Below are 72,089 nucleotides of genomic sequence, written 5' to 3'. Positions count from 1 at the left end.
GATTGCAAAAAGGTAGTGTGGTTATGGGGGGGGGGGGGGGGTTCTTCCATAATCTGGATATAACACAGGAGAATAGTGCTTCTTCTGCTGAGTTCCTGGGTTTGGTCACTAGAAGTAGATTTTTGCTGCTGGAGCATAGAGGTCTAGTGGAGCAGTAAGGCTGGAGAAGGTTTTGAAAGGATGGGACTTTAAGAGGATGGTTTACTAACCTATGGACAAGGGAGAGTTGATTCAGGTGAAGAAGTTGAGGGAGTTCAAACCAGTCAAGTTCTCTAAGTGAGATATAGTGGTGGCTGCGATAAGATGCACCAGTGGCAAACTTAGCAATTTTATTGTAGCAAGCTTTGAGCTTGTTTAGGTCTGTTTGTCTAAGGTAAGTATAGGAGAGGCATAGATTAAAGTGCAGATTAGGTGGGAATTGGCAGCAGAAATTATGGCTGTTGTGGTGAGGAATTGTTTGTTTCTGTACAATTCACCTAGTTTTTTGTGAACCTTTTTTTATGGTAAGAGAAATGTGAGTGTCACATCTGGGATTGTTACCAGTCTCAACACCAAGTAGTTTGGTGTGTTCTGTTGGGGAGTTGACGGCATTGTCTTTGGCTAGAATATTAAACTGGGGGATAATTTGGTTAGATTTAGTGGGTTGGAAGATAAGGAGTTTAGTCTTGCTCAGGTTGAGTAATAACTGGGCATTAGATAGCCAGTTTTCTACAGATGAAAATGCTTCCTGTGTGATCTTGTGAAGTTCAGGTATAGTTGAGTCTGAGCAGATGAGGGTGGAGTCATCTGCATACTGTATAAGAGAATCATGCTTGGTGACTGTGAATAGATCATTGGTGGGTTGGAAGATAAGGAGTTTAGTCTTGCTCAGGTTGAGTAATAACTGGGCATTAGATAGCCAGTTTTCTACAGATGAAAATGCTTCCTGTGTGATCTTGTGAAGTTCAGGTATAGTTGAGTCTGAGCAGATGAGGGTGGAGTCATCTGCATACTGTATAAGAGAATCATGCTTGGTGACTGTGAATAGATCATTGGTGAAACGTTAGAATAGTAGGGGACCAATGATGGAGCCTTGGGGAACACTGAGTGTTATAGGAAGTTGAGGAGATAGGTCATTATGCCAGACAACTGATTGTTGGTGGCCAGTTATATAGCTGTGAAACCAATCAGTAGCTGATTAGGAAAAGGATAGGTTAGTGAGAACAGTGATTAGTAGTTTGTGTGAGACCATGTCAAAAGCCTTGGATAGCTCCAGAAATATAGCAGAGGAGAACAGGCCATTATTTTTATGATGATGGATAGCATTAGTGAAAGAGAGCAAGGCGGTAGAAGTGCTCCGGTATGGCTTGAAGCCATGCTGAGTGCTGGAGAGGAGGTTATTAGCCAATAGGTAGTCTAAGACTTGAGAATAGATGCAGTTCTCAAGTATCTTGGAAATTGGAAAAAGGATGACTATAAGGAGGTAACTGGAAAGTTCAGTGTAGGAGCCACCTTTATGGAGGGGAATGGTGGATATTTTCCACAGTGTGGGGACATAGCTTTCTGATAAGGACCGATTAATTAAGATAGAGACTGGATAAGCTAGGGGTTCTGCTGCTATTTTTAGGTATTCATAGGGGAGATTGTCAGCTGCAAGTTTTGTAGGCTTAAGTTTCAATAGTACTTTTTTTATATATAGGAGGTAGGCAATGATGAAAAAGTAAAGACTGCGGGCAGAGTATTTGGTTTTCATATAGGGAGGGTGGGTAGAGGGTTGTGTTGTTTAGTCAAACACAGAATGGTTTTAGTCAAGTGTTTATTAAATGAGACAGCAATACTGCTGGAGGAAGGGGAAGTGGTAGGTGGGGGGGGGGGTGCCTACTTTACCTGGGTGGAGAATGGAGTTTATTGTGGACCAGAACTGCTTAGGGTTGTGAATGGAGGAGTTTAGGGCAGACTGATAATATTGAGTTTTATCTTCTTTTATTTGCTTTTTGATCTTGTTGTGCAACTCTAGGAATGACTGTCTAGAGGATGGGGGGTTGTTAAGTGTCAATCACACCTCCAACATTTGCTGATTACTTGGAAAAAAATCTCTAGAGACTACTTGGGGTATAAAAATGCCTGTGTAAACACTTCAAAGCAAATATCCTAAATATTCTAGACATGCATATATCCCCCATTGTTTATTTGTGAATTTCTTGTCTAATCTCTCCTCCCAATCCTTTCTAACCTCCTCTGATTGATTCTTATAATTATCATGCAATATTTTGTATGCTGTACTAATTTTTCCTTTTTTAACAGCAGCTTCTGTTCTAGATTCAACTAAAAATTCTTCCACTGCTGGTCTTTCGCTTATCATCCCCTTATTTATTTCCCGTTGCCTATACTCTGATATCAGTCCTTGATAGGGAATTCAAATTCTATCCTGCAGTCCAAATACATTCTTTGTCTCTTACCATTCTACTACCTTTCCCTCTCTTAATTATTTGCTCCCAATGACTTAGTTATTTTACCAGTTTTCTCTAATAAATTCCAGCCCTCTCTTGCCTATTGTCTATATCCCTAATTGCAGACATCCCTATCGGCAGAATCTCCTTTCTCCATTCCCATGTTGGCTTTGTTTTTAGAATACTTTCTGCTACTTTATAAATATAATATTCTGCATGGTTATTCTTATTCTCCTTAATGGTCTGCATCCAAAATCCCAGTCTCTCATTGTTTCTTGAGCTTCACCCTGTTTCATCATTATCCCTTTCTACTTTGAATTATAGGTTTCTGTTTGTGCTCTGTATAGGAGCCTTAACTGTGTAGCTCTGAAATACTCTTCAAATTGGGTAATCCCAAACCAATATTGAAAGCCTTCAAAGAAACAAAAAAAAAAAAAAAACACACCCAATAAACTCCAAAAAGCTATTAACTTAATATTAACATACAGAACTATGTACCTCTTCAAATATTGAAGTTTTACCTTCCTAATAGAAACAATTGCACCAAACTGACAGCCACATACACATACTTGGATTAACCTAAAAGAAATGTTGTCCATGTTAAGACATATGGTACAGCCTATGCTTCTGCTAAGTGTTGTCTGGTTTAGTCATATCTTTATTGCTCTCCCAGAATGAGAAAACACTTGAATGCTTTCAGAAAACATTATCTCCTGACTATTGAAAGAATGCCATTAAAAGAAAGAATTATTCTGTTTTTATTGCACTATATCAGATTGTCTCCATGGAGAAATGAGAACCAAATACAGGGTTGCTTCTGCAAGTATTTATTTATTTATTTATTTGCTAGAGGAACACTTTATTATATTCAATGTCCCTTTTTATTTATTTGCTTTCTCTTAAAACATGTTACTAGATAAAACCAAGAGACTTAATCCAGGCATTCCCCTATGCAAGAATGAGAAAAAGCACATAATTTGTTCTTGTATCATATTCTTTTGAACAGACTAAAGCCAGATGAAGTAGATTAAAAATGACCACACTGTCTTTGAGTACATGAAAGATCTTTTCAAATCATACCCTTAATATCCTGTGGAATTTGTGAAATGTTTGCATCTACTGCATCAGTTTTGCAACATTCCCTGCTGTCATAGACCTGCAGGTTTTTGTAATTGCCTGAAAATAATGACACAATTTCACAACATGCATACACCTTCCTGTATCAATTTTTGGAATGGCTTACCTTCCTTTTACATTTTACACAGCACATAATATCTCATTGACTAATTATATATCTCTGTTTTGTTTCAGTGAAGCCTAATAAGATGAACCTTCATTTTTCAACTTTATCCTAAGGTTATTTATATTAGTTAAAGGGAAAGTACTTTGTATGAGAGAGAGAGAGTGTGTGTGTGTGTGTGTGTGTGTGTGTGTGTGTGTGTGTGTGTGTGTGTGTGTGCGTGTGTGTGTGTGTTGGGGGGGGGTTGGCACTAGTTCATTGAATGAGGGTTGTCTAAGTATCACTGAAGCAAGATGCAGTGGAATAAACCATGAATGTCTCCGGATTCCTAAAGTAATCTAGCTATGGACGTTGCACAAATATACATTTACTGTTGATGGGTGGATACTAAAAGACAACTCTATACCTTAATAATAAAGGTTTGCCATTCAGCACAATGAATAAAGAACTGGTGTAGCAGGAGGAAGTGTGCTTCTAATTAGGCAACATGTGTAATACTGCTTACCCAGTAGATAGTGAGAAAGAGAGAGACAAAGGTTGTGCTGGTCATGCTTTTCATATCCTTGTGCACACTAATTATGTCTCTGTGCTTCTTTGATATGCTTACAAATCTGTTGTGTAATATGTCCTGCTGACTGGTACTTAGATTGCTAACATGAGAGCAAATAGGTCTAATTATAATTTTAGCACATAACTACTGACCTTGAAGACAAGCAGGCAAAGACTAATAGCATGATTCTTGCTGCCATTTAGTGTTGGTGCCATTTAGAGAGAAGAAGACAATTTACTTACAGTTTTAAATTTGTGAAAATTCTTACAACAACTCTTTGTATACGTCAAGGATTGCTGCTTCATTTACTGAAGTCATGTAGCAAGTTTTCACATTTTACATTTTGAAAAAGATTATGATTTAATTCAGAATAAATCAAGACTGGAATCAGACCGTGATAATAGGGGATCAGTATTTTCTGATGATCACCTGTTTATATTGAAATATTGTCTATAAAGCAGTTATATTATTTGTTGTAAAATACACACTGATTCACTAATTTATGCATATTTCAATCACTCTTATTTTTCATTCATGGTATATAAGTTGGGTATTTTTATGGGGTAAAAAGATGAAGCATGCCCTTTATTTGTAGGTACTTTTCTCTCCTGTATGACTTGGCAAAATTTGAATGATGCAGTGGTAATGTCTAGGGTAGGCTGTGGAGTGAATTAGTGACAGTAATGATTTAGCCACTGTGGTGGTGGTGCTGCGGTAGCGTTGCTGCCTCACAGTAAGACATTGTCCTGTTCGATTCTCAGCTAGAGCATCTTCTGTGTGGAGACATGCATGGATGGGCGTACTTTCGTTGAAGTTTGTGTGTCAGGGCTGGCAACTCGGCACGTAAAAATCTACTGCCAATCATTAGCGGACCGGAGTTCCTCTGTGGTGACCCCTAACCGGGAAACACCAAAAGACACAACAACAGCAACTTTCACATACATGTCTGAGGACTCAGAGAGATTATCACCACCAGTGGTAATTGGGTAACACAGATTTGCCTCTGCTTCAGAGACAAGGTAAAACTGTATTCAGGATCACCTCATTAGCAGCTAATTACCATATTTCTGAATGGGTGTACACCACCTTTTGATGCCATACAGTTTTTCCTCTTTGTGAAATAAATAACTTGGAAGAGTGAGAAAATCACTCTACCATTTCTCACTATCATCTATGATCTATGATGTTATTCAGGTGCCATTGCTATTTCTGGGAGAGAGCACATTGCTAATTAGCATAAGCTGTTTCACTAAACTACTGTATTTGCATATGGTTGCGCTACCAAGACCACTGTCTGTGCTATGATCAGTACTAGCACAAAGCTATAGTTTGAGAGCTGTCTCTGAATCATACTGGCTTACCACACTGAAACCTTTATAGCAGAGGTTTCCACAGCACAGAAATAAGCCTTTATTAATTCCTGTGATCATAATGTCAGTTGCCTTTAACACTGTGCCTAAGTAATATACTAGGAGCATTAGTAAATGTATGCATCCTTGATGCTGTCTTATACTTTGAGGATATAGAACTATGTACTTTTACTGAAACTTGTTTTAATGATACCAAATGCATACAGCAAATAATGGAACACATTCCTTGTTTCATTATTCTAGGCCAAATAGATCTAGTAGCAGTGTCTGAGTAAAGATGGAAAATAGCCTAACGCCATGAAGACAAGAGGATAATTTAAATGCAGAACTACTACACACTACCATTACAATCAGTGATATAGATTACAGCTTTATAGGATACTTCTGTGCATCACTTTCAGTTACTGTACTGAATAATTTATATGCATATTTCAGTGCATTAAAATAATATTGAAATACACAGTGATTTTAATTCTCCTGCAGTTCACTAGGGCAAATTGTTATTCACAGAATAAACACGCACAGCTGCTATTTGAGCCATAAATAAAATAAGCATGTTATAATACTCCTAATGATTATATTATGAACTTAATGCCTAATACACCTAGATATAAATTTGATAACTGAAAACTTTAAAAGGATATACATTTTGAGTTGATAAAACTGCACTCACAGAGTTAGTAGTAGTACCAGTTGAAAAAATTGCCGTTATTTTAATTCTGTAATGTAGATCAACTTTGAAGATATAGTTCACTTAGGCTTGACTCTTACCCTAGCTGTCAATGTGGCTTTAGCCAGCCAGCAGTTAAATAAATAAGTTAATAGGCTGAGGAAGGGCTTGAAAGTCAAGAAAGGGAAGGTCCAAATAAAATACTAAAATTATATAGACTTGAGGTTATATTGCCAAGCATGAGATCCCTGTACACCTCTTCTAAAGTCAAGTGTTTCCTTGTTCACTACAACCATGACTTTCTATTCTTCAAATTAAAAATAAGGAAAACACATTTTTTTCTGTTTTTTACATGGAATACCTTCTCTTGCTTATTTTAAACAAGCTTATACTGTTTTTTTAACTGTTTGCTGCATTTTATAGTATCTGCACTTAAAAGTTTACCTGGTCGAAAATTAATCGAAAATCTGTGTTTGTTTGTTTAATTTAACTATTGAGGCTGCCCACTAAAGTGTGCTAGCCTGTGTAACTGATTTATTGCTGCCTTCTGTATTTCTGAGTGTTTTCTATCTAAAAATAAAAACAAAAAAAAATCCTTGATTTCCCGCCTCTCCTCGACTAGTTTAGACCAGTTTACAGGCTTTGCTGTATTCTGGGCTGTGGTGTAGTTCCTGTGTTGTCCATTACCTTACTTGGATAAGAAGGAAGTTTCTTTGCTCACCAGTGGGAGTGGGGAGCCTTGAGCAGCCTATCTGTCCCTGAAGGAAGTGACCTCAGCACAAGAGCTGTAGTAATTGGTTGTTTTGGACCATTTCTAGCTCTTTTCAAGTTCCCTGTTTAAAATCCACCTCAGAGCATTTTTTTCTGGCTATACTACTCAGAGACAGCTCCACGTGGTCCTGCAGAGTGGTCCTAGCTACAGAGAACTGAGAAAAGCGACTACTTTCCAGATTTAAGTATTTTTTCTGTTTTTTTACTTGGAATACCTTCTCTTGCTTATTTTAAACAAGCTTATACTGTTTTTAACTGTTTGCTGCATTTTATAGTATCTGCACTTAAAAGTTTACCTGGTCGAAAATTAATCGAAAATCTGTGTTTGTTTGTTTAATTTAACTATTGAGGCTGCCCACTAAAGTGTGCTAGCCTGTGTAACTGATTTATTGCTGCCTTCTGTATTTCTGAGTGTTTTCTATCTAAAAACAAAAAAAAAAAAAATAATCCTTGTTTTCCCACTCTCCTCGACTAGTTTAGACCAGTTTACAGGCTTTGCTGTATTCTGGGCTGTGGTGTAGTTCCTGTGTTGTCCATTACCTTACTTGGATAAGAAGGAAGTTTCTTTGCTCACCAGTGGGAGTGGGGAGCCTTGAGCAGCCTATCTGTCCCTGAAGGAAGTGACCTCAGCACAAGAGCTGTAGTAATTGGTTGTTTTGGACCATTTCTAGCTCTTTTCAAGTTCCCTGTTTAAAATCCACCTCAGAGCATTTTTTCTGGCTATACTACTCAGAGACAGCTCCACGTGGTCCTGCAGAGTGGTCCTAGCTACAGAGAACTGAGAAAAGTGACTACTTTCCAGATTTAAGTATTTTTTCTGTTTCTTACTTGGAATACCTTCTCTTGCTTATTTTAAACAAGCTTATACTGTTTTTTAACTGTTTGCTGCATTTTATAGTATCTGCACTTAAAAGTTTACCTGGTCGAAAATTAATCGAAAATCTGTGTTTGTTTGTTTAATTTAACTATTGAGGCTGCCCACTAAAGTGTGCTAGCCTGTGTAACTGATTTATTGCTGCCTTCTGTATTTCTGAGTGTTTTCTATCTAAAAACAAAAAAACAAAAAAAAATCCTTGTTTTCCCGCCTCTCCTCGACTAGTTTAGACCAGTTTACAGGCTTTGCTGTATTCTGGGCTGTGGTGTAGTTCCTGTGTTGTCCATTACCTTACTTGGATAAGAAGGAAGTTTCTTTGCTCACCAGTGGGAGTGGGGAGCCTTGAGCAGCCTATCTGTCCCTGAAGGAAGTGACCTCAGCACAAGAGCTGTAGTAATTGGTTGTTTTGGACCATTTCTAGCTCTTTTCAAGTTCCCTGTTTAAAATCCACCTCAGAGCATTTTTTTCTGGCTATACTACTCAGAGACAGCTCCACGTGGTCCTGCAGAGTGGTCCTAGCTACAGAGAACTGAGAAAAGTGACTACTTTCCAGATTTAAGTATTTTTTCTGTTTCTTACTTGGAATACCTTCTCTTGCTTATTTTAAACAAGCTTATACTGTTTTTTAACTGTTTGCTGCATTTTATAGTATCTGCACTTAAAAGTTTACCTGGTCGAAAATTAATCGAAAATCTGTGTTTGTTTGTTTAATTTAACTATTGAGGCTGCCCACTAAAGTGTGCTAGCCTGTGTAACTGATTTATTGCTGCCTTCTGTATTTCTGAGTGTTTTCTATCTAAAAAAAAAAAACAAAAAATAATCCTTGTTTCCGCCTCTCCTCGACTAGTTTAGACCAGTTTACAGGCTTTGCTGTATTCTGGGCTGTGGTGTAGTTCCTGTGTTGTCCATTACCTTACTTGGATAAGAAGGAAGTTTCTTTGCTCACCAGTGGGAGTGGGGAGCCTTGAGCAGCCTATCTGTCCCTGAAGGAAGTGACCTCAGCACAAGAGCTGTAGTAATTGGTTGTTTTGGACCATTTCTAGCTCTTTTCAAGTTCCCTGTTTAAAATCCACCTCAGAGCATTTTTTTCTGGCTATACTACTCAGAGACAGCTCCACGTGGTCCTGCAGAGTGGTCCTAGCTACAGAGAACTGAGAAAAGTGACTACTTTCCAGATTTAAGTATTTTTTCTGTTTCTTACTTGGAATACCTTCTCTTGCTTATTTTAAACAAGCTTATACTGTTTTTTAACTGTTTGCTGCATTTTATAGTATCTGCACTTAAAAGTTTACCTGGTCGAAAATTAATCGAAAATCTGTGTTTGTTTGTTTAATTTAACTATTGAGGCTGCCCACTAAAGTGTGCTAGCCTGTGTAACTGATTTATTGCTGCCTTCTGTATTTCTGAGTGTTTTCTATCAAAAAACAAAAAATAATCCTTGTTTTCCCACCTCTCCTCGACTAGTTTAGACCAGTTTACAGGCTTTGCTGTATTCTGGGCTGTGGTGTAGTTCCTGTGTTGTCCATTACCTTACTTGGATAAGAAGGAAGTTTCTTTGCTCACCAGTGGGAGTGGGGAGCCTTGAGCAGCCTATCTGTCCCTGAAGGAAGTGACCTCAGCACAAGAGCTGTAGTAATTGGTTGTTTTGGACCATTTCTAGCTCTTTTCAAGTTCCCTGTTTAAAATCCACCTCAGAGCATTTTTTTCTGGCTATACTACTCAGAGACAGCTCCACGTGGTCCTGCAGAGTGGTCCTAGCTACAGAGAACTGAGAAAAGTGACTACTTTCCAGATTTAAGTATTTTTTTCTGTTTTTTTACTTGGAATACCTTCTCTTGCTTATTTTAAACAAGCTTATACTGTTTTTTAACTGTTTGCTGCATTTTATAGTATCTGCACTTAAAAGTTTACCTGGTCGAAAATTAATCGAAAATCTGTGTTTGTTTGTTTAATTTAACTATTGAGGCTGCCCACTAAAGTGTGCTAGCCTGTGTAACTGATTTATTGCTGCCTTCTGTATTTCTGAGTGTTTTCTATCTAAAACAAAAAATCAAAAAAATAATCCTTGTTTTCCCGCCTCTCCTCGACTAGTTTAGACCAGTTTACAGGCTTTGCTGTATTCTGGGCTGTGGTGTAGTTCCTGTGTTGTCCATTACCTTACTTGGATAAGAAGGAAGTTTCTTTGCTCACCAGTGGGAGTGGGGAGCCTTGAGCAGCCTATCTGTCCCTGAAGGAAGTGACCTCAGCACAAGAGCTGTAGTAATTGGTTGTTTTGGACCATTTCTAGCTCTTTTCAAGTTCCCTGTTTAAAATCCACCTCAGAGCATTTTTTCTGGCTATACTACTCAGAGACAGCTCCACGTGGTCCTGCAGAGTGGTCCTAGCTACAGAGAACTGAGAAAAGTGACTACTTTCCAGATTTAAGTATTTTTTCTGTTTCTTACTTGGAATACCTTCTCTTGCTTATTTTAAACAAGCTTATACTGTTTTTTAACTGTTTGCTGCATTTTATAGTATCTGCACTTAAAAGTTTACCTGGTCGAAAATTAATCGAAAATCTGTGTTTGTTTGTTTAATTTAACTATTGAGGCTGCCCACTAAAGTGTGCTAGCCTGTGTAACTGATTTATTGCTGCCTTCTGTATTTCTGAGTGTTTTCTATCTAAAAAAAAAACAAAAAAATAATCCTTGTTTTCCCGCCTCTCCTCGACTAGTTTAGACCAGTTTACAGGCTTTGCTGTATTCTGGGCTGTGGTGTAGTTCCTGTGTTGTCCATTACCTTACTTGGATAAGAAGGAAGTTTCTTTGCTCACCAGTGGGAGTGGGGAGCCTTGAGCAGCCTATCTGTCCCTGAAGGAAGTGACCTCAGCACAAGAGCTGTAGTAATTGGTTGTTTTGGACCATTTCTAGCTCTTTTCAAGTTCCCTGTTTAAAATCCACCTCAGAGCATTTTTTTCTGGCTATACTACTCAGAGACAGCTCCACGTGGTCCTGCAGAGTGGTCCTAGCTACAGAGAACTGAGAAAAGTGACTACTTTCCAGATTTAAGTATTTTTTCTGTTTCTTACTTGGAATACCTTCTCTTGCTTATTTTAAACAAGCTTATACTGTTTTTAACTGTTTGCTGCATTTTATAGTATCTGCACTTAAAAGTTTACCTGGTCGAAAATTAATCGAAAATCTGTGTTTGTTTGTTTAATTTAACTATTGAGGCTGCCCACTAAAGTGTGCTAGCCTGTGTAACTGATTTATTGCTGCCTTCTGTATTTCTGAGTGTTTTCTATCTAAAAACAAAAAAACAAAAAATAATCCTTGTTTTCCCACCTCTCCTCGACTAGTTTAGACCAGTTTACAGGCTTTGCTGTATTCTGGGCTGTGGTGTAGTTCCTGTGTTGTCCATTACCTTACTTGGATAAGAAGGAAGTTTCTTTGCTCACCAGTGGGAGTGGGGAGCCTTGAGCAGCCTATCTGTCCCTGAAGGAAGTGACCTCAGCACAAGAGCTGTAGTAATTGGTTGTTTTGGACCATTTCTAGCTCTTTTCAAGTTCCCTGTTTAAAATCCACCTCAGAGCATTTTTTTCTGGCTATACTACTCAGAGACAGCTCCACGTGGTCCTGCAGAGTGGTCCTAGCTACAGAGAACTGAGAAAAGTGACTACTTTCCAGATTTAAGTATTTTTTCTGTTTCTTACTTGGAATACCTTCTCTTGCTTATTTTAAACAAGCTTATACTGTTTTTTAACTGTTTGCTGCATTTTATAGTATCTGCACTTAAAAGTTTACCTGGTCGAAAATTAATCGAAAATCTGTGTTTGTTTGTTTAATTTAACTATTGAGGCTGCCCACTAAAGTGTGCTAGCCTGTGTAACTGATTTATTGCTGCCTTCTGTATTTCTGAGTGTTTTCTATCTAAAAAAAAACAAAAAAATAATCCTTGTTTTCCCGCCTCTCCTCGACTAGTTTAGACCAGTTTACAGGCTTTGCTGTATTCTGGGCTGTGGTGTAGTTCCTGTGTTGTCCATTACCTTACTTGGATAAGAAGGAAGTTTCTTTGCTCACCAGTGGGAGTGGGGAGCCTTGAGCAGCCTATCTGTCCCTGAAGGAAGTGACCTCAGCACAAGAGCTGTAGTAATTGGTTGTTTTGGACCATTTCTAGCTCTTTTCAAGTTCCCTGTTTAAAATCCACCTCAGAGCATTTTTTCTGGCTATACTACTCAGAGACAGCTCCACGTGGTCCTGCAGAGTGGTCCTAGCTACAGAGAACTGAGAAAAGTGACTACTTTCCAGATTTAAGTATTTTTTCTTTTTCTTACTTGGAATACCTTCTATTGCTTATTTTAAACAAGCTTATACTGTTTTTTTAACTGTTTGCTGCATTTTATAGTATCTGCACTTAAAAGTTTACCTGGTCGAAAATTAATCGAAAATCTGTGTTTGTTTGTTTAATTTAACTATTGAGGCTGCCCACTAAAGTGTGCTAGCCTGTGTAAATGATTTATTGCTGCTTTCTGTATTTCTGAGTGTTTTCTATCTAAAAAAAAATAAAAAATTCCTTGTTTTTCCGCCTCTCCTCGACTAGTTTAGACCAGTTTACAGGCTTTGCTGTATTCTGGGCTGTGGTGTAGTTCCTGTGTTGTCCATTACCTTACTTGGATAAGAAGGAAGTTTCTTTGCTCACCAGTGGGAGTGGGGAGCCTTGAGCAGCCTATCTGTCCCTGAAGGAAGTGACCTCAGCACAAGAGCTGTAGTAATTGGTTGTTTTGGACCATTTCTAGCTCTTTTCAAGTTCCCTGTTTAAAATCCACCTCAGAGCATTTTTTCTGGCTATACTACTCAGAGACAGCTCCACGTGGTCCTGCAGAGTGGTCCTAGCTACAGAGAACTGAGAAAAGCGACTACTTTCCAGATTTAAGTATTTTTTCTCTTTCTTACTTGGAATACCTTCTCTTGCTTATTTTAAACAAGCTTATACTGTTTTTTAACTGTTTGCTGCATTTTATAGTATCTGCACTTAAAAGTTTACCTGGTCGAAAATTAATCGAAAATCTGTGTTTGTTTGTTTAATTTAACTATTGAGGCTGCCCACTAAAGTGTGCTAGCCTGTGTAACTGATTTATTGCTGCCTTCTGTATTTCTGAGTGTTTTCTATCTAAAAACAAAAAAAACAAAAAAATAATCCTTGTTTTCCCGCCTCTCCTCGACTAGTTTAGACCAGTTTACAGGCTTTGCTGTATTCTGGGCTGTGGTGTAGTTCCTGTGTTGTCCATTACCTTACTTGGATAAGAAGGAAGTTTCTTTGCTCACCAGTGGGAGTGGGGAGCCTTGAGCAGCCTATCTGTCCCTGAAGGAAGTGACCTCAGCACAAGAGCTGTAGTAATTGGTTGTTTTGGACCATTTCTAGCTCTTTTCAAGTTCCCTGTTTAAAATCCACCTCAGAGCATTTTTTCTGGCTATACTACTCAGAGACAGCTCCACGTGGTCCTGCAGAGTGGTCCTAGCTACAGAGAACTGAGAAAAGTGACTACTTTCCAGATTTAAGTATTTTTTTCTGTTTCTTACTTGGAATACCTTCTCTTGCTTATTTTAAACAAGCTTATACTGTTTTTTAACTGTTTGCTGCATTTTATAGTATCTGCACTTAAAAGTTTACCTGGTCGAAAATTAATCGAAAATCTGTGTTTGTTTGTTTAATTTAACTATTGAGGCTGCCCACTAAAGTGTGCTAGCCTGTGTAACTGATTTATTGCTGCCTTCTGTATTTCTGAGTGTTTTCTATCTAAAAACAAAAAAAAAAATAATCCTTGTTTTCCCGCCTCTCCTCGACTAGTTTAGACCAGTTTACAGGCTTTGCTGTATTCTGGGCTGTGGTGTAGTTCCTGTGTTGTCCATTACCTTACTTGGATAAGAAGGAAGTTTCTTTGCTCACCAGTGGGAGTGGGGAGCCTTGAGCAGCCTATCTGTCCCTGAAGGAAGTGACCTCAGCACAAGAGCTGTAGTAATTGGTTGTTTTGGACCATTTCTAGCTCTTTTCAAGTTCCCTGTTTAAAATCCACCTCAGAGCATTTTTTTCTGGCTATACTACTCAGAGACAGCTCCACGTGGTCCTGCAGAGTGGTCCTAGCTACAGAGAACTGAGAAAAGTGACTACTTTCCAGATTTAAGTATTTTTTCTCTTTCTTACTTGGAATACCTTCTCTTGCTTATTTTAAACAAGCTTATACTGTTTTTTAACTGTTTGCTGCATTTTATAGTATCTGCACTTAAAAGTTTACCTGGTCGAAAATTAATCGAAAATCTGTGTTTGTTTGTTTAATTTAACTATTGAGGCTGCCCACTAAAGTGTGCTAGCCTGTGTAACTGATTTATTGCTGCCTTCTGTATTTCTGAGTGTTTTCTATCTAAAAACAAAAAAACAAAAAAATAATCCTTGTTTTCCCGCCTCTCCTCGACTAGTTTAGACCAGTTTACAGGCTTTGCTGTATTCTGGGCTGTGGTGTAGTTCCTGTGTTGTCCATTACCTTACTTGGATAAGAAGGAAGTTTCTTTGCTCACCAGTGGGAGTGGGGAGCCTTGAGCAGCCTATCTGTCCCTGAAGGAAGTGACCTCAGCACAAGAGCTGTAGTAATTGGTTGTTTTGGACCATTTCTAGCTCTTTTCAAGTTCCCTGTTTAAAATCCACCTCAGAGCATTTTTTTCTGGCTATACTACTCAGAGACAGCTCCACGTGGTCCTGCAGAGTGGTCCTAGCTACAGAGAACTGAGAAAAGTGACTACTTTCCAGATTTAAGTATTTTTTCTGTTTTTTTTTACTTGGAATACCTTCTCTTGCTTATTTTAAACAAGCTTATACTGTTTTTTAACTGTTTGCTGCATTTTATAGTATCTGCACTTAAAAGTTTACCTGGTCGAAAATTAATCGAAAATCTGTGTTTGTTTGTTTAATTTAACTATTGAGGCTGCCCACTAAAGTGTGCTAGCCTGTGTAACTGATTTATTGCTGCCTTCTGTATTTCTGAGTGTTTTCTATCTAAAAACAAAAAAAAACAAAAACATAATCCTTGTTTCCCGCCTCTCCTCAACTAGTTTAGACCAGTTTACAGGCTTTGCTGTATTCTGGGCTGTGGTGTAGTTCCTGTGTTGTCCATTACCTTACTTGGATAAGAAGGAAGTTTCTTTGCTCACCAGTGGGAGTGGGGAGCCTTGAGCAGCCTATCTGTCCCTGAAGGAAGTGACCTCAGCACAAGAGCTGTAGTAATTGGTTGTTTTGGACCATTTCTAGCTCTTTTCAAGTTCCCTGTTTAAAATCCACCTCAGAGCATTTTTTTCTGGCTATACTACTCAGAGACAGCTCCACGTGGTCCTGCAGAGTGGTCCTAGCTACAGAGAACTGAGAAAAGTGACTACTTTCCAGATTTAAGTTTTTTTTTTTCTCTTTTTTACTTGGAATACCTTCTCTTGCTTATTTTAAACAAGCTTATACTGTTTTTTAACTGTTTGCTGCATTTTATAGTATCTGCACTTAAAAGTTTACCTGGTCGAAAATTAATCGAAAATCTGTGTTTGTTTGTTTAATTTAACTATTGAGGCTGCCCACTAAAGTGTGCTAGCCTGTGTAACTGATTTATTGCTGCCTTCTGTATTTCTGAGTGTTTTCTATCTAAAAACAAAAAAAAAAAATAATCCTTGTTTTCCCACCTCTCCTCGACTAGTTTAGACCAGTTTACAGGCTTTGCTGTATTCTGGGCTGTGGTGTAGTTCCTGTGTTGTCCATTACCTTACTTGGATAAGAAGGAAGTTTCTTTGCTCACCAGTGGGAGTGGGGAGCCTTGAGCAGCCTATCTGTCCCTGAAGGAAGTGACCTCAGCACAAGAGCTGTAGTAATTGGTTGTTTTGGACCATTTCTAGCTCTTTTCAAGTTCCCTGTTTAAAATCCGCCTCAGAGCATTTTTTTCTGGCTATACTACTCAGAGACAGCTCCACGTGGTCCTGCAGAGTGGTCCTAGCTACAGAGAACTGAGAAAAGTGACTACTTTCCAGATTTAAGTATTTTTTCTGTTTTTTACTTGGAATACCTTCTCTTGCTTATTTTAAACAAGCTTATACTGTTTTTTAACTGTTTGCTGCATTTTATAGTATCTGCACTTAAAAGTTTACCTGGTCGAAAATTAATCGAAAATCTGTGTTTGTTTGTTTAATTTAACTATTGAGGCTGCCCACTAAAGTGTGCTAGCCTGTGTAACTGATTTATTGCTGCCTTCTGTATTTCTGAGTGTTTTCTATCTAAAAACAAAAAACAAAAAATAATCCTTGTTTTCCCGCCTCTCCTCGACTAGTTTAGACCAGTTTACAGGCTTTGCTGTATTCTGGGCTGTGGTGTAGTTCCTGTGTTGTCCATTACCTTACTTGGATAAGAAGGAAGTTTCTTTGCTCACCAGTGGGAGTGGGGAGCCTTGAGCAGCCTATCTGTCCCTGAAGGAAGTGACCTCAGCACAAGAGCTGTAGTAATTGGTTGTTTTGGACCATTTCTAGCTCTTTTCAAGTTCCCTGTTTAAAATCCACCTCAGAGCATTTTTTTCTGGCTATACTACTCAGAGACAGCTCCACGTGGTCCTGCAGAGTGGTCCTAGCTACAGAGAACTGAGAAAAGCGACTACTTTCCAGATTTAAGTATTGTTTCTGGTTTTTACTTGGAGTACCTTCTCTTGCTTATTTTAAACAAGTGTTTTTAACTGTTTGCTGCATTTTATAGTATCTGCACTTAAAAGTTTACCTGGTCGAAAATTAATCGAAAATCTGTGTTTGTTTGTTTAATTTAACTATTGAGGCTGCCCACTAAAGTGTGCTAGCCTGTGTAACTGATTTATTGCTGCCTTCTGTATTTCTGAGTGTTTTCTATCTAAAACCAAAAAAACAAAAAAATAATCCTTGTTTTCCCGCCTCTCCTCGACTAGTTTAGACCAGTTTACAGGCTTTGCTGTATTCTGGGCTGTGGTGTAGTTCCTGTGTTGTCCATTACCTTACTTGGATAAGAAGGAAGTTTCTTTGCTCACCAGTGGGAGTGGGGAGCCTTGAGCAGCCTATCTGTCCCTGAAGGAAGTGACCTCAGCACAAGAGCTGTAGTAATTGGTTGTTTTGGACCATTTCTAGCTCTTTTCAAGTTCCCTGTTCAAAACCCGCATTAGCACGGCTTTGCACGATTGTGCGCATAGCACAGCGCCGGTTAAACAGGGTTAAACTTTTCCTGGCTCCGCCAAGTCTGCTCTTCAAATTTTCCCTTAGAAAGCTCTACTTTTAGAATAACCAGTCTACTCGTTATATTATAAGCATAGCACTTGTTCTCTATGCTACTCTTCTAAGCAAGCACTCTCAAACCCAAGTAGCACTACATCCACCTACCACCCCAACCACTTCCCTTAAAGGCACAGCACTCTCTTAAAATATTCTAGCATGTCGAGTGGTAGATTGCTAGCATCTTCACCTGCTCAGCTGCTTAATCTGGGAATCTTGAGACAATGCTATTATTGCCTCTTGTACACAGACAACCCTCTCCTCCTCCCAACAAACACAAATACATGTGAGAGATGCAACTATATAGCCAAACTGGAGGCTGAACTCTCTCAACTCAGGACTGGCAAGACCAGACAGGAGGAGAAGGTAACCACACACACAACAACCCCAGTCACACATAGACCTACCCCAACTGCAAATCAAGCACATAATAACACAAAAACATACTCAGAGGCTCTATTAAAAAACTTACCAAACAACAGAGGCTCCCAAAGCAGACATCCAAAAATCCACCACCTCAAAACATAACACATGCAACACATACTTCAATAAATCGGTGTGTCAATAAATCACAGCCCTTAAGGCCAAACACTATGCCTGATACACTAGTGATAGGTGACTCTATAGTCAGACACTCTGACGTCCCATTTACCAGGCTGAGCAAGGAGAGGGTAATGGTAAGCTGCCTATCGGGGGCTAGGATCCGCCATATAACACATGCACTCAGGTCACTCAAAAGCACGTACAAATATGACTTCGTCATTGTCCATGCCGGCGTGAATGACCTGAGACATACCTCCTTGGACTACATGAAAAGAGACATTGAGGAGCTCTCTGATTATGTAGCCCAGGCTGGTATGACTCTGACCCTGAGCAGCATCCTGCCCTCACCAAGAATGATGCCACAATACAAAGACAAGATGATCAGCTTTAATAATTGGCTCAGTTACTGGTGTCATTCTAGGGGGATCCAATGTCTGTCTGCTTGGGATGACATGCTGGACAAGCCACGCTGCTTCACAAGGGACGGCTTGCACCTGTCACCACTGGGCTTCTGGATATTAGCTAAGGCTCTTGCCACCCCCATAGTGCCTTTTTTGGGCAAGGCTCAAAAGACGAACCCACCTCCTTAGAAAACAAAAATGGAAAAAAATTAAGGGTAATGCTGCTCAACGCCAGAAGTCTAAATCTCAAGATGCAGGCTCTTGAAACACTCCTCAGTATGGAGAACATCGATGCCTGCGCTGTAACCGAGACCTGGTTCAAGGTTCCTGAGAGCACCCCAGCGCTACCAGGCTTTACCTCGTATCATGCTTTTCGGCCCCAAAACCCGGGCCGAACCACAAAGGGAGGGGGAGTGTCCATATTCATCAAGGATACCCACACCTCTATGTTAGTGGCAACTCATGAAGCATCGGAGGCCATCCAGGTGCAGCTAACCATAGGCAAAACTGCTATACAACTGGTTGCATGTTACAGACCACCCTCCCAATCTCAAGAACCCCACTCAGCCTTCCTGAAGACATTGGAAGATATGAATGTCTCACCAAATACCATCATATTGGGAGACTTCAACTACCCTAACATAGACTGGGTGCACTATTCTAGCCATAACACCCTAGCCCAAAGGTTCCTGGAATTCATAAACTCAAATTCAATGGAACAGCTAGTCACCTCTCCCACAAGGGGGTATAATATACTAGACCTGATCATCACAAACATGGGGACAAAATGCTCCACACCGGTAGTATTGCCCTCACTGGTGAGATCTGACCACAAACTAATCACCCTGGATATACATTTACCACCTCCACCCCCAGCACAAAAGACTACAGTGAGAAACTTCTCAAAAGCTGACTTTACACTTCTCAAGACTGAGATGGTATCATTTAAGCCCTCAGGGCCAATGGAAACCACATCCCACAATGCTGAATCCTACACAAATGCTTTCTATGGACATCTTCAAGAATGCATGGATCGTGCAATCCCAAATAAAACCAAGACCCTCTCCACCAAAGGAAAGCGTCCTGTCTGGTGGACCCCAGCCATAAACAAATTGTATAACAAAAGAAGGAAGCTACTGCAAGACAGAGCAAAATCCCATAAAGGGAAGGCATCTCTGATCAGCACTAGTAGAAAGCTATGTTCTCTCATAAAAATATCCAAGGCCAACTTTGAAAGAAAAATCGCCAATGACACTAAAGATAACCACAAGGCATTCTTCAGTTATGTTAGAAACCTGGGCGGAAACACTCAGATATGCTCAGAGTTAGTACACAATGACAAAAAATTTACCGAACCCAGAGATATTGCCAATATTCTGGCAGACAGGTTCAGTGCAAATGTCTCCCCTCCCTCACCTCCAAAAGAAGAAATACTCATCCCAGCTGAATGTAACCTCCCTGTCATCTCTGATGTCCAGGTGAGAACCGCCCTCAACAAAGCAAAAAACACAGCATCTATGGGACCTGATGGTATCCCCGGCTGCGTGATACGTGAACTCCAAGAGGAGCTAAACCCGCATATAAAAATGTTATTTAACCTTAGCCTTACTACAGGATATGTACCTGAACACTGGCATACAGCAACAGTGGTACCACTCCACAAGGGAGGCTCCACTACAGACCCTGGGAACTACCGCCCCATAAGCTTGACCAGCCTGGTTTGCAAAGCTATGGAAAGAATTATTATGGAACTCATAAACAACGACATTGGGGACCTACAGACACTTGATCCCACCCAGTTCGGCTTTGTAAAAGGCAGATCCTGCCTTTTGAACCTGGTTGACTTTTTCGAAACAGTCACTAGAGCCATTGATGAGGGCAAGGCAGTCCATACAGCCTACCTGGACTTGGCTAAAGCCTTCGACACAATACCCCACTTGGGGATCATAGAAAAGCTAAACAGCTTAAAAGTAAATCCATATGTCACAAGATGGGTTACAAACTGGCTAAAGAACAGAACTCATAAAGTCAAGATTGCGGGAGCCATGTCATACTCAAAGCCAGTCACAAGTGGTGTCCCACAGGGCTCTGTTCTGGGACCCCTGTTGTTCGGCATTTACTTCTCAGATGTGAAATCAAACATGGGAGGGTTGTGGCTGACAAAGTTCGCAGATGACTGCAAACTAGGCGCCATATTCGATACACCAGCTGACACATACATCCTACAGAAAGGCCTCACCGAAATGGAAAACTGGTGCCGGAATCACGGCCTTAAACTGAATGCCAAGAAATGTATAGTCATCCCCTTTGGGAAAAACAAAATACCCACAAATTATCACATAGACAGTAACCCACTGAGTACCGAAAAAGTAATCAGAGACCTGGGGACCCAAGTTGATAGTGACCTCTCATTTGACACCCACGTTGCCAAAGTGGTTAGAAAGACTTTCTACCTTGCTCACCTTATCATGAAGGGGTTCACATCCAGATCAAAGGAGGTATTCGTGCCCCTGTACTCCTCCCTTATCAGTCCCATGATTGAGTACAATGCCCCATTTAGTATGTACCTCACCCGGCACTTACAACAGCTGGAGAGACCCCAGAAGTACCTCACCAAGAGGATCAAGGGTTTCCAACATATGTCATATGCTGCCAGGCTATAGAAACTCCAGCTCTATTCAGTAGCATACCGCCTGCTCAGAGGTGATCTGTGCCTGACATACAAGGCCATGTCCAACCAGGAATTGATGGACATGCTCCACTTCAAAAAATCAAAATCCATAAGAACCACGAGAGCCAAAGATTTAAACCTCAGTACAAACATGAATAGAACACGCTGGAGGGACAGATTCATAACTCAGAGGCTTCCCATACTCTGGAACAAAATCCCAGTCCATGTTAGGCAGAGCCCCTCACTGACTCTCTTCAAGAGAAATCTTGACGTGTGGATGGGAGATCGTAGGTTTACCCCGGGGGTCACCCCTGTATCGCTACTTAACAGAGGCACAGTAAACTAATTTTAATAAGTAAGGGGGTCTTCAATGTGTCACTACTAGACAAAGGCACAGTATTCTAAATTTATTCTATACACCTTAGTACCACTACATGGGGTGGCGAAAGCCACATCTCTAGGGCTAGGCTTGCAAATGCCTCAGGGCAGATAGCCTAGTACTAAACTATGAAACTATGAAACTATAATATTTTTTTTAATTTGTCATATGGAGATTACAGCATAGCCAGTCAATCCCTAGAAGAAAAAAAAAACAGAAAACCAGAATAACTAAGGAGATTGTAACAGACTTCATTAATATCATTAACTATGGCATGAAAAATCACACCCCAGTATGGCATAAATACTTAAGAAAGTTTTCTTGATTTATCCAGCAGCATTCTCCTTCAAACTGCCTTCAGCATTTTCCTATATCTTTTCTCTGGTTACAGCCCTCTGCCACCACCTAGAGGAAAAAGATGAGGGGAAGTTTCTTTGGTGACCTGGCCAAATTTCCCCTAGTCAGTATTAATACCACCTTGAATGTCCCCTGAAAATAGACATCTATCCTAGTAGGACAATCTCAGTCAACAAAGGACAAAAAAATAAAAAATATAAATAAATAAAATTCATTAATCCCTCATATGTACAATATAGAAACAAGGTAGACCTAGTACATATCATAGTGGTGTGGATATCAACTCTTGATGGTGACTCCAAGTCTTAAGAAATTTCAGGTCTGATGGGCTCCAGCAATTTAATAAACTGCTTGAGAATACAAAAATAGCATCAAAGCTTCCATGTCCCAAAAATCTGACTGTATTTAAAGCAATGAGCTACTACTATACCAGTCACTCTAATGGATACAAAGAAGAAAAAATGGAATCTACACCAATTTATCAAACAGATATGAGGAAGAAAAATAAAGCATTAACTAAAACATCAGATAGACATACATTACTTGAAGGTATTAGAATACCAGGTTCAAGTTCAATAGAATCAACATCAGATACAATTCTTTGGCATCACCAGCTAATTCAAACTTCACCTACATTTGAATCCATCTTCAAGTAGAATAACAGCTGATTAAAAAATACAAGTTGGAAGAATGAATCAGCTTATTGTTACTGTACTGCATATTACATAAACTAGAAAGGGTTATATACAAAACAGGGTAGATATAATTATTGAACTGAAACCAGTGTGTTTTGAACAAAACCAAAGTAGGAAAACACACTACTTGCTTATGTCTGCCACCATGTTGCACTCCTTAGCACAGATGCACTTCATGCACTCATGTGGTTCAGGTACGTTTACAAGCTTATCACATTTAAAGGAATGCTTACTTGTTCAGTTATTATCAAAACAAAACTTGCTTGTTTCATGGTAGCTCTCTTAAGACTTCTGGCTGAACAAATATCTTAGTGTCAATTAACTAAATATAATATTAATCCACAGAAAATTACAAACCGTATCCGTGTCTTGCAGTCATGTAAAATCTATTTCACCTGTGTTCACCTTATGGCTAACAGAGTCAAGGCACTCAATCAGCGGCTTCTTTCTTTACTTAATCAGAATATATTATCCAGACTAACACACAATACTGCTTTCTAATTCAATACAGTGACTTGCAGCCTTTTCAGCTGAAAATGTCAGTGTATTTAATACAATTAATTTCAACCTTCATTTTTGTCAACTATAACTTTGTTAGTACCACACCTTGCTTGGAAATGCCTATAAACAAATAATGTTTCATAACCTTTTTAATCATTCACTGCTAACAATTCTGCACTAAGATTTAAACGTGAATACAGACAGCTGTTAGACAAAAATATTAGTTGTAGCCAGTCTATTTATGCACACAATATGTTGTACTGAGCTTTTTCTTTCCAGTATTGAAATGCAGGCGCTGAAAAAAGTTACTATGGGTGCTCAAAACATAAATTGTTGCCAGATGCTACTTTTGTATGTGTTAAAATCTAAATCAAGTGCACAAAGCTATGACATCATCTGTATTTGTTTAACAACCCTGAGAAATTTCAGAACTAAAAGCTGTTACAACAGATGGAGAACTACATTTTACATATCCATTTTTTTGCTTCATTTTGTCCTATGGCTGCATGACCATCTATTACTGTTCACTGCTCCACCTTGATCTTTGGGTCTTCTGCATCTGATTTAACCCCCATACATACTAGTGGCTACCAGTCCACCCATTTTGTCAGATAAGTTATTATTTTTCTGAAGTGGATTTGTGAAAACGGAAAAGACATCAGATTCTCTGACCAAGTGTCAGTAATGGTGCTTACAGGGGGTTTGCAGCAATACCCAGTCTCCCCTACTGTGTACTGTGTAACACTACTCCCGCATCGGCATACACATGAATGTTGTAAAAATGTCACCTGACCTCCATGTTGATGCACCACTCATTTGCCCTGCCAACCCCATTTGCTCTGTCATACCTTTATCACTACCTCTCATTGTGTAGCATGGTCCACATTTTGAGGCATATTCTACAACCACCTCTGAATGAGGAAAACAGACATAAGCCTTGTCATTCCTCTCTTCCACTATCAAATGGCTTGTGCCAAGTCTGGGGTACTAGTAGAACCTGAACAACCTGGGTCATAATCAGGACTTCATCCCTTTCATATTGCTGATATTTACTAAGTATTGCAAAAAGGAGACACGGCATTAAAACATATCACACACAGGACTGGTAAGCAACAGGCTCATTAGTTGCTTATATAGACTAAATTCTTTAGTTATGATCCCTTTTACTAGAAACATTTAAGTAATGATGTCAGTCTGTACTGATGGGAGATGACAAAGTGTAGTCAAACCTTTTCCATGCATTTCCCATGTGCCTGTTTTTGGAGAATTCCATGACGTATTAGAATGTTAACTGCACGGGTAAGAAAAGTCTAGTATAGTCCAATATAGCATGCAAAATAAACTTCTATCACTGAAATTGTGTATTTTCTTCAGAGGCATGAAGCACTACCATCAGTTAATTCTTAATAATTTCTATATCTTATATAGCAAAATAATTGGGTCTATATTAGATTCTCGAAAGCCGACAATGTCAAATATGACATTGTAAACATGAGAATAGTGAACGCTGAGAATCTCGAACACGTAAATGGAAATCTCCGTAAGGGGAGATTTCCATTTACTGCAATGTAGTACGGTCTCGGATTTGGTATATTTAAGTAGCGTGGGTGGGATGGGGGTGCAGGGGGGCTTGCCCCCCTGCTTAAACCCATTAGGGTACTTTTTTCTTTTTTTGGTGGGGTCTTTTTATAAGGTCGACGTTTGAAGACATCGACCATATGGAGTCTACCATATGGTGTTCGATGTTTTCAACCATCGATCTTATAATATAGACCCAAATAATTAACTGGCAAGTGACTGCCTCTTCCTTTCAATTATTTCCACAGGAGCATGAATGTGCTCCTTTCTAATATCTTAATGTTATAGCAAATTATTTCATTACTCAAGCCATATCTACTCTTAGCTCAAAGGACTGACAAAGCTTTGTAACATGTGGCAGATCTCCTCTGGGTAGCAAGTCCATAAATTACAATCAGTCCACAGTCTGATGTAAACTGTACTCGACGAGACACTTTGTGCAGCTTACCTGATTCAGATAACTGAGCATTTGCAAAAATGGAATTAATATTCACATCTTGTTATGTGCATTTTCAGGCTTTCTGTCCTTGGTATACCACCAATGGTCCAACCATTCATCAACAGTGATACAACAGTACTGGCAGCACATAAAGCTAAATATGATGCTGGAAGCTTTCAGGATCCTTACTTTGAATATCCACCAAGACAGGACAAGATTCAGTATATACATCTGATATACAAAAAGTATATAATACAACTCAAATAGGGAGCCTAGTTGTAAATAATGCTGCAAAGATAGTTCTGATATTTTGGAATGAAGTGTGGTTTTGGTTCATTCTGCTTAATGGGTAAGTACTAGGCTAGTTGTTCTTTCAGGCCATTTGTGTCCATCTTTTAAAATTTAAGCTTTTGGGTGTCAGTAGTATGACTCACAAGGCCATCCCTCCAGTGGGCATTAACTCTAGTTGCAGTCATAGGACCGAATCCTAGAATCATATCCCATCCCTCACAAATCTGGGAACCCAGTGGTGGATTATTGTAAGACCCTCTCATGTGAGCACTGGGTGTTAAATTGGTTGGCAATAGTGGAATTCAAACTCTATAGATGGCAGATTAGACATTTCTTTGATGGCATTGATGGGATTCAAACCCTGTCTGTCAACTGAGACCTCCAGGTATTACAACATCTACAACACATTTTGACATTAGAATAGAAATACAGAAAATAAATTTAATTTTTGATGTACTTGTGGCTGAAAAGAAAATGAAAAGTAGGCATCAGCTGGAAATGAAAGCTACAGTGAAGTCCTTGGTAAATCTATGCAAGTATGCTGATGCACAAGTTGGCTGATAGGAGTTCTTTGTGCTATTCCTCATGAAAATTGGCAAAAGAGTAAAAATCCCACAGCAGATTCATATGGGATTCAACCAAAAAGACCTCAGCAAAGCATAGACGTATCAGTACAGAAATATTTGTAAACCTTTGTTCACCATAGCATCATGGCAGATATGCAGAATGAAAAAAATATATGCATAATGGCAGATATGCAGAATGAAAAAAATATATAATTTCCAGCAATCTAACTCCTGAATGGACAATGAAACATTGGTCTTTAATAATGCATTCAGGCCAGCAAGCTAAACTGCACTAACTACAAACGTGTTTTACTCAAGTCCAGGCTCATCATTACAGTGTAAGTGGAGACTGTAACAATGTTGTGAAACATATATGACAAGTATAAACACATAAAATATGAAAAGCAGCAAGCAGACTCAAGGACTCAATGAACTTTATTTACCTCCTAGCACCTCAAGACATAGTCTTTTGGTAAGACTATGTTTCAAGGAGCTAGGAGGTGAAAGAAATGTGAAACACTCAGCTAAAAAATATGCCTACGTATGTATCTGTTTAGGTTATGGTACTGAAAAGGACAGAAACAAGACAATCTTTCCAGTACTTAAATTTCATAATATATACTGTGAACACAGCATCAAATTTGCAAGTCTTAATAAAGCATAAAGCATTCTGTACTAGATTGCTCTTATATTAAACTGACAATAAAATATTGTTGACCAGATTGAGGAGGGCTTCAGGCTTATCAAATCTCAGAAAGGTATTTTTCATACTTCCAAATGACAGGAATTGGGAAACCAAATATTTTACTATGCATTTGTTGCATATGGGGTACTTGGCACATCCCATGCAGTAAAGTGTGTTTTTTCTTTCTGAATAAATGTTGCACTGAGGTCCATCTGCCTGATTTTTTTTTTTTTTTTTTTTTTTTGTGGTTTAGTTGGATACATAATGACCTATGGCACTTTTTGAAGACCATAGAGGAATTTCTTCATTTTAGCCAAATTTCCCCTAATCAGTATGAATACCAGGTAGGAGTTCCCTTGAAAATGGGCCATGCCTAGTGGGGCTAACCTAATTAACAAAACAAAATAGCTAAGTAAACAAATAGAGTTTGAAAGGATTATATTGGAATTTGTGCTAAATGCAGAAATGACAGGTTTGTATTTTAGGGATAGTATAGTGCTCAGGGATACAGTTAAGCTAATGCCAAGCTGATTTCCTAGAACTGCAGTTAGGTATTGCCTACTTATCCAAATTGAAAATGACCATGCACAATGTAAAATATGACTTGATCAGAAGTCCAACTCATACATCACCTCTGTCTTTGGATCAGTGCTCCTAAAGTATTTGGAAGGAGCTCTAGATCTGTTTAGATCACATACAAAGATATACAATGAGGATCAGTTCGCTTTTTGAAGGTGAAGATGGGGGGGGGGGGGCATTTGAAAGGACCTAGAGACCTCAGTGTAACTGAAACATGTATTGTGATGAATGCAATTGTACAGTTTAAGCCTATTTGACTAGAAGGTAATAAAAATGATGCACTGCAGAGCCTTAATAAAAAAATTATAGATATTATAAAGACAGCTGCATTAATAATTTATAAATTCTCCCTGGCATTACAGTAACCTGTTGGTTCCTAATCAAGTTCATTGTGGAATTAACTACCAATATAGCATGGTAGCCTCTATTTAAAAAGATGCCTGATGGCGTAAGCAGATAAAAAGGACAGAGGAGGAATCCCATTCTCTAAGTGTTTTTTTATAGTCTTTTGAAATTTCATCATTAATCATTCTGTTTTAATTTTGTGAGTTTGGAAAAATGCCCACACATACTATGATGTTGAAATCTGTTCTCAGACTGTGCATGTTCAGTTTTTGCTGTCAATGAAATATCGCTAGAGTCATGATGTCATCTGTAGTTTCCAATATTTAGAACTATCCCCCCAGACACCAATAACTCCATATCCAAAGGCTGGTTGATTAAGTGTAGACAAATGCCATATGTGGCTATTTCGGCTTTTTTGGCAACAGAATATCTGAAAGCAGCAATGCACATGTGGAAATGAAAATAAAAACACATTTTGAGACATCATAAAGATGAGGTGATGTGTGATATTGGCTTAAAATTCTTATTTGCAATAAAAGTATGTGGAAACGTAAAAGTAATAACCTCTAACTCACAGTAGGAATGGGCAATTGTTGGATATGTAAAGAAGTAAGTTGTTACATAAGCAGACTTCTCGCCTACATGGGGGGCACCAAGACAGCATCAGAATATAAAAATACTAATGTAAACACAAAGCAACATTAGCAAACAGCTACAGCTGAGATAAGGCTACGAACTTTGCAGGGTGTGGAAACAGGGATGTTGGGAGGCTGTAGTTTCAATAGGATGGCAAAAATATACTAATATTTTCTGTTATCAGTATCTACTTTTCTGTTTTACATAAAAATAAACTTATGAAACTTGTGATCTGTAGGAACCGGGCATATAACAGCAAAGAAAATCAGGAAAAGTGTAACGAAAAGTGAAAGGCATATCAGAAAGTATTTCTATCAGTACACTTGAAGTGCATATTAGAAAACATTTTTAGCAGACTTCTAAACAACAAATAGAATTGATAGTTCAGTTGTATTTCTGATTTCAAATAATTAGAATTTTCACATCTATATTTGATACTTGAAGACCTCTGAATACCAAAAAATGTTTGATGGCATCCATGTAATTGGTTGATGCACAGTGCCATTTGAGTTTAATGATACAAAAGTTAGAGAAAATGACAAGTTTCTTCCTTTTATATATATTTTTTTGTAATGGAAATATCAATTACAGTTTGTGTTCTTCACCAGGCTCATAGCCTAGTTTAAATAATTGTCAAAGTATATTATGCATGTGGGTAGTTACTATGATTATTATGCTTAAAATATAGCATCACTGTTTGCCCACACAGTCATAAACTGGCCAGAATCTGTGAAGATGTCTGATATACTTAAGTATATAATGCAAAACAGCTTACAGCAGTTTCAGTGACTTGTATTGTGGTATGTCACTGTTGTTCTAGTGGTGCATACAATATACTGTGGGCTTTTGACGTCCTAAAAAAATCACCATAAATAGAGTAAACCTGCAAGAAGTTTGTTTCAGTGTATTTATTTGTTTTTCTTTTCTTTAATAGTACTTAAAACTTCAGTTTTATGACTTGGATATGAAAGAGTGGTTGTCACTTAAACTGTAATATAAAAATGACAATTATCTATCAGCTGGAGGAAAATACACATATAAAATATGTTTACTTTATTAAACATGGAAAAAAATAAGGCAGTATTAAGTCAGTTCTCTTGACAAAGTGATACGAAGTCCTGAGTTTTGCAGTTAGTGACATAGGTTTGAAAAGCAATCTGGGCACCAGGGCTAGCTGGCAAAGTGAGGTGGGAAATAAGTAATAAAATAGTTAGTACACCCATTTGGGGGGGGGGTATGATCTTAGCCATGCAGAAGACTTGGACAGCTGTGACATGGCTGGGATTGTATGTTTGAAGGATGGTAAGCAATAGTCACTTATAGCTATGGTAAGGGAATTAGGTGCTTAACACAAAGAAAGCCCAGTTCCTAGCAGTGGATGATGGCATCACTCCTGGCACCCAACTCTCTGCTGCAGGGAATGAATGGGCCAGTAAGATCTTGTCCTTCAAAGGAAACAACGGATCAATAGGGTGACCAAAGGGAAGGCTTAATAGTCATTACAGAGTTGGGGTACATCAAAAAACAAAATTCCCAGTACTAGTTGTAAGCATTACTATGTGGTTTTAGTTCTGATGGTCTTAAAAGTGGGAATCACAAATTACATTAGTGGTGTAACAAAGCTGTTCAGTTCATGAGAGAAACTTTCAATATCTGTGGCTGCATAAAATAAAATGAATCCCTGGTAGCATAGTTGAAGCCTTAGCCTGTGTAGGGCAGTTTTAAATGAATAGCCAGTGTTTAAACAGTTGGCTTGGCACAGTGTATCCCTTGTGTTGAACAGCATTGTTAGTAGACTTCCATATGTCAAATCATTTATTTGTTCCTCATAGATCTAAGAAGTACACTAACAAAACACCTTATATGAATCATTTGTGAGCATCTGAGGTAGAAGGGAGGCAAGACGCAATGAAACTGCCTGTTACACATATGTAGTACTACTATTACTACTGTTATATGGTTGCAGACAGGATGTGGCAGCAGTAATACAATTGCGCCATCTCCTGGCACTGCCTTCCAGACATCTTTTTAGTCTATATCACTACAATAAGTTTGTCCTTTGCTACAGGGCCAAATGTACTGTACATACTCCATATTCTGTGGGAGAACAGCTGGCCCATGCACTGGTCTGTTCTGATACTGCATGTTGCTTTTATCATGTCTATCTTTCTAAGTACTTTTGTTGATCTGTTCCCCTTCTTTACTCTTCTAATAGTGACACATCTTGTCCGAAAATTGCTTTAAAATTTTCTGTATTCAATACTTCCATGATGATATTTGATGTTTCCCTTTGTTTCCCTTATCACACTATCTTTTAACTTAGCTGCTACTCTTCCCTTAGATAATCTTCTAAGCTGAGGGCACATTCCTGTGGACATTCTACAGAAAGTTCCAGAATGTCTTCCTCTGACATGTCCTCTTCAGCTACATCCGGCCTCATCCGTTGCTCTTTCATATGGAAACTCACTGGCCTATCACTCCATAACATTGACTACATCAGAATTGCCACTGTTTCCTACTCCCTCCCTTGTTGTGCAACTCCATCTCAACTTTTGTACTGTTTTTTACTGAAGATTCCAGAGTATTTTCATGTATAAAGGGATCAGATGCTTCCCATTCCACAGGTTTCTCTTTAATTTGGGAACTCATTGTTCATCATGCTGTGACATTACCAGTGGTGGATTTTGTGCACTAAATTCTTTACTTCTCATGTAATCCTTAACTCCAGTTTCTATTTCTTTAACTTCTCTATTACTAGTCCGCTTTTCTACTTTCTTCCTTTGTTTTCTTATTTTTTGTATTGGGAAATTTTCCATATCCAAATGCATTTACCTGTATTTCTCTCCAGATATCTTTGGTGCTGTTTTTTTGTATTGATTAGTTTTGCATTCTCCTTTGCATAAATATTGTACCATATTAAATCTCTTTTCCTTTCCCATGTCCATGTTTCATTTTTATACCTTTCAAAAATCTCTAGGTTTTGCTCTTTATTTTTTTGCACTTTGTCAGTCACTTCTTTTTCCGAATTACTCAAAGTTTCTTGGTCTAGATAATGTTTTAAATGACTCTCCCCCAGATTTACTAATCTTCCATGCAGGACTAATCTAGTCCTGCACGGAAGCAGCAGTTTAAGAGGAGGACGGTAGCGTGCCCTGCATATTAATGAAGGTGCGCTGCCTGAGCGTGGATAACTGCAGAGGGCATGTCTGAGAGCAGAACTCTGAGAATAAACACACCCCTGAAAAGAACAGAAGAAAGTGTAAATAAATGAGCGGGACCGCTCATAGGTGTCCGCATATCCCCACCAACAGTCCCCATGTGTTCAACAGCAACAGTACATTGAAATAAAACGAAGAAACCTTTGTATTTTTTTTTTTAAAAACCCGAGCACAGCTAACCATAAGTGCGCAGGTTTGCCCATCGCTTAGCTATGGTTAAAGCAGCTGAAAATGCTGAAGAGGATAACAAGGGATATATATGCAATTGAAGCAGCGCAGTAATAGTGTAGTGGTAAGAGCATCCACCTAACGAACAGGCATTCCCAGTTTGAGTCCCACTGCAGCACATATCATTTTCCATGTGAAATCTGTATATGAACATATTTTAACATCTTTTTGCTGTATAACCAACATAATAACATTTAAATGTGAACTGGAGTACTGCATGAAATGCACATGTGAGGTGTCAGTGTCATAATGAATAAGGCACTAGTAAGCAGGTTTAAGCACAAATAAGCAGTAGTAAGCATGTCTAAGTGTGTTTGCATGGGGGTAAGCATTGCCTACACAGATTAAAGCAAAGTAGAAACTAACTGAGTATAAGAAACTATAACCGGAGGTTAGCAGTGCTTACCGTTGCGTAAACCCACGCAAACCCGCTTACAACTGCTTTAAAGTGCCTTAATCACTCTGGATCCAATGGCCCATGTTCTTCCCAGCAACAAAATAAACTGCCTCTGTAAGGCTCAAACTCAGGACCCTGTACACTATAGTCACAGTAGTTAACCACTACGCCATCATAGCAGTAGATATGAGTGAGGTATCAGCAAACTAATCCTTACCACAGGAAAATCAAACCAAACATGTGAACTGAATCTATGTACAGTGTGAAGTGGTACAACCTGCTACATAACATAAATATGTGAACTGGAGTACTGCAGTAAGACCAGATGTGAGATGTTATTGCAATAAAGTGTTGAAGTTCCCAGGACCCCATACAGCATATGTACACATGAATCAAGGATACAAGACACATATATAACATGTAATGAAGAAGACATCAATGCCAAAAAGCAAATATCATGCAAATCGAATATTAAGCACCACTAAGCTTTGCACAGCACTGCTACCCAGACTACTGGCAGGATACTACCAGTGGGAGAAACAGTGTCAACCTGCAAAGTCTAATCTTAAACAAATGCATGTTCTGCTAAAAAGAGTCCTCGGGGTAACATACCATGCCTTACAGGTAAGCAAAGAAGGATATGCATGTTCATGGATTGAATGTGTGGGTACCCTGAAGATCTATGGGGTGAGACAACTTACATGATGGGTCCCGAGAAGTGGAGTGTGGGCAATATGTAGTGGTGTGGTGAGATTTGGAAGGAGCCTGTAGGAAAGATGATTGATGTGGAGGAGGGAGGGGGTGGAGGGAATGATGGGTAAGACATTATGGGCTGAGGTGTGCTGGGGTTGGATGGACCCGTTCTAATGGGACCACCCCATGGATGTAAGCGAGAAAGGGGGGGACAGGAAGGTAAATGAGACATACCATTTCCCATGGCAAAGCACGTTATGAGTAATATGTATGTTGCATAACCCATGCAATAACATATATATATATATATATATATATATATATAAACAAACTGGAATACTGCTCCCATGAAAGAACATATATATATATATATATATATATATATATATATATATATATATATATATATATATATATAAATAAACTGGAACACTGCTACATGAAATAATATATATATATATATATATATATATATATATATATATATATATATATAATATAATACCTGGAGTACTGCAGGAAATGCACATGTGAAGCATCAGTATTATTATGCATAAAGCAGTATTTAGGTTAAGCAGCAAGAAGCAGTAGTAAGCATATGTCAGCACTATTAAATGAGTTTAAGGCTGTGTGTGCGTGTTTGCATGGAGGTAAGCACTGCTAATTTCCTGTTACAGTGTTCTACACCCAGTAAGCTTCTAAATTGCTTAACCTGTGTAGGCAGCGCTTACCCCCATGCAAACCTGCTTACAACTGCTCAAAAGTATCTTAATCACACTGTATCCAATGGCCCTTGTTCTGCCTAGCAAAAAAATAAACTGCCTCTGCAAGGCTCAAACTCAGGATCCTGCACACTATAGTCACAGTAGTTAACCACTAAGCCATCATAGCAATAGATATGAATGAGGTATCAGCAAACTAATCCTCACCACAGGAAAATCAAACCAAACATGTGAACTGAGTCTATGTACAGTGTGATGTTGGATAACCTGCCACAGAACATAAATATGTGAACTGGAGTACTGCAATAAGCATAGATTTGAGGTGTTATTGTAATAAAGTGTAGAAGTTCCCAGGTCCCCATACAGTGTATGTAAGCATGAATCACGGATACCAGACACATATATAACCTGTAATGAAGAATAAATCATTGCCAAATGGCAAATATAGTGCTAATTAACTATTAAGCAATGCTGACCGTAGCACAGCTCAAGTTAGTAAGTGTAAGCAATGTGTAGGGGAACCAATTCAATCTGCCTAGTGGTATACCTCTTTAAGCAGTGCCAGCCTCATGTAAGCAGGTCTGCCCATAGCTTAGCCTTTTCAAAACTGGCCAATCATGGGGAAGTGTGGGAAAATGGCTGTATTAAAACCCCACAGGTGGGAATACTTCCCATAACTGGTTGTAGCTTCCTACTGCAGGCAGAATGGCTGGTGTGGGTGAAGGCACTCAGTTTAGAGTGCAGTGCTGGGGCATCCAGGAGTCAAAAACCATGGTATGGCTCCTGGTGAAACACCATGATCAGAGACTACCGCAGGGCCAGTACCAGGGCTTGTAGTAGAAAACAGAGACCTGGGACAGTCTCGCCGGTGACCTCACTAGTGCCACAGGAATCCCCCAGACTGGAGAGCAGGTCAGGCACCACCATGCTGACTTGAAGCAGCAGAGGGGGGATGTACTGGAACAGTGGATCCAGGAGTCTCAGCAGATGCCCAATGCCCCAGTACTGAGTAAGTACTCATTCTACTAAGTAGTAAATAATTGCCTAGCCTGTGTATACTATGGATAGGTATGGCTAAATATCACTGCATTTCTCTGACAGCTGCAGATGAGCAAGCTGTGTACCACCAAGCCCATGATGCTAGGCTGCAAAGGCTGCATCGCGAGGCAGGTTAGTATTCAGTCTGCATGTACTGTCAAAACAAATAAATATAAGAGCCTTAGAAAGTGTTGTACCAGTAGAAATAAATGTGTAATAGTCTGTGAATAAAGGTATAACCCCTGGAGTGCTACTGTTTACTCTTCTCTCATATGTTTGCGATCTGTTCCATACTATAAATAGTACTGTTGTATCTTAAGCAGTGTCACCCACACCATGGGATGCAGATAAAATGGGCATGAAGTCTTGCATAACAATGTTGGAAGTGCCAAGAGGTCAGTCATATTGTACAAGTTAGGGAGACTTTGATAGAAAACAGTCGAAAGCTTTACATCAGTTCCCTGATAGCACAGTGTACTGTGATGTTAGCTATAATATTTTGTCACACACAGCAGGGGTTTAAATCCTGGGAGTGCTACTAAGTCGTATGCATAATCATACCCCACTTCTGTACAGATTTTGATACAATGTTCAGATAGAAAGCTGCATGCATAATTACACCTAACAACAGTACAAAATTTGCTAGAATGTTCAAATTGTAAGTTGTATGCATATTCATACCCCACAACCTCAATTTTATGAAAATAAAATTGCCAAAGATTCCAAAGACAACCACAAGGCATTCTATAACTATGTCAAGAATCTAAATGGCAATGCTCAGATGTGCTCTGAGCTACATCAGAATGGCATTAGGTATACTGATCCCAAGGATATTGCCAATATCCTGGCAGATCGATTCAGTGCCAACTTCACTCCCCCCTCTCACCCCCTAAATGGCACATCTCAATACCAGAAGATTGCCAAATTCCAGTAATAACAGGCACACAGGTAAAAAACTCACTCTCCAAAGCTAAGAATACAGCATCCGTGGGACCAGATAACATCCTGGGCTGTGTACTACATGAACTACAAAATGAACTGGCACCTCTCCTAAGTGTTGTGTTTAATCATACCCTCACCTCAGGCTTTGTGCCCATTGAATGGTGCACAGCTACAGTTATCCCACTCCACAAGGGGGAATCCACCTTGGATCCCAGGAACTACCGCCCCATCAGTCTGATGAGCCTGATCTGCAAGGCCATGGAACGTATTATCATGGAACTTATAAACAAAGACATTGGCAACCTTAAAACACTGGACCCCACCCAGTTTGGGTTCATGAAGGGCCGATCTTGTCTCCTGAACCTCATTGACTTCTTCGAATCAGTCTTCAGAGCTGTGAACGAGGGCAAGGTGGTCCACACAGCCTATCTGGACCTTGCCAAGGCCTTTGCCACCATCCCCCACTCTGGAATCATAGATAAACTTACTAAGCTGGACATTAATCCCTATGTCACTCGATGGGTTGCCAACTGGCTTACTGACAGAACCCACACTGTAAAAGTAGCTGACTCCAAATCCAGCTCCAGACAAGTGACAAGTGGAGTACCTCAGGGTTCAGTCCTGGGACCTCTCTTGTTTGGCATCCACTTCTCTGAAGTACAGGCCAACACTAATGGACTCTGGCTAACAAAGTTCGTAGATGACTGCAAACTGGGAGCCATTATTGAATCCCCAAATGATGTAGATACTCTCCAAAAGGGCCTTACAGAAACAGATGCTTGGTTCCAGAGCCATGGGCTCAAGCTCAATGCCAAAAAATATATAGTTATCCCCTTTGGGAAAAAACATGTACCCGTGAATTACCACATAGGTGGCAGCACACTAAACACTGAAAGTGTGATAAGAGACTTAGGGACACAGGTGGACAGTGGTCTCACCTTCAATAACAACATCGCCACAACAGTCAGGAAATCCTTCTATGTGGCACACCTCATCACTAAGGGCTTTTCATCAAGAAAAAAGGAGGTCATTGTCCCACTGTACTCATCCCTCATTAGACCCATTATAGAATACAATGCCTCATTTGGTATGTACCTCTCAAGACATCTGCAACAACTGGAAAGGCCGCAGAAATACCTTACTAAAAGAATCACAGGTCTAAAGCAGATGCCCTATGATGACCGCCTTAAAAAACGCCATCTGTACTCTGTCACGTATCATCTACTCTGAGATAATCTCTGCTTAACATACAAGGCCATGTCAAACCCAGAGCTGTTGGGCATGCCACACTTAAAGAAATCCCAATCCCTCAGAGCCACATGCTCCAGGGATCTAAACCTTGTCATCACAATAAACAAAAATATGGAGGGATAGGTTCCTGACCCAGAGACTCCCCAGACTCTGGAACAGACTGCCCATACATGTCAAGCAGAGTGCCTCTTTGGCCCTCTTCAAAAGGAACCTTGATGACTGGATGGGAGAAAGGAAATTCACCCCGGGGATCATGTCAGTTGCCCTGCTAGACAGGGGTCCAGGAAAGTAAATAGTGTGGGAAGAAATAGCCAGGGAATTGTTATGGCTAGGCTTGTATAGGCCCTAGGGCTAATAACCTAGTACCAACCTATGAACCTATGAACAACTGTTCCAATCTGTCCAGCATGTCCAGATAAATGGCCCATATCACCAGCTTGGTAGCCTGATCCCCTGAAAATCCAGTGTGATGATCCAAGAAATGTAGGCAGCTGCCAATGACATATAACTGATAGTCAAACATGTACATAGTCAGAGAATGTATATGGAAACAAACCAGTAATTCTAGCACCTCACCCAAAGTGTATGACAGCAATTCTCAACATATGTTGCATTAACATCTGCAGCCTGTCACGCCTGCATGTAAGACACAGGTCACGTATATAATAATTTATAAACATACCAGTGTACAATATAAGGCCATTGTGTAGTGTAATAATTCATATAAGGGAAAGACCAGGGACTATGAATGTTGTGAAAACTTCAAGGATATATTAGTTGTTAATTCAACCCTCTCTTTCACCCCTACCATATGTGCATAATAACCCAATGACACTCCTCAACTGGTATGTGTACACTCCAAATTTTTGTTGGAACATATGTCCTAATGGTTTATAAATATTCACATTTGTTTCTCTGCATGTGCCATGTGAAAATACACCCATACTGGTGGCCTGTTGCTATCAATGAAACCTGCATGCTTCTATAATGGCCACTGCTTTTCCATATATGCATGTGTTCTGCTTGCTCTGCAACTGTGTTAAATCTGGTGTGTTGGGTTAATGGGAATACCTATGCATGCTGTTATAACTAATCCTGAATGCTGTTGACTGTTACTAACCCATATCTGTCATAAACCTGTGACAACACAGCTCATATGGGAATGCCAGTACCAGTGGACCCACCTGTCCCACCTCAGCTGGCCATGGCACAGGGCACCAGCACATCTGGGGCCCAGCCTGGGACCTCCTCCTCCTCCGTGAGCCCTGTGCCACCTTCAGGTGTAACCACTGCAGGGAATGGGGCTCACCCCCCCTTGGAGCGGGCGTGGAGGGGAACCTGTCACCCATCAACACGTCCGGGCCGTGATGCATAAGGAGCTCAATCTAGAGTATCGAGAGTGTCTCTGCCAGCTTGAGGGCCAAGTGGTGCTATTAGAGGGTGAGCCTGCGTACTGTACTGCACCATCACCTGCTATTGTGTGTGTTATGGGGGTGTGGGAGCTGTCTGTAGGTGCTGTCTGGTGGAGTGTATGGGTTGCCATGTATGTCGACTGCATGTGTGTGTGTATGTCTGTGTGTGTGGCCATGTCTGCACACACGTGTGTGTGTGTGTGTGTGTGTGTGTGTGTGTGTGTGTGTGTGTGTGTGTGTGTGTGTGTGTGTGTACTGTTTAATGGTGATGTACAGATCTAACAATTTGTTCCCTGTTTTCCCCTCACAGGTGGCGAGGTGGAATCTAATGTCACTGATACAGTCAGTGACTATGAGGATAGGTGTGTTGAGGCACAGGAAGGGTCATCAGGGGCTGCCGCTGGGCCACCAATTGACAACCCACATGTATCCACCCCATCCACGCACACAGTCTACATACCTCATCACTGTTGGCCTTAGTTGAGGGACAGTTTATGGTTGGCAGTGACCAGGACAGTGTGGTATCTATGGCACATGTGTCAGGACACAGCAGCCAAGCAGCCATAGCCAGATGTCTGGCAGGGAATCACATAGGCAGATGTTCAGGGGTGCTCATCGGAGCACTGCTGGTCATCATGCCCCTGGCAGACATGCCACATCTATTTCAACCACACGCATGTTCCAGACTGTCATGGAGGCACAGGCATGAATGGAATGGTACACCAGGCAGGGTCTAAGGGTGCAGAGGGGTCATCACACCTCTGTAACTAAGAGCATCCGTGACCTAGCAGGTGCCATCCGTAATTACACTGAGTTCATGGATAGACGGTGGGGTGAGACATTGGATCTCATCCACAATTTCATGTCTATATATCAGGACAGGGTGAGATGGTTGCGACGGCCACATGGACGTATGCCAGCAACACCAGCAGGTGGAGGTCACTGTGGTTGTCCCACCAGTCACAGCCGCTCTCGTAGTGGCAGTACCAGCCCCAGCACTGTGGGGGGGGGCTGTCCACAGACCGTCATAGCAGACCAAGTGCACGTGGCCCTGGCCAGTCCCAGGAGGGACCTAGATCCAGTGGATGTCTGTCAACCTCGGGGGACAGTACTCGATCTGGCTTTGTACCTGATACTGCCTGTAGCACCCCTGCCAGGCACAGGTCCCGTGTCCGTGGCCGGAGACGATGAACTGCAAACTCTGTCAGGTACAGTCTGCAGATATTTCACATGGAGGAACTGTGTGCATGCAGACACACACACACACATAAACAACAAACCTAGGGCAACCATATACCTGTACACACAATGTCACCCGTGGCCCATAACAGTACTCAGCCCCTTCACACACACACACACACACACACACACACACACACACACACACACACACACACAAACACACACACACGTTATCAATTGTATGGCTCAGCTTAGGCCTCTGGCAAACCAACAACACACCCTGTGCATATGATACCTATGCCACTCCCTGACATCTGTAACATCAATGCAGGGACAGGCTAACATGGTGCTGATGCACAGGGTGACTGTACAACAGTATAGCAATGGAATGATGTGTAGCATGTTGTCAGCAGTAAAGTGAAATGCTAATATCTTGGAAGGTGTAGCTGTGCAGCCATGATGCATCATAGCTGTAATTAACAATGTTGTATCGTTGTCACCATTATCTATTCTGTTTGTGTTGTGTTTGTCCATGTGCCACATGGCTAATGGGTGTAGTGGTGTCAGCAGGCCTTCTACAGTGGACACCAGTAAGTGTAGTGGGTGGTACACATGCCATGGCTGGGTACAACACACAGAGCCTTTGGTTTGGATGCAGTACAGGTACAAGACTGTACACATGGAGGTATGGAGGTATGTCCCCATCCAGATAACACATCTGTTGCACATGTAATCCCACCAAGACAGGATAGACACAACCACACATTGCTATATATGCAGTCTGCAATGTGGATGACATTGAACATGCTAACAGCAGGGTGTATGTCCCTCCCCCCACTCTACTACGATCCTAAGTAACATATGTGTGCCAATGCTGGTGGCATAGCCCTACCCTTAGGAGGGTGTGAGGTGCTCAACTACTGTTAATGGTGTAAACAACAACTAACAACCTGATTACATACACTGTACAGTATTACAGATAGCTATGTGGGGGGATAGACACAACAGTAACTGCAATAATGGCGGATGTGTCCACAACAGCCACACTCAGTGAGTTATAGCAACCCCAGTAGTACTGCACACCACTACAGTATGGAGGAGGGTATTAACACATCTATGACCTGTGAAGGACTGTATGTCCATGGGATGGCACCTGTGGAATGTTGGCATTTGCCAAGCAGTCCTGGTGGAAACATATTCTGTGAACGAAGGTAGATCCCTTAACAACTACAAACATTCCTACATGTGGGATGGTGTACAAAAGCCTGCTATGATCTACATAGGCATTGTGCACCTCCTAGCCCTCATCTACACCTGTCATGATTGGGTAAAGGAGGTATACCAGGTTCAGGTTGTATTCTCTGCCTTTGACAAGTCCAAAATTGGCGGGGTCCCATGTGTTAAGATTACCAGTGACATTGGCCATGGATTCATTGTTGATATGTTCCATGTCCCTGCAAACCAGGGTCATCAGGCTACTGGGTGGTAGTTTCCAGCTAACATGGTGGATTTGTGGTCGTCCTTGCCAACATTGGTGAATCCATTGTCAGGTGTAGGCCTATTGGATCATATGAGGGATCCCAGTGACTTACTGCACCTGCCCAGGGGGTTTCCCCAAGCATGACACGTCACTTGACTATACTACACATGATATGTTAGTAATGCCAGCCGGACATCCTACAGGTGAGATGGAGTACTGTTAATATATACAACCCTTGTCGTGTAGGGTCCTGGTTATGGGATTTGCTAAGGTTGGTATTGTATTGCAGGCCAGACGTGTTTGGCTGGGGGGGTTACATATCTGTGCCAGATGTCGTTTGGGTCTCTCAAACCCATCAATGGTGCATGTGGACATATATATTCTGGTTACGTTCCCAGTTTCATCTACAGGTATATGTCCATATAAACCTATATTGATATATAAGGAGACAATCATTTCTTTGAATGGCCCTTTCTGCAAACCAAAAGGACAAATCCATCATTTCTTACTGCACCACAGTTCAAAACACAGCAGTTCTAAAGGCATCTTCGCTGACTCTCGAACTGCAAGTTGAAATACATATCATAATGCAGGGGGGCATGCCCCCCCTGCACCCCCAGTCTGAGGGGCTGGGTCCCCCACAACCCCCCTACTGTGATATACTAACTCCGAGGTCGCACTACAGTGGTGATAGGCAAATATTCCCCATCCCCACTATAGTGCCATCTGCATAGTGACATTCGCTCATTGCACATTCGATGCATTTATTGCAAGATTGTGCAATGTTGAGAACATACTTTTGGCCTTCCAGCTTTTGGACACATGGATTTCTCCCTTTGAAAGGTGAGCCATATATATGCTGACATATATGCATTCCTAGTGCTGTATATATGTGGACATATGGATGTATACATATATATCTATGGATGTATGTGCACATCTATGTATATATGTATTTATTAGCTTATATATATATATATATATATATATATATATATATATATATATATATATATATTTCTATAGCTATATCTACATATATAGATATGTTATATCCAGTTAAAGAAGAATATATATATAATATATATATATATATATATATATATATATACATATTTATATATATATATATATATATATATATGTATATATATATATATATATATATATATATATATATATATATATATATATATATATATATATATATACATACACACACACACACACACACACACACACACACAAATACATTTACATGGCGGAATACATTCCCTGTACTGTTGTATACCTGGGCTGGATGATATGTACATGAAAACATCATGATTATGCATATCTGCCATGGCTTAGTGGTAAATCACTTTGTGTTTGGTGTACAGGGTCCTGGTTTCGAGTCTTGCAGGAGCTGTTTATTTTGTTGCTGGGCAGAGCACAGCCCGTTGGATACAGAGTGATTAAGGCACTTTAAAGCAGTTGTAAGTGGGTTTGCACGGATTTGTGCGATGGTAAGCACTGCTAACCTCCTGTTACATTTTCATACACTCAGCTTCTAAATTGCTTAACCTGTGTAGGCAGTGCTTAGCTCTGCACAAACCCGCGCAAACCTGCTTACAACTGCTTTACTTTAAAGTGCCTTAATCACTCTGTATCCAACGGGCCGTGTTCTGCCCAGCAACAAAATAAACAGCTCTTGCAAGGACCCTGCACACCCTAGACAAAGTGATGTGCCACTAAGCCATGACAGATACACAGATATTCAGTGTTTCAGAAACATATCAGCCAGTCCTGTCATGCAACAGTACAGAGAATGTATACCAACATCTAGATGTCTGTGTGTGTAACTATATTGCAACCTTAACATATAGAACATATCCATATATGTATACATATACATATATATAAATATATATGTTGTTTTACTAACTCTATAAACATATATATCACTATCTATGCACATATAGTTATATATCTGTTAGCAGATAAATATATCTATATAGGTATATATGGCCATACATCTGTAGATAGCAATTGCAGATTAACAAATACACTTATGTCTACATGCACCATTAATGGGATTGAGAGGCCCCACACACTATACGTCTTGTACGAATAGGCATCCCCCCACAGCCAAACACATGCACCCTGCAATACACTACCAAGTACAGTCTGCCTATCATAGGACATGTAATATGTGGAAGCCATCAACATCCCCAGGATACAGATACACAGACACAGATATGCAGATACAGATATATATATATATATATATATATATGTATATATATATATATATATATATATATATATATATATATATATATATATATATATATATATATATATATATATATATATACACACATACATGTGACTGCACATACACATGCAGGAGGTGCACGCAATATGGAACAGCCAGTATGCCTACAGTTAACACCTGAACAACTGGACACTGTATGGGCGACACATACTAATGTCAATCGTTGCCTGCAACATATACCCATAGAAAGGTCATAGGAAAGACACCACACACAGGTTTACAGAAATGGGAATCCTTTAATTGTGTACTATAATAGTTCTGTATGCCATGTCATATAGCTGTTCAGATACTGACAGCCATATAAATGGAGTACTGCAACTGTGAAACAGTTATACTAATACAGATGTCTGGAAAGGTTCACAACTGTTGCTGTCCAGGCCAAGTCCTTCAGAATGTACAATAGTGCAGACACACTGGACCACAGGGTATCACACAATCAATAGTGTGTACTGCAGGTGTGTAGTTCAGCAGCCTCTATCTACAGATGTTTTACGATCAAATGGGTTCTACCCGGTACATAACAAGGCATAACGCACAGAACAGTCTGTATGGCAGGAGGCAGTAGGCTTGCTGTACCCCAAGTCATGTAAGTAATGTCAATATAGGTGGAGTATACGATACTGTACATCCAGATACCTTGTGGCAGCTCACCCCTGATACCCCCACATTTTGTAACAGCCTAGGTCATTTATGGTTCTCCCCACCTAGACCCAATAATACAGGCCCATATACCACTGTTACATACACTGGCATCTGCAGTGCATAAGGGCACACATGTGTTGTGTAGGTGACGGCCACACATATACGGCCCCAACCCCGTTGTATGTGTGGGGGATACAACAGCAGTGGACTAATGGCAGCATGGGCAGTGTGATATACTCACAGCCCACTACAGAACAACCCCCAACAGCATGAAATATGTGCAAAGCTTGATATGTAGATGGAGGACAGAGGCTGGAACACAGGTACATATGTGGAACACTGTTGCCATGCACTAAGCAAGGTGCTGGTGTTACGGGATAGTCTGCAACATACCCTTAGTCAGGGAATTGAGGTTAGAAATAGACATGGATGTAGCCATGTACTGACAGCATGCAACACATGCACTGCCAGTGTAATATCTGACACAGGACCTGTGTGGTGGACGAACAACACATGATAGGCATACCTCTGTCCAGCAAGAGGTTAGGCCCATAGTAGTGAGCTATGCAGACAGACTGCATTCCAAGGTACACTAGTATGTGCACACACACCCTGTAAAACCAGTACTATGCAAAGCATAACACAACTCTACCCACAGTCTGTCTGTAGTTCCTGATCCTCCTACAAATATGTGGCCACTCTGAGTGTGCAGGTTTTACTGTAAGAGGTATTGCTACCTGCTGTCTGTATCACTGATGCCCACACACAGGAAGGATGTCCATCACACAGGAAATGTAAAGGGACCACACCCACATGCAGTAGGGATTTATAGTGGGTGGTTGCCATGACAGTGGTAATTGAATGTCACAGTAAGACGGTGACCGGTTCGACTCTCAGCTAGAGCATCTTCTGCGTGGAGACATGTGTGAATGGGCATACCTTAGCTGAAGGTTGTACGTTAGGGCTGGCAACTCAGCACGTAAAAATCAACTGCCAATCATTAGCAGACCGGAGTTCCGCTGTGGCGACCCCTAATCGGGAAAAGCCAAAAGACACAACAACAACACATGTGTAATTATATATATATATATATATATATATATATGGCTATCTGGATAAGTATATGTACATATATTTCTACCATATGTCCTGGACATGGAGTGTAGCCATAACCCAGCCCCTACAGTCCCAAAGTCATAGTGCAAGGGGATGACAGGTATGCATAGCAGGTATATTACTAGACTGTTGCTACTGTCATTGGAATTGTCTTCACAGACATGGTGTGTGTGGATGCTGACATCTGCTTATAACATGTGTGCCATTGGCTACTGACAGACATCCTAAGGAAATCATTGTAAAGTACCTCCGCTAGCATGTAATGCCCCTGTGGAGTGCAGCAGAGATATTGGCCACTATATGTGGAACTTCGGACACCCAGAGGTATACACATAATCCCTTAGTGCACCACATGTGTACCAGGCCTGACAATATGGATGTAGACAGCCATGTAGATGGGTATAACACATAACGACTGGTATACATTTGGCACCATAGGTGTTGGACTCACACACACCTGTCTGGCCTGACACATAATGACTGCTGATACAGGGGTGCCATGAACACATACTACCCAGTAGATATTGACATACATATGTACAGCATCCCACTGCTCTGTCTGACATACATGACGTTTAAGGGAGGCCCAGCAGCAGTACATCTGGCAAGTATCTGCACATAACATCCCACTGGTTAAGTACACTAAGCTGCTAGGCATGTAACAATGTACTGTGTAGGCTGCAGGCAGACTGGTTCAACACTGGCCTACATGTCGTATAGGGGAATGCACATGCACCTGCATATATAGCAGGCTCAACAGCCATGTCACAGCACAGGGTAAGATACACCTGTGTGACAGTGCATAACCACAACCAATGTGAACACAGCCATATTTGGTAAGCTAGCATAATATTACAGTATATGAACTATCTGTTCTACACCATCATCATATGTGCCACTCACAGAATGACCCTAAATATACTGGGCTGCTACACAGTTTGGTCTGATGGCTGTCTGTGGTATGGGACATGTGTGTGTATGGCCCTACAAACATGTACGGCAAAACTGTACCATACAGTGGGACAGCCTGTAACATCTGATACAAGGGGAGCTAGAACAATGGCATCTACCACCATCTATACACAGGCTGAAGCACATATTAACAATACACACACTGCTGACATTCACCATTACTACACAGACCTCAGTACTGTACAAATATCCACAGAATGTCCAGCTTATGTCATGACATATAACCCCTACTGTACATGACATGCGTAGCAATCTGATATATCACTGGCTTGTTATCAGATATGATGACAGTATTTATGGTGTACAGCACATATGCAAAACTTCATGCACGCCATATGTACAAAGGTTGACAGAGGTGTGGTTGACAGCACATACACAGGGCCAGTATAGACATGCTGCTGTGATAACCTCATATATTTTCCATTGTAACAGAGTTTGTTGCAATATATGTCCTATGAGGGAAATGAAGTCAGTAACTGTCACGGCCTTTACCATCTACAGACTGCAATCCTCATGCTACCTTCTGCATTCCACAGATTGATGCACTGTGGCTAACACATGAAACCATAGGCACAACACTGCCCAGTCTGCAGATGACCCTGCATGTATGACAGGCATATCCAGACAAACACTGTTAAACCAACATTACTCCAAATGCAGTATAGCAGCACGTACAGTCTGTAGTCAGGTCAGGCACTAACACCCCTGTTTGTTGCCCTCTTTCTACAGTGTATGTTGTTAGAGGTAAATCCCCAATCCATCTGAGATGCTGTTTGCCAAGCATCTGATCTAGTTTCTGCTCACAGTGACTGCAAAGACCCAACACCACCATGATGTTCCCAGGTATTGGAGTGTTTTTCCATGCAATTGGCTATGGGATTGTTATCACAGCTGTTCCACATGCAATCAGGTAGGGGAGGGCTGCAATTTGTGCAGAGGCCATCAGCTGATCATGAGCATCACGTAAAATACACATGCTGCTGCCTAAGCAAGGCAGGTGTGGGTCTCCACATCCACCAGAGAAGGAGTGGGGGAGGCAGACAGAGGCAGATACATGTCAGGGAGGGGTGGGAGAGTAAAACTGAAGCATGTTTGTGTCACACACCTACCAGCACAGGATATCAAACCCCCGACAACTATGTAGTGCTATCACAGTTCAATGCAGTTATTGGATGCATTACATGGGTCACCTGATGTGGCGCACTCAGAACATATATGTGAGGGTGAGTGACATCTGCAACAGGGATACGGTAGATATATGGTAGGTGTCGTACACATGCGTGTCTGCATGAACAGGTGCCAGCGTCAACACAGGCACACTCACACAGGGACACACACACATTAACACACTTGGCAGGGCCAGGAGTGCAACTCATCACTAGTGGGATTGCCACAACACATCAATGTGCAGGTATCACATGCACCACACGGGTCATACGAAGGCTGTATGGGCAAAGAGTATGAGGAGATGTCAGACATCAGACAGCATGCTTCAGTATGCCCTGGGGGGTTGTAGTGAGTGTGGATGTGGACATACGCACCATACAACACACACACATGAACACACAGGGTGTCAGTTCTGACATGCATGGGTGCATGTCTACACGAGTGTGTGGTGGTCAACTGTGCCAGCAGGCTGTACAAGGGTAGGCGATGGGTATACCTTGGCATCAGGCCACATGACAGTGGTCTGCATTGTGGCTCAGGCCTGTAGTTACTACATTTGCCCACACAGGTGGGTATTGCATCCCCCATCCAGTCACCTGGGTGACTATTGTGTGTGGACAATGCTGTACACCACATGCCATGTATGTGTCCCTTAGTCCATGACATGGATGGTGTCTGGGATGTGCACATCTCCCACATGCATGCACAGTGACATGTGGAACTGTACCTGGGGTATTTGGCCCATGTTGTGAACACAGAATATCATAAGATGTGCCAGTCTTGCCCACCTGTGGCAGGAACTGGTAATGGGCAGCAGGTTTACCCTTCACCTACATTGATAGCATGCCAACAGCATTCTCTGATGTCAGTGTCATCTGTCAATGTTGTCAGGCATGGTATGTCCATTGTGAGTCACATGTGAAGACACCACAGGTGGTGCAGGTGTCCATTGGGGAACATGGTGGAGGTGCACTGTCTGCATGTACGTGCATATTAGACAGATGGGCAGGGTGACATGCCCTCTGTAGCCCACTGCTATCATTGCATAGTTACTATCAGTGGCCAATATGCAGTGTACTACCCACATATTGGCCGTTACCTAGGCATGTGTGTGCGTATGACACATGGGTTGATTATGTGCTCTGGGTAATAGTGGGGTTGCTAATTTGGATTGGCTGGCCTTGATGTCAAATGTATGGGTATGGCTTTGCACCCCAGCCTCCCAGCTAATTTACATCTGTTATCCATGTATGGTTGACATTGTGATATATAGTAGGGCCACCATAAAAGTAATAAGCAAACCCCCCCTCCACATTGCCCACAGGTGTCACACACTCACCTCTATACAGGTTAGACACACACACGCACACACCTGTCATGTCTGGGAGTAGAACCCCCCCTACCTAACTAATTTATTACACTACAGCACTACGCAGTTATAGTACACACCATGGACATCACTGGAGTACTTTCTCCCCAAAGGTATATTTCACAGTGACTGACATCAGCAGGATTACCAAAGTATGGCATTTCAACTGTACTGCGAGTGACTAGCCTAAAATTCATTGCTCTCTACACAGACTGTGAGACACACACAAAACTTCCACAACTGTCATGTGTGGGGATATAGAACCACTGACCAAGGCCTATATCACACTACAGCATAGAGCTGTTATAGGACACACCACAGGGATTACTAGAGACATCCTTCCCCAAAGGTGTATTTCACACTCAATGACATCAACAGGTTTACCAAAGTAGGGCATTTCACCTGTACTGTGAGTGACAAGCCTAAAATGCATTGCTCCCTACACACAGAGTGAAACACACACAAAACATCCACAACTGTCATATGTGGGTATAGAACCTCTGACCAAGGCCTATATCACACTACAGCATGGAGCAGTTATACGTCGCACCACAGGAATTACTGAAGAAGTTTCTCCCCAAAGTTGTATTTCACAATGAATGACATCAGCAGGATTGGCAAAGTAGGGCATTTGAAATGTACTGCGAGTGAGTAGCCTATGATGCATTGCTCCATACACAGACACTGAAACACACACAAAACATCCAGAACTGCCATGGGTGGTGATGGAACCCTACCACAGTTCTAAATCACACTACAGTAGTACGCAGTTACAGGACGCGCTACAGAGATTATTGGGCTATGATTTTCCCAGAGGTGTATTTCTAGGTGAGTGACATCAGCAGCCTTGCCAACATTGAGTATATGAATTCTAAGGAGTGTGCGTGTGACCTAAAAAGCATTGTTCGTTACTCAGTCAGAGACACATAGACACACAGATTCACATAGTTGCCAAGTCTGCGGTTAGAACACCTACCTAATTACTTTATCACACTACAGCAGTACACAGTTACAGGCCATGTTACGGAGATTACTGAGCTATGATTTCCCCAGAGGTGTATTTCTAGGTGGGTGACATCAGCAGCCTTGCCAAAGTTGAGTATATGAATTGTACGGGGTGTGAGTGGCCTAAAAAGCATTGCTCTCTACTCAGTCAGACACACACACACATACACACACACACACACACACACACACACACACACACACACACACACACACACACACACACACACACACACACATTTGACAGGTCTGGGGTTAGAACATCTCTCTAACTACTTTATCACACTACAGCAGTACACACTTAAAGGATGCACTACGGAGATTACTGGGCTATGATTTCCCCAGAGGTGTATTTCTAGGTGAGTGACATCAGCAGCCTTGCCAAAGTTGAGTATATGAATTGTATGGGGTGTGAGTGGCCTAAAAAGCATTGCTCTCTACTCAGTCAGACACACACAGATTCACACACAAACACACAGTTGCCAGGTCTGGAGTTAGAACACCTAACTACTTTATCACACTACAGCAGTATGCAGTTACAGGGCATGCTATGGAGATTACTGGGCTATGATTTCCCCAGAGGTGTATTTCTAGGTGAATGACATCAGCAGCCTTGCCAAAGTTGTGTATATGAATTGTACGGAGTGTGAGTAGCCTAAAAAGCATTTCTCTCTACACAGTCAAAGACAGAGAGACATGCACACAAACACACACTCACACAGTTGCCAAGTCTGGGGTTAGAACTACTACCTAACTAGTTTATCACTACAGCAGTACACAGCTATGGGACGCGCAATGGGGATTACTGAGCTACAGCTCTCCCCAAGGTGTATTTCACATTGGATGACCTCAGCAGGCTTGTCATGATACTGCTATGGGGAGGGCAGTGTTTGCATTGGCTGTAACCCATTCATGTAGGGGTTGACATGCTGCATGCGGGCACACATGGGGTCATATGCCACAGGTACGTGTATACAGCTACTAGGTGACTACTTCCTTGTACAGTCATGTTGCACAGCTGGCACATGCAACACGCTGTCATGCTGATAGATACTGGTGGCTAGTATCTGCATTGAGTGACACCTGCACCTCATGTGATTGGAGCCCTTTGGCTGTGTGCTGGGTGGGACAGGCCCAGATGGCTTCTTGTCACAGTCACCCTCTTCCACATATCTATGTCCATCTACCTTTGGCTTATTACAGTGTGTTGTCCTTACATATATGTCTGTATTCCTATCCACTGTGTGTGCAAAGCAGGAGTGGTGCATACTGACATGAGTCTGCACTAAGAACTGCAACTACCAGATATGTATGATTCACTGGTGTTTGCTGACATGGCCTTCATGTGTTTAAGTGTGTGAGCATGCCCAGTATGACCTTTCAGTATGTTGTTGACTGACATTGCCTTCATTCCTCTAAATGTGTGAGGATGCCCAGTATGGCCATCTATATTGCATGTGTGGATCAAGTCCAGGTCATTTGTACTGCGGTGCTGACCTTTGTGTTGTTCAATGACAGGTAGCATGCTGTGTCTGCAGGGTATACATCAGTCATTTGGCATTGACTGTTGCTACATTTCTGCATAGTGGGGGACCTGACTGTTTATACATTTCTACACAGGGGTGGGGGGGCACACCTGACTGTTGCTATAAGTGTACGTAGGATGGTGGTGCACACATTACACTTTTACACATTTGCTAGGACTGTACTGGTACATTGAGTACACCATTTCAGTCTGCAGTCTTACCTATCGTGCTGGCTAGAGGCATACCAGTGTACTACAGATCTTAGCTTTAACTACCTACATATTAGTTTCTGACTTCCTAGCCTTCACAGCTTACATCCAACTGCCTGGCCTACTGTAGTTTGTCTGTGTAGGCCTGGGGGAGGGGTTACCCATAGGGCTCATTCAGAGGCTGTAATACAGCATTTGTTTGTGTTTGTCTACACCTATACTGCAGGCTGTGACTGTTATTGGGTATGTGCCCCCCAACTGGCATGTGTGAGTCACTTACCTTGTGGGTGTCCCAGTATTGAGGGTGGTGCAGCAGGGCTACCTATGTCGGATGCACATAGTACACTCCCTATGCATGGTTGAGCACAGGTAGTGTCATGTCTGGCATCCCTTTTACTGTATGTGTGAGTTGGAGAGACGTGTCATTCCCTAGGTCCCTACTGTGTCAGTGCATGTCCCATGCATTGCCTCTTTGCTAAGGCCAAGGCATATTGGGCATGCCTCCTTCTGCCTACTGGGGCAGGCTCAGGTTGTTCCTCCCCCAAGTCACTCTGCACCTGTGCAGGCCTTGGCACTCATGGGGGGCTGTGTGGCCCTGCCCCATGCTCTTCCTGCTGCAGCTGTTTACGCAGGATCATATTGTGTAGCATGTGTTAGTGCATGTGCTATGCATTGCCTCTTAGCCAAGGCCAGGGCATACTGGGCATGCCTCCTTCTGCCTACTGGGGCAGGCTCAGGTTGTTCCTCCTCCGAGTCACTCTTCGCCTGTGCAGGCCTTTGCACTCATGGGGGTCTGTGTGGCCCTGCCCCATGCTCTTCCTGCTGCAGCTGTTTACACAGGATCATATTGTATAGCATGGCACATACAAGGACAATTTGGGTACATGTAGTTGGTGAGTACTGCAAGGCTCCACCGGATGTGTCCAGGCACTGGGACCATGACTTGAGCATCCCAAACACATGCTGTATTATGATTCGTGTTTGTGCGTGTGTCTCATTATGGAGGTCTTGCTCGGGTGTGCATGCATTTTTGATGGGTGTCATCAGCCATGGCTCCAGTGCGTATCCAGCATCCCCCATTGGGTGACCGTGGGGGATGTCCACATTGGCAAATGTCTGGTATAGCTGCATCAGATGCCAGATGTGGGAATCGTGGTAGCTTCCAGGGCAGCCAGCGCACACATTCATTATTATGCTCTAGACATTGCACACAACCTGGCAGTTGGTGGAGGGGAAGTCCTTTCAGTTGATGTAGACCCTACCCCGCTCACCTGGTGGTGCTTTAATATGTATGTGCGTGCAGTCTATTGCACTCACTACCTCAGGGTGTTCTGCTATTTGGTGGAAGAAACACATATTGCTGGCCAACGCCCCACAGGTGATGGGGAAATATACGTGCTCACCAACATGTGCTGACATGGCATCCAGGAACTGGTGGAGTACCCTGGATGCTGATGTCTATAAAATCCCCATCATATCCCTAGTTGTCCTTTGGAAGGTACCTGTAGCAAGTATTCTTAGGCCTACACATACCTTGGTATCCACTGGGATGGGTTCCCCTCTGTTAGTTCTGTGTGTGAGGAGTGGCTGGCATAGCTCAACAATTTGCTGTAGGAGGTCCCTTTCCACCCTATAGTGCTCCACTATGTCCAGCTCATGTAGCCCTTGGTAGGTTACCCTGGGTCTGTACACTCTTCTCCGTCTCCTCACTGTGGGTAGCTCAGCAGCATTCACATCCTCACCACCCTCAGCCTCTTGCACATGCTGGTTTATGATAGCAAAAGCAGCCCCTAACATTTTTTCTCTTGCTTTAGTTTTGTAAAATTTCCTTATCTGTATACACCAGTGGTGCAGAGGTTTTGGGAAAAACAAAGGGGAAAGGTGTTTGCATAGTTTATAGTGGTGTGCTGGGCTGGGCTGCTGCCTGTGTAATTGGCTGTTTCTGATACATTTCACCTGTCAGCTAAACTAGTTCTCCTTGGTTACCTTCTTACTGCTGTTTTCCCTTCGCATTGCCTCCCTGTTTAAGCCTGTGTGCGCACCGCGCAAACGGAGTGCTCAAATGTGCACAGACCTGCTATTTCCTGGTTTAACTTCCTTTTTCTTCCTGTAAAACCCGGTGTGTGGCACGCACACCCGCTTACACTTTGCAAAGAGTGCTAGGCAGTTTGGACACACCTCTAGCTTAGCTGTGCTAAGCTAGGAGCAGTCCCGAGCCAAAGGGCTCCAATCCACTTACAGTATGTCTGACACCCCCCCATGATGTCACCTATATCCTTGTCTTGCACCCAGCTATTTATACTCTTACACTCTTGAGACCTGCCTCACACCCTGGGGAAATCTGGGATTCACTATCCTTCCCCTCATTTGCATAGGATTGCCTGCTAATGCATAGTTACATGTCCCACACTGAGCCTCCCCCCTTAGCAACCATTACTCACTGGCTAGGTTGTCTTATGCCTGCCATTGACTTGCATGGTTAGAATGCTCATTATAAGTTTATTTTTTATATTCCCTTTGATCCCATTTGTGCGCTGCTGCCCTATGCTTAAACAGCCAAGATCGGCGAAAAAAAAATAAAAGTTGATTTTTTTAGTTGTGAAATAGCTTGCAATGCCAATGGCCTTATACTTGGCCATTGGCATGCTTCCTCAATGATATGCAGCCTTTATTTGGAGCTGTCATAACTCCGTTTTGTAGTTTGCAGAAATGTACTAGGTTACTAACCAAGTACATTTTGTAGACTGCACTCATCCTGCACTGACAGCTGACTGGATCGCAAATTACCCTCATTTGCATGGTGTTCACCTGCAAAGGAGGGTCATTTGCATACAGGAGCTCGGTCCATGCAGGATTAGCCTAAGAGCTCACATGCACGTCCCGGGAGCTCATTTCTGGATTGCACGTTGGCCATGTTGCTGAAAATAGCTCTTAGACTAATCCTGCATGCTATAAAGGGCTTCGTAAATCCAGGGGTCTCTTGTATTAATGAACACAAATTAGCATTTGAAGCTTTTGACAGTTTTTCTTGTGCACATCTTTTTTCTTTCCTGTAATTTGTCTCTTAATCTTTTTGAGTATCTCCTAGCAGGAAATTCTGGGTTTCTTGCATAATAGTAACAGTGCATATTTTTTTTCCTATCCTCAGTAGTCTGCTCTATCATCTTTATGAATCTTTTTTGGCCTGTCAGTTTTTGCGCTTTTTGTGGTCTACTACTTCCTTCTACAATGGGGGGGGCATCCTCCCCCTGAATCTGGCCTAACTTCATTGTAAGAGTGTTTCCATTACCTCCTTTATTTATGTGCCTAGTGCAGTAAAAGGTTGTAAAAGGTCTATTAAAAACGTATTATATCTGGATTACAAGTGGCCATGTTGTGTCTTAGACCAAAAAAGTCCTTACACATATCATAAAGTAATCAAACACTCCATGTAAGACTTGTATTACCCTTTTGGATTTTCTAAGTAGCATGAGAAGTTAGTAGTATCAGACCCCAGTGTGTCAACAACGTTCTACTGTTTATGTAGACTTCACAAAGATCTGCAGTATCCTTGGAAGACAAGTGTTTGTGAAGTTGCATATGCTAGCAACTAGCCAAAAACTGAATGTTTCAAAACACAAGTGCCTTAGATGAGTTTTATAAAAATGCAGTGTGTGTTAGTGACCTAACCTTTCAATCTGAGAGCATAAGTGATAGAAAATATTCACTCTTCCCGAGTGGGATGTGGCAGTCTAGGAATTCATTACATACTTTCAGCTTAATTATCAGCCTGATCACTGTCTGCCTTCCCTTTGGCTACCTCTTCATCTTATTAGCTGAACTGTGCCCCATGGAATTCATCAAGAAAAGATCGGAACAGAGAGCTCTTACCCTTACTGTGTAATTAAGTAGGTGCTTGCCTACCTGTCCTACCAATTTGCTAACAACTTATTTTAGTTTAATAATCATGTCAACATTTGTAACTCTGTGGTCTGCTCACATGCTGAGCCCCCCACTCCCCCATAGCATTCCGTCCTTTCTTTCCCTTGCCACTTATTTTTCTTTTCCATGCCCTTTTTCCATTTTTATTTCTTCTAAATGTCCCCATTCAGTCACTAGGTGGCAGTATTTGACAAAGTTTAGATAATTCCCAAATCTTGTAGCTCCCAGAGCTGACTTTCCAGGAGTGTACACTGGCTAACCAAATCCAGCTTGTAGCCCTAGTTTCCTTTTGTCAAACCCAACCTAAAGGGCACCACAATCCAGTTAAAAAGCTGCTCTTGCCCTCTGACTTTTAAGCAGTGTCTAGCCACAGTCACATAATGGTCTTTTTTGCTAAAACAGTATACTGTGTTCTTCCCCTGCCCTTACCTCAGAGCTATTTTTTCCACCCTTCAGTCAGCTTTGCTTCTCCCTGACCTACCTTCTAAATGCCATACCTTACAGATTGTTTTTCTTGATCATCTTGTGCTTCTCCCAGCAGGGCAAACCCACTCCATTCACCCTTGCTACACTCAGGCACACTGCACTCCCCTATCCTACCCTCATTCCCACCCACCCCCACTTTCATTCGATTTATACTCGCTACACCCCTCCCCCTCCATACTCTGACCAGTCTCCCTTTTACACTGAATTGACCCTCCCGCTATCAGCATTTCCCCTCCTACTCCACTTCCCCTCCCCTCAATCACATACTTAGCTCCTGTACTCTCACTTCACCACCCTATCCTATCCCTTATCTGCTGTCTACCTCTCCTGTCCTCTCCACATAAAACACCTACACATTTTACTCATAAACACTCACCTTATAATTTCTGCAATATGACTCCTCACTACCTCACTATACCCCTTCTACTCCTTTTATCTCTGTCTACTTCATATCATATACCACTGCATCATCCAACACAATCTCCTACTCTCTTTTACAGCCTCCACTCACATATCAACCCACAAATATTTCTAATCTCTCCTTACCTATTTCCAGTCTCCCCAGCCAATCTCTTGATGTTCAAAATATAGCCGAACGTATCTCTTTCTAAGTATATAAAACCAAGTACTCCTTGTACTCTGAACCCACTCTCCCTATTGCTTAGTTTCTTTGATGTTCTACTCCTGGATGGTGACATCTACCCCAATCCAGGGCCCACCACCCATTCCTCTCAGAAACAAACGCTTTCTACGTCACCCCCTCAGATGCTACCTCAGTTCCACACTCCTCCACATAAAACACAATTCATGTTCTATATGAACATCCAAAGCAAAACGTTAACAAAATTACAGCACTTCACTCATGAATCTACCTTAACTCCCCACATATCTTAAACCTCTCTGAAACCTGGTTAAAGCCTGACATCTCTAACTCAGAAATCCTACCCTCAGGCTACAACATCCTTCATGCAGACAGGGCACATAAGAGAGGAGGTGGTGTTGCCATCCTCTATTCAGACAACTTACTCTCACATCACTCTCAACTTCCATACCCAGCTTTTCTCCTGTTGAAATACTTATTGCAAATTGTCATATTAACCTTCACAAAAATTTTGCTATAGCATCTATCTATATCCCCCAGGTGATAATATTTCTAGTCTTGAAAACTTTCTCTCTTGGCTCACACAACATGTTCCCTATGAAACCATTATACTTGGTAACATGAACGTAGATTGGGCTCCACTTTCCTCCTCATCTCCTACTTATAGTCTCAATTTCTACAGCTTCCACCAACTCATATATTTCCCTACCAAGACCAACAAAACTTCTTCTTCTGGATCTATAATAGACTGGATCCTCACATCTGATCCCAGTCTCTATCATAACCCAGGCATTATGCCTAACTCTCTGAATGGCCACTGCCCTACCTACATCCTAGACAATCCCAACACTCACCTAGAGAACACCTTTACAGAGAACACTGCAATCTGACTCAATTCAATCCATATAAGTTCAACTCTACATTGTCCAACATAAATTGGACCTTCCTCTATAACCTCCCCCTTAATGACACCGTACTTACCTTCAGTAAGATATTTCTTGATGTACTCAACTCCATGGCTCCATCTAGAAAAATCAGGCTAAAATCTAACCATGCCCCCTGGCTAACCAAGCAAACATGCTCTATTATGCATCAGAGAGATGCTGCATGGAAACACTGGGTCAAAAATAAAACTCTTCCCTTACTCCAACATTACAAAGAACTTAGAAATGTGTAAAAAGCTGGTCATCAAAGACAGAAAAGCATTATTTGCCTCCAACCAGTATAGCCCACATAAAAACCCTAAAACATTTTGGTCCATGATTAATAAAATCCTCTACCCTGGTAACCCTCCTACCCCCAACCCCTTCCCTCTAAATACAGCCAAAGAAACTGCTGCCCTATTAAACAATCACTTCAATTTAAAGACTTTGGTCCCACTGCCTCTACTCTACCTGTAACTCTCACTCCATCCACCACCAATTCATTCTCCTTACAACCTGCTCCCATTGCCTTCATTAAATCCCATCTAAATAAACTCAACCCCTGTTCTCCCTTGGTTGACAAATTACCTCCCCACTTCCTTAAAATCGCTGCAGATTCTATTGCCTACCATATCTCTAGTCAATCATTCTATTACCGAAGCTGTAGTCCCTGAAATATGGAAATCTTTTTATACTATCCCTCTCCATAAAGGAAGAAACTCTACTGACCCACCCAACTGTCATACTATTACTATACCACCACTGCTTGTGCTTATATTGTTGTTATATTACCTGTTTTCTCTGTTTTTCTGAGCTTAATTTGTTGACTGCACTTCTTAGCTAAAGTTTTGCTTATAAGTTAACAAACAGGCTAATACACTCAAGTGTACTAGCCTTTGATAGCATTTAGTCGAAAAACCAAGCATTTACTGTATTTTCTGTCTGTGTGTGTAAAAAAACTAAAAAACAAAAAATACTTCTGCTTTCCTAACTTTCCTAGCTAGTTGTTCCAGTGATCAGATTTGCTGATCCCTGGGCTTTGTATTTGGTTCCTGTGTTCCTCCATTTTCTTGTGTGGCCAGAGGGAAGTTTCTTTACTCACCAGTGAGAGTGGGGAGTACTGAGCTGCCTGTTTGTCCTCAGAGGAGTGGTTAGAGACAGCAACTGGTAATTCATTGGCCATTTTGGGTCATTTCCTGTTTTTTCCAGCCCCTGCTATAAAGCACGCTTTGGTGGGCTTTTCTGGCATTAGAGAACTTGGCATAGCTCCTCGTGGTCCCCTGCAGAGTTCCTAAGGCAGCAGAGAGCATAAAAAGCGACTTTCTTGATTCTAAGTATTTTTTAAGCATTTTTATTGCTTTTTTCAACCTTTTGTGCATTTCGACCACTGTTTGTGCTTATATTATTGTTATATTACCTGTTTTCTCTGTTTTTCTGAGCTTAATTTGTTGACTGCACTTCTTAGCTAAAGTTTTGCTTATAAGTTAACAAACAGGCTAATACACTCAAGTGTACTAGCCTTTGATAGCATTTAGTCGAAAAACCAAGCATTTACTGTATTTTCTGTCTGTGTGTGTAAAAAAAAAACTAAAAATACTTCTGCTTTCCTAACTTTCCTAGCTAGTTGTTCCAGTGATCAGATTTGCTGATCCCTGGGCTTTGTATTTGGTTCCTGTGTTCCTCCATTTTCTTGTGTGGCCAGAGGAAGTTTCTTTACTCACCAGTGAGAGTGGGGAGTACTGAGCTGCCTGTTTGTCCTCAGAGGAGTGGTTAGAGACAGCAACTGGTAATTCATTGGCCATTTTGGGTCATTTCCTGTTTTTTCCAGCCCCCTGCTATAAAGCACGCTTTAGCACGCTTTAGCGCGGAGTTGCCACAGGAGCACACAAGAGCAGCGGGTAATCAAGGTTAAACTATTCGGGCTACCTAAAGTCCACTCTTCAAATTTTCCCTTAAAACAGCCTTCCCTGAACTGTACTGCTGATCTAACCAGCGTATTCTATATCTAAAAAGCTCAGCTCTACTTGATTCCTAAGTAGAATATTCTCTATCTGTAAAGCCTAGCACTTGCTCCTAAAGTACTTTTTTACTTGATATAGCACTTTTATTATACATAGTACCCCACCAGCCAAAAACCCCATTCGATCACCCACATCCCCCGGAGTCTTTTAAAGTCCTTGTCTATTCCTTCTAGCATGTCAAGGGATCAGTTGCTAGTGTCCTCTCCTGCTCAGCTGGTGAATCTGGGAATATTGAGGCAATGTTACAATTGTCTCATGTACACGGACAACCCTCTCCTTCTCCCACAAAACACAAATACATGCGAGAGATGCAACTATATAGCCAAACTGGAGGCTGAGCTCTCTCAACATAGGACTGGTAAGATCAGACAGGAGGAGAAGGTAACCACACACACCACAAACCCAGTCTCACATAGTACTATCACAACTTCAAATCATACACATAAATACACAGACATATTCGGAGGCTCTGATCAAAAATCTACCAAAACAGCAGAGGCCACCAAAGCAGACACCCAAACAACTGCCACCTCAGAACACAACACATGCAACACATAGACCACATAGTCAGTGTGCCAAACAGTCACAGCCCTTAAGGCCAAACACAATGCCAGACACACTCGTCATTGGTGACTCCATAGTCAGACACACTGACGTCCCGCTCACCAGATTGAACAAGGAAAAGGTCACAATAAGCTGCCTGTCGGGTGCTAGAATCCACCACATAACGCAAGCACTCAGGTCTCTCAACAGCAGGTACAAGTATGACTCTGTCATTGTCCACACTGGTGTGAACGACCTGAGACGTACCTCCTTGGACTACATGAAAAGAGACATAGAGGAGCTCTCTGATTATGTAGCCCAGGCAGGTATGACCCTGACCTTGAGCAGTATCCTACCTTCACCAAGAATGATGCCACAATACAGAGACAAGATGATCAGCTTTAATAATTGGCTTAAACTCTGGTGTCATTCAAAGGGGATCCAATATCTGTCTGCCTGGGATGACATGCTGGACAAGCCACGCTGCTTCACAAGGGATGGCTTGCACCTGTCACCCCTGGGCTTCCGGATATTAGCAAAGGCTCTTGCCACCCCCATAGTGCCTTTTTTAGGCAAGGTTCAAATTCTAAACCTACCACCCTAGAAACTAAGGGTAATGCTGCTCAATGCCAGAAGTCTCAACCTCAAGATGCACGCACTCGAGGCCCTTCTCAGTATGGAGAACATCGATGTCTGTGCTGTGACTGAAACCTGGTTCAAGGCTCCCGAGAGCACCCCAGCACTATCAGGCTTTACCTCTTATCATGCGTTCCGGCCCCAAAATCCGGACAACACCAAGAAAGGAGGGGGGGTGTCTATATTCATCAAGAACACCCACACCTCAAGGTTGGTGGCAATGCACGATGCATCGGAGACCATCTAGGTGCAACTAACCATAGGCAAGACTGCTCTGCAATTTGTAGCATGTTACAGGCCACCCTCTCAATCTCAGGAACCTCACATAGCTTTCCTGAAAACACTGGAGGGGATAAATGTATCTCCAAACACCATCATACTAGGTGATTTCAACTACCCGAATATAGATTGGGATCACTACTCTAGCCCCAACAATCTAGCCCAAAGGTTCCTAGAGTTCATAAACTCAAATGCCATGGAACAACTAGTCACCATTCCCACAAGAGGAGATAACATACTAGATCTCATCATCACGAACATGGGGTCACAATGTTCAACACCGGAAGTATACCCTTCACTGGTGAGATCAGACCATAAACTAATCTCACTGGAAGTCCACATCCCACCCCCACCTGAGATAAAAAAGACCACAGTGAAGAACTTCTCAAAAGCCAACTTCACACTTCTATAGGCTAGTGTGGTCTCTTTTATGGCCACCGAGACTGCGGAAACCATTACTCAAGCCACTGAATCACTTACAAATGCCTTCTACCAGCACCTACAGGACTGCATGGACCAGGCAATCCCAAACAAAACAAAGACCCTTTGTACCAAAGGCAAGCGTCCAGGTTGGTGGACCCCAGCCATAAACAAGCTCTACAACAAAAGGAGGAAGCTACTACAAGATAGAGCAAAATCCTTAAAAGGAAAAACACCCTTGATCATTATAAGTAAAAAATTAAGATCTCTCATAAGATCATCCAAGGCAAATTTTGAGAGAAAAGTCACCAAGGACTCAAAGGACAATCATAAGGCCTTCTTTAGCTATGTTAGAAACCTGGGAGGAAACTCCCAGATATGCTCAGAATTAGTTCAAAATGATGTAAAAATTACTGAACCTACAGACATTGCCAACATACTGGCTGACAGGTTCAGTGCAAACTTCCAAAGGTGAGATATCTATACCAGAGAATTATAGCCCCCCAAACATCTCAAACGCTCAGGTGAGAACTGCTCTCTCCAAGGCAAAAAACACAGCATCCATGGGACCAGATGGTGTCTCCGGATGTGTGCTCCACGAACTCAATGAGGAATTAAACCCGCAGTTAGGGCAGCTGTTTAATCTTAGCCTCACCTCAGGATACGTGCCTAAGGAGTGGCGTATGGCAACTGTGGTCCCACTTCACAAAGGAGGTGCCTCCACCGACCCGGGAAATTACCATCCCATCAGCTTGACAAGCTTGATCTGCAAAGCTATGGAGAGGATCATAATGGAACTCATAAATAAAGACATAGGAGACTTGCAGACTTTGGATCCGACCCAGTTTGGCTTTGTCAAGGGCAGATCATGCCTTTTAAACCTGGTGGACTTTTTCGAAACAGTCACCAAGGCCATTGATGAGGGAAAGGCAGTCCACACAGCCTACCTCGACCTGGCAAAGGCTTTTGACACAATACCCCACTCAGGTATCATTGAAAAACTCATCAGCTTAAATGTAAACCCATACATCACAAGATGGGTTGCAAATTGGCTAAGTGACAGAACCCACAGGGTCAGAGTTGCTGGTGCCATGTCAGACTCAAAGTCTGTCACAAGTGGTGTCCCACAAGGCTCAGTCCTGGGCCCTCTCCTGTTCGGCATCTACTTTTCAGAAGTACAAGCAAACACAGGAGGATTATGGCTGACAAAATTTGCAGATGACTGCAAACTGGGCGCCATAGTTGAGAACACATCTGACACAGATATCCTTCAGAAGGGTCTTATAGAAACGGAAAACTGGTGCCAGAACCATGGCCTAAAGTTAAACGCCAAAAAATGCATAGTCATACCCTTCGGGAAAAACAAGGTTACCCCTAGCTACCATATAGGTGGCAACCCACTAAGCACAGAAGAGGTTATCAGGGATCTGGGTACCCAGGTTGACAGTAACCTTTCATTTGATACTCACGTTGCCAAAGTAGTTAGGAAGACCTTCTACATTGCCCACCTAATCATGAAGGGATTCGCATCTAGATCAAGGGATGTCATCGTCCCCCTGTACTCATCACTCATCAGGCCAATGATTGAGTACAATGCCCCATTCGGAATGTATCTGACACGACACCTGCAGCAACTGGAAAGGCCCCAAAAGTTCCTCACCAAAAGGATAAAGGGTCTCAAAAATATGTCCTATGCTGCCTGACTGAAGGAACTTCAGCTCTACGCAGTCGCTTACCGTCTGCTCAGAGGTGACCTGTGCCTGACATACAAGGCCATGTCCAACCCAGAATTGATGAACATGCTTCACCTCAAAAAATCTAGATCCCTCAGAACTACAAGGGCAGGAGACTTAAACCTTGACACTGTTATTAATAGGACATGCTGGAGAGACAGATTCATCACCCAGAGACTCCCTATGTTGTGGAACAAAATCCCGGTACATGTGAGGCAGAGCACCTCGCTGGCTTTGTTCAAGAGAAATCTTGACCAATGGATGGGAGATTGCAGATATACCCCAGGGACTATCGCAGTGTCACTGCTTGATAGAGGCACAGCAAAATAATGGGCATAGTATCCTCCAAACTAAAGGGGTGGCGAAAGCCACAAAACTCTGGCTAGGCTTATAAATGCCCTTGGGCAGATAGCCTAGTATGAACCTATGAACCTATGAACCTATACTTTGCCCCTTTCCAAAATTCTTGAAAAATGTGTCCATACTCACCTACTTAAACACCTGCTCGATAGCAATCAACTAACTCCCACCAAGCACAGCTTTAAACCCCACCACAGCATATCTACTGCTCTACTCCCATTCACCCAAACAGTAGCAGAAGTCCATTATAACAACCTTCTAGTATCATGCTTATTCCTTGATCTCTCAAAGGCTTTCAACACTGTCTCTCACCCTAAACTAATAACTAAACTCTCTGAACTTCATCTCTCTACCCCTTCCATTAACTGGTTCTGTAGTTACTTATCTAATAGACAACAATCTGTATGTTGGCAAACTGTCTCCTCCCCATTTCTGCCTGTCAATACTGGTGTTCCCCAGGGCTCCATTCTGGGTCCCCTCTTGTTTAACATTTTTACTAACAGATTATGCTCTGCTACTGACCTGTCTACCCTTTTACAATATGTTGATGACTCCACACGTATTACCACTGCCCATAGCATCCCTGAACTCCTTGCTGTTACCCAAAACACTTTCACTTCCATCGAAACCTGGCTTACTGATAACCAACTAATACTAGATCGAAAAAAAACTAAACTTCTACTTTTCCTCCCTAAAACAATGGCACATCTCAAATCCTCTTTCTGCATTACTTCCCTTGACAAAACCAGCATCATACCTGAACCCCATACTAAATTACTTGGTGTTACTATCAATGATGAACTAAAATTCAACATTCATATCAATCAATGCATAAAAAAATCACCAAAAACTTGGTCTCCTATACTGTAGTCATAAACTGCTTTTACCCTCCACCAAACCCTCCCTTGCCCTATCTCTTCTCTTACCTTCTCTTCTATATGCTGCACCTGTCCTTACTAACCTTCAGTCATCTCTTCTTATCAAATTAGAGTAAACATACAACAAAATAGCTAGATTCGCCTCCACCCTCCCTTACAAATCCCACCACTGCCTCGCCCTTCAGCCATTACAATGGCCTGAATTCCCAAAAGGAACCTTGATGATGGATGGGAGATAGGAAATTCACCCTGGGGATCATGTCAGTTGCCCTGCTAGTCAGGGATCCAGGGAAGTAAATATTGTGGGAAGAAATAGCTAGGGAATTGTTATGGCTAGGCTTGTATAGGCCCTAGGGCCGATAACCTAGTACCAGCCTATGAACCTATGAAAACTGCTACTTCTTCCACAACTACATATTACACACTCAGTTCTCTATAACCCCACGTCCTGCCCCTCAATCTCTAATATCCTCTCCTTATAACCCACAACGTCAGCTATGTACGTCTGACAAACATCTTCTGGGCATCTTCAAACCATTAAAAAATATTGGAAAGTCCCTATATAAATACTCTGTAGCACACTCTTGGAAATCCCTTCCTCTTAACATAAGAAGTATCCCCCATAAACACCAATTCAAACTTGAGCTTAAAAACTACCTGCAAAAGACCTGGTCCTGTCCCTGTCTTGTTCCAAACTGATGTCTTAATTACTTGCTACCTAACTCCATTTTTCTCACTCCCATCAGCTATGCCTTTTCTTTTTCTAATTATATTATTTACTGTAGACTTCTACTTTTTTTTCTTGTAAATATTTTTTGCATTCGAATTCCCTTACTTTACTGTATATATATTCTGCTACTAGAATAGAACTGTATAACACTGTTGACGTTAATATTAATGTATACGTTCTTGCTAGTATAGCCATTGTAATCTTTACTTTTGTTGTATCTCTGTAATTGTAACTGGAGTTTTTCTCCTCAGGTCTCCACTGAAAATGGGCCATGGACTCAGTTGGACCAACCCAGTTAACAAACATCAATCAATCAATCAATCAATAAATAAATAAATACTGGTATGGGTTATGTGAGGCTAGTGGGCCTTTAAAAACATACTTTTATGGAATTTTGCTAATGTGTTCTGGTGAGGTGTGGCAGGTCTACTCTTGCCCCATGGCTGCTGCACCTCATCCAAACATGTAGTCAAGTTTGAGCACTATTGGCCAGCCAAGCAAGCTGTAAGAAGCCTGAGTTCCTGGCTGCAGGATAGTGGTATTCTAGTTCCTGGCACTCGGGCACTTGTAGTAGACCCATTTTTTTTTTAAACATAACAGACATTTGAAACTCGAGCACATAATACTTGAGCCATTTTAATGAACTGAGCCTCATTATGTCTCTGCCCAAGACTGCTGTTCATGATACATTTGTTCAATAGCAATGTCACAGTTCATGATGTCAGTTCCTGTTAATGATACATTCAATCAATAGCAGTGTCACAGTTCATGATGTCAGTTCCTGTTAATGATACATTCAATCAATAGCAGTGTCACAGTTCATGATGTCAGTTGCTGTTAATTATACATTGAATCAATATCAGTGTCACAGTTCATGATGTTGGTTCCTGTTAATGACACATTCAGAATGTATTGCTGACACCTTATAATGTTTTAGGGAACTCTCTGCTTAATGAAAGCCAGGCTCATATGTGCAATAACTGGAACACATTTGAATCCAAATGTTAGGAAGTGGATCTTCGGGAAGTAAAACAGTCCTTCTTCCAGGGATTAAATGAATTTATAAGACAGCAAAATAAAAACATCCTGAAGACAACAGCACCTTTATTTAAAGTTATTCTTCCTTTCATTCTATATCAACACAAGGTTTGCTTCTTCATGAAAACACACTCAAATATCCAAATTTGGTACTTACGCATTATCGCAACCATGCCTTTGTGGCAGAAAGGTACGCTTTTTCACTAGCTTCTTCCATGCTCTACTTTGTATGCAGCTTAACCACAAGCTAACTCGGGATGCACATAGTTATGAGCATGACAGGAACATTTAATTTCATTTTTCTTTTACAAACAATACATCCTCACATATCTCCCTCTATAATACTTTCTGTATCAAGCTTTCTCTGTAGCCTGTAATTATTGCTACCATGGGTTTGGACTGTTAGTATTGCTACCACACTTTATAAGAAACCCATTGTTTGTATTTGGAGTGTAATACTACGTGTTAATATGCTTTAAAATTGGTTTAAATTTAAGAAAATAATTCAAATTTATTGTTAATGCATTGCAGTGTAACACCTACATTCCAATGCATTTTACAAAGTAAAAGGCAGTTTCCCATGTTTGTATGCAATTTCACAGAGCGTTTTAAAAATGTCTTTAACTATTACATGTACAATCTTGGGAGGAAGGACAAGAAAGCAGGTCAGAAGCAAAAATACGAGTCAGAGTATGGATCAAATCTTTTAATATATATTAAACTAGTAGAGTTATTAACTAACTGACTGATCTGATTAAATAAAGGCTAACCCACTATATGCTGTGTAGATTTTGAATTTGATATGGGATCATTCAGTGTGGAAAAAACTAAAGATTCAGTATTATAATGTACTTGGTTGCGGGTCGTCAGAAAAATCAGTTTGCGACCAAAATGATTATTTTTATGTTAAGATGGGCTTTCTTGGCATAATTGTTCCAAGGTTAAGTTGCATACACAGTGGAGCATGGAAGAAGAAGCTAGTGAGAAAGCGTACTTGCAATTGCATTGAAAGTGTGGTTGCGATAATATGCAAGTACCCCAATTTCTAAGCATTCTAATTTGTATTTTGAATTGTTAAAAAAAGAAATCTCAGCCGAAATCACATTCACCAGATTAAACTATGAATGTTTTACAAAGTATGCAGAATGTATCTGAACAAAATTGGTCTGACAACCCCCTGCTGTGTTTTCCCACACTGTTTCTTAGTTGATTGAATGATATTAACATGCCTGTTTTTTTTCCTCAGTTCTCAGAAATGGAAGCATGGAATGTTGGCCAAGTAGTGTTTGATGTATAGTTTCACAATTATGTTAAGTTCTTTAGCAATATTTTTTTTTCAAACTTCTTTGTGCAGTAAGTACCAGATGCTTTTATGGCAAACATTTTAACACTGCAAATGAAAATAAGATGCATTTCTTAATGAGAAAGTTAATAGATGGCCAAGGGTGTTATTCAAAGAATTTCACTGTGAAAGTGTTTAGCAGTTGCACAGGAAAACCCAAATAGCACAACTCATTTAAGGCTAATTACACACTCTTATCCTAAGAACAGCACTGTTACCCCTGTTCTCAGCTCAAATACAGTAATTCTTCTTCTTTCGGCTTTTCCCGGTTAGGGGTCACCACAGCGGATCACCTGTCCGCTCATGATTGATAGTGGAGTTTTACGGTGTTGAGTTGCCAGCCCGGCGCCCAACCTTCCACAGAAGGCACAAATACTCACACCTAGGGCCAATTTGGAGTGTCAGAAACTGCAACAAATAACACAGATTTTAAAGTTATCAGTTTAGCAGAGCAACAAGAATAACCAGCCCACGAACAGACATGGTGGCATGCTGTAGACACTTGTGGTATCTTAGCTATAATACTGGTAATATGATAGAGATAAACAGGATATGCTGCTGAATACAGTAAACCCATACGTCTCAACCTGTTAGCACAAGAAAACAGGGACAAAGCCACAAACAATCAATGGCCCAAAAATTGGGACAAATGTTAAATATTGCTCTTATAAACCTAGAAAGCTGCTAGAATAAAGGGATCTGTGTAAACATGCATTTTTTCTGAGGATATGAAGTTAGAAACTCAAATGCCTGTCACTATTTAATGACCTCAGTCCTCAATGATTTGCCAGAAATCCACAATTTTTTCGGTAGAATAAAACAAATATATGAGGCAAAAATCTAGACATTCTGCAAAAATCTGGACATTTGAGAGGTATGAATAAACCAGTCAAAATAACTGTTTGTTGTGGGAAGTGGCACAGAGCACATGTAATTGCCACTGAGGTGGCCAAATGAAAATAGCCATAACTATTAGCTTACAGTGGGGTATAAGGGGGTATATAGAATACTTGGAAAGAGAGAATAACAAGCAGAGGGAAACCCACAATGATGTAAGGTATGGGGTGGGAAGGTATAATACATTATTTGTGAGGATTGAGACCATTTTCTTTATGAAGCTAGAAGGGATGAGAGATAAGTCATACAGGAGTAAAAGCAGATTGAAAAGAGGAGGAAGTAGGCTAGTTTACAGGGCAGACAGACAAACATGAAACAGTACAGACAAGCAGGGATGGTTTTCTACACAGAAGGTTGGGGTGGCAAGGGATGGGCACATACATTCAGATAGTGGACAAATGGTGCGATTTTGCCAATGCTCAATGTATGTAACATGGCATAGGAGTAGGGGAAATACATCAAGCTGGGGATAGGGTGGGGTGCTCGGCAAAGCTGGGATGGAACAGCAACCTGGATGGCAATCTGCCAAGAACCATCACCAACTGGTGGCTCTAGGTAGTTGAATGCATCTATTATGTCTCACTCCTGTGGCCCAATTTTTGTGCTCATTGTCCACTGCAAGAGACCTTCAATCTAGTCAAAATGCTGGACCACACTACAGTACATTTCCTCTACAACCACTTGCTGCAGCACTGTTTGGATTACAGGTTGTTTGATACGGCCACCCACCTGAGAGGGGCCTTCACCTCTTATCTACAGGACTGCCACATTCCTTGGTTCTGATCCCCAGTAACAGAGGCAGGGGTCAGAAAACTGGACTGTGTGTGCTCTCTCTCTTCATCAAATGGACCTGCATGTTGGAGACCGAACTGGAGAGTCACTGTAAAGGTCACACACCAGTGAAATACAGTGAACTTTAAGCCCACATCTTGCCTTGCCACCTGTCTTTCCTGCCTTCTGCAACACTCCAACCTGTTGCTGAAAAATAAGGGAAAACACAGTAAAATTACAAAAGTTTTATCTAAGCAAGTATCAAGTGAAATTGTTAATAAAATTAACACTTGCAGTGCATGCCTGGGCTTTCCTTCAAACCTGAGCTTTTCATTCATGCAGGATTCAAGTTGGTAAAGATTGAGGTTGCCATAATGGTGTCTGAACTATTCTGCAGACCATTGAATACCTGTAGCTCCAGTCAGTTTCTGTCCCAGGTAATGCCAGGTATTCCCCTTTCTGAAGGGACTATAATATTGACCCAGCTATCACTGTCTAAAGTCAATGTGAAACAGATGAAGAACCTTGAAGGAGATAAAAAAACTTTATTTCCCTTATACATCACCCAGGAAATCTATATCTCCTAGTGTTACCAGCCGTCTCTGCCTCACAAGATGTCAAATACCACAAATGCTACAGCAAAATGGCTGACATCAGAGTACATTGAGAGTCACGTCTTGAAACAGTTCACAGTTAATGCCATAGTGCTTGCATAACTCTACTTCTTGTGCACTATTTTAGGAATTCTGTGAGCATACCACGGTCTCCATGAACCAAAAGGTTGTGTGGAGCAAAATGAAAGTAATATGATTCACAGACATTCATACTAAGACGTCTTTTTCTCCTTAGTCTTACAGCAAAAGTGTATAAAATAGCAGTGTTTTGTGCCCTAGAGCCATATTTGTTTTGATTACTTTGCAGATCATGCTAAAGTTAGCAATGGACCTTTGAGAGATTCTGAAACAGTAGCTAGTAGGATTATAATAAGGTGTATATTTTCCATTCTGATGATGCTGCCCTACAACAGTGTCATAATGTAACAAAAGGCATGTTTGCAACATATTACGTCTGATTTTCTTCAGTGCCTAACTTTAGTATGGTGTGTTTTTTTTTTTTTTTTTTTTTTTTTTCTGATTACTGCATTTATTTTTAAATCTGCACTTAAAGTTACATTTAGTCGAATTTAATCGAAAGTTTGCTTGTTTGTTTGTTTAATTTAACTGTGGAGGCTGCCCACTAAAGTGTGCTAACCTGTGTAACTAATTTATCACTGTCTCTGCATTTTCTGTGTATTTCTACAAAAAAAACAAAAAAAAACAAAAAAAAAATAATCCTTGTTTTCCCGTCTTTCTCGACTAGTTTAGACCAGTATACAGGCATTGCTGTATTCTGGGCTGTGGTGTAGTTCCTGTGTTGTCCATTACCTTACTTGGATAGAAGGAAGTTTCTTTGCTCACCAGTGGGAGTGGGGAGCCTTGAGCAGCCTACCTGTCCTTGGGGGAAGTGACCTCAGCACAAGAAGCTGTAGTAATTGGGTGTTTGGGACCATTCTTAGCTCTTTTGTAGTTCACTGCTTAAAATCCGCCTCTGGGCGTTTTTTTTCTGGCTATACTGCTCAGACAAGCTCCACGTGGGTTTACAGAGTGGTCCTAGCAGCAAGGAACTCGAAAAAGCAACTACCTTCTGGATTTAAGTATATTTGCTTTTTTTCCACTGGAAATAGCTTCTGTTGCTTACTTTAAACTAGCCTGAACTGTTTTTTTTCTGATTACTGCATTTATTTTTAAATCTGCACTTAAAGTTACATTTAGTCGAATTTAATCAAAAGTTTGGTTGTTTGTTTGTTCAATTTAACTGTGGAGGCTGCCCACTAAAGTGTGCTAGCCTGTGTAACTAATTTATCACTGTCTCTGCATTTTCTGTGTATTTCTACAAAAAAAAAAAAAAAAAAATAATCCTTGTTTTCCCGCCTTTCTCGACTAGTTTAGACCAGTATACAGGCATTGCTGTATTCTGGGCTGTGGTGTAGTTCCTGTGTTGTCCATTACCTTACTTGGATAGAAGGAAGTTTCTTTGCTCACCAGTGGGAGTGGGGATCCTTGAGCAGCCTACCTGTCCTTGGGGGAAGTGACCTCAGCACAAGAAGCTGTAGTAATTGTTTGTTTGGGACCATTCCTAGCTCTTTTGTAGTTCACTGCTTAAAATCCGCCTCTGGGCATTTTTTTCTGGCTATACTGCTCAGACAAGCTCCACGTGGGTTTACAGAGTAGTCCTAGCAGCAAGGAACTCGAAAAAGTGACTACCTTCTGGATTTAAGTATATTTGCTTTTTTTCCACTGGAAATAGCTTCTGTTGCTTACTTTAAACTAGCCTGAACTGTTTTTTTCTGATTACTGCATTTATTTTTAAATCTGCACTTAAAATTACATTTAGTCAAATTTAATCAAAAGTTTGCTTGTTTGTTTGTTTAATTTAATTCTGGAGGCTGCCCACTAAAGTGTGCTAGCCTGTGTAATTAATTTATCACTGTCTCTGCATTTTCTGTGTATTTCTACAAAAAACAAAAAAAACAAAAAAATAATCCTTGTTTTCCCACCTTTCTCGACTAGTTTAGACCAGTATACAGGCATTGCTGTATTCTGGGCTGTGGTGTAGTTCCTGTGTTGTCCATTACCTTACTTGGATAGAAGGAAGTTTCTTTGCTCACCAGTGGGAGTGGGGAGCCTTGAGCAGCCTACCTGTCCTTGGGGGAAGTGACCTCAGCACAAGAAGCTGTAGTAATTGGTTGTTTGGGACCATTCCTAGCTCTTTTGTAGTTCACTGCTTAAAATCCGCCTCTGGGCATTTTTTTCTGGCTATACTGCTCAGACAAGCTCCACGTGGGTTTACAGAGTGGTCCTAGCAGCAAGGAACTCGAAAAAGTGACTACCTTCTGGATTTAAGTATATTTGCTTTTTTCCACTGGAAATAGCTTCTGTTGCTTACTTTAAACTAGCCTGAACTGTTTTTTTCTGATTACTGCATTTATTTTTAAATCTGCACTTAAAATTACATTTAGTCGAATTTAATCGAAAGTTTGCTTGTTTGTTTGTTTAATTTAACTGTGGAGGCTGCCCACTAAAGTGTGCTAGCCTGTGTAACTAATTTATCACTGTCTCTGCATTTTCTGTGTATTTCTACAAAAAAAACAAAATAATAATCCTTGTTTTCCCGCATTTCTCGACTAGTTTAGACCAGTATACAGGCATTGCTGTATTCTGGGCTGTGGTGTAGTTCCTGTGTTGTCCATTACCTTACTTGGATAGAAGGAAGTTTCTTTGCTCACCAGTGGGAGTGGGGAGCCTTGAGCAGCCTACCTGTCCTTGGGGGAAGTGACCTCAGCACAAGAAGCTGTAGTAATTGGTTGTTTGGGACCATTCCTAGCTCTTTTGTAGTTCACTGCTTAAAATCCGCCTTTGCACGGCTTTGCGCGGTCGTGCGCATAGGTTAAACAAGGTTAAACTTTTTCTGGCTCCGCCAAGTCTGCTCTTCAATTTTTCCCTTAGAACTGTTTCTACTTGCAATCTAAACAGCCTATACTCTATCTGAAAAGCTCAGCACCTGCTCCTAAAGCATTTTTATACAGGTAAAGCACTCTTAAACAAAAGAAAGTACTTCATTCACCTAAATTCTGTTGAGTACACATCTCCCTATAGGTCCTTTCTGACTCAGTTACACAGCAATCTTTTTCACTATTTCTAGCATGTCGAAGGGTCAGTTGCTGGCGT

The sequence above is a fragment of the Protopterus annectens genome, chromosome 8.part0 (genome assembly GCF_019279795.1).
Source record: "Protopterus annectens isolate FY-2018-M chromosome 8.part0, PAN1.0, whole genome shotgun sequence".
Classification (NCBI taxonomy): domain Eukaryota; kingdom Metazoa; phylum Chordata; order Ceratodontiformes; family Protopteridae; genus Protopterus; species Protopterus annectens.
This window is presented reverse-complemented; position numbering follows the sequence as displayed.